The 72,089-nt window shown below is 43.3% G+C and overlaps 1 protein-coding gene and 1 long non-coding RNA gene across 2 annotated transcripts; one reads left to right on the forward strand and one right to left on the reverse strand.

Moving 5' to 3' along the window:
- Positions 1 to 22,137: 22,137 nt before the first annotated feature.
- Positions 22,138 to 47,808, reverse strand: LOC130378490 (choline/ethanolaminephosphotransferase 1-like). Its single transcript, XM_056585233.1, has 10 exons — positions 47,519 to 47,808; positions 36,335 to 36,610; positions 33,030 to 33,204; positions 31,482 to 31,629; positions 31,245 to 31,386; positions 31,014 to 31,098; positions 30,261 to 30,392; positions 29,747 to 29,905; positions 29,546 to 29,671; positions 22,138 to 23,009 (listed from the first exon to the last, which is right to left on the reverse strand). The coding sequence occupies exons 2-10, from the start codon at positions 36,523 to 36,525 to the stop codon at positions 22,893 to 22,895; spliced, it is 1,275 nt and encodes a 424-aa protein (XP_056441208.1). The 5' UTR covers positions 36,526 to 36,610; positions 47,519 to 47,808; the 3' UTR covers positions 22,138 to 22,892.
- Positions 47,809 to 66,050: 18,242 nt separating this feature from the next.
- LOC130378491 (uncharacterized) lies at positions 66,051 to 67,981 on the forward strand. The gene is made up of 3 exons (XR_008894717.1): positions 66,051 to 66,314; positions 67,036 to 67,409; positions 67,556 to 67,981. It is a non-coding gene; the product is annotated as an uncharacterized LOC130378491 (long non-coding RNA).
- Positions 67,982 to 72,089: the final 4,108 nt, after the last annotated feature.

Below are 72,089 nucleotides of genomic sequence, written 5' to 3' on the forward strand. Positions count from 1 at the left end.
TGGTATGTGCTCGGCTGGACTTCCCTGTCCTTCATATTCAATCTCTCGTCAGCGGCAGTACTCCAATACACAGCCGCTGAGTTCCTGCAGCTACGTTTCCACCTGCCAGATCCACCACCGGCTTTCCACCGCCATGAATTCCCTCGGCCCTACTGTCGGAAATATGTTCACCGCGGATCCCGACGGAGCTTCCACATCGACGACAGCATTCCTTCTGGTCCTCTTCTCGCCATCCCCCAGGAATCACCGGACGTAAAGCTGACCGCAGTGTGTTAGCCAGCCTAGCCAGGTCGGCTAACAACAACAACACCAAACACCAACACAACAACGTCAACTTCGGCCTATTTAACGTCCGCTCTCTTACGAGCAAGGGTCCTCTCGTCCAGGAGCTCCTTACTGACCGTAAGCTTGATTTCCTCTGTTTGACTGAAACTTGGCAACAACCTAGCGACTTCTCACACCTGAACGAAACCACACCTCCCGGGTTTGTTTACTCCTGTCAACCCCGCGCCTCTGGCCGAGGAGGTGGTCTCGCGATAATATATCGCGAGAATTGTAAAGTCTCCCCGTTTCTGTACCTGCTCATCCCTCATTTGAATCCATCACCATTCAACTGAATGGCCCTACACCTACTATAGTCGCCACTGTCTATCGCCCACCAAAGCATAATAGTGATTTCATAAATTAATTTGCTGCTTTTACTACCCATCTTTCCTCACTCTCACGGTCACCCAACTTTATATTACTAGGGAACTTCAACATACACATGGACAAAATCAGTAATCCCCTCATAAGTGAATTTACATCCTGCCTGGATAGTTTTGGACTGCAGCAACATATTCATTTCCCCACTCATTCCAAAGGACATGTTCTGGACTTGGTCTGTTGTTCTGGTGTCACTCCTCTTGCCTGTACTGCTGCTGAACTCCCCATTTCCGACCACATGTTTATATCTTTTACTGTCAACCTTACACTTTCCATTACAAACCTGCCTCGTGTTATATCATTCCGCAACATTAAGAATAGAGATGCACCGATTGCAAAATTCTTGGCCGATACCGATTTCCGGTTTTTAAGGAGGTCTGACCTGCCAAAACCGGTTTTTCCGATACCGATTTTCTAAGAAATAATTATAATCATATAATAGCAGTGATGTTGATAGGTTTTCAATGTAGTGAGTCCCCAGTTTAAAAAATGTGTTTCTTTTTTATTATTATTCTATTTCTTAAATGAAATTAATAGTGTTAAACTCAATACATGAAATTGTCATCTGAAAAGCGCAGCCATTTGTATGTGGTGAGCCACTGCTTCAGAAAAGTTCGCTTTTTTTGGGAGGAACATGTAGAAGGTTGAGGCACTTCTTCTGCAGTGGGCTCATCAGGCTCAGTAGAGGGGGAGGCAGAAGTAGGTACAGGCAATGTTGAGGTACTCTCGCTAGGCTGATCAGAGTCAGGGAGGAGTGCAGAGGTAGTGGGGACAGAAAATGCAGCTGCAATAGTTTGCTGACCTGCAATAGGTTTAATCTTTTTCTTTGGTGGTATTTTTGCGTTCTCTCTTCTCTGCCTGTTTCTCGAGAAAAACGGGATCTCGTTTGAAGCGCGATGTATGCGCAGGCGCCGTTTGGGCATAACAATATGGCGGCTGCCGTTCAATGTAGTTTTCATCACCACCACCGGATTAGGTTTCATTTATTTCATTACAGCACGTCCCCTAAACGTTACAACATAATCGACACGAATGAGCACAGCATCGAGCAGTGGAAACGTGGGTTTATTTACTATGAAGTTCGTATTTTTAATTGTTGAAATGAAATCAGCGGTGACGAGCTAGTTGTTTTGGTAGCGGCTAAATTAGCATGTTGCGATACTTTGTAAAGGGGATCACGTCTGCGCCGAGTAGATGCGCAGAGGGTTGAAACAGCGCTTGTCCGGTCTGCTCACAAGAAGGTTTCTTTGGCCAGTAACTGTGATTAAACACGAGTTGTTTAATGTTCACAATGTATCGTTTTTCATGGGGAAAATGAGATGCGTCCCCGGGACGCATGGATAGTGAGTTTAGTGCGTCCTTTCAGATTTTAATGCGTCAGGGACGCAGGATGCGTACCTAGCAACATCACTGAAATGTCTTAGGCGTTGATCCCCCACGGCTTATTTTTGGACTTTCAAGCATTACAAACAGCGTGTTTTGGGTCGTCCTGGCACACAGTGAAATAAGTCCAAATCAGCAACATGTTTTCTTCCCGCGCTCTGGGCGCCTTGAGCTGCTACGCACCGCGCATGCGGGTGAGTTTGATCGGCCGAAAACCGGAAATTACGACAGTGACCGGCAGGTCACCGATTGTGGCCGATTGGATACAACACCGGCTTTTTTAATCGGCGGCCGATTGATCGGTGCATCTCTAATTAAGAACATTAATTTAAATACACTCTCTACTGGTATCAACTCCCTCCCCAGCACTGACAGTCTGTCCTCCACCGACGATCTGGTTTCACATTACAACAACAGTCTTCATGATCTTCTTAACACCCTTGCTCCCCTTAAATCCTGTTTCCTTCACTCACTCTGCCCCATGGTATACCACTGAACTACGCAAACTCAAGGCGAAAGGCCGTCAACTGGAACGCCTCTGCAAGAAAACTGGACTTGTTATACATAAAGAAATATATCACAACCACATTCTTCACTACAAGGACACTCTTTCTACAGCCAAATCTACCCACTACACCAATTTGATCAGTTCAGGTGACGGAAATACACGGGCCCTGTTCTCCACTGTCAACAAACTTTTACGACCACCGGACTCCATTGCTCCCCATCTATACTCAACAAATGATTGCAACTCCTTAATGTCATTCTTCACCACCAAAATAGAAAAGATTCACCAGCAACTGACCCCTAACATCACCCACATTCCGTCTTTTTCCGCTTTCTCAGCCCCTGTCTCCCGTCTACTCTCAAGCTTCACACTTCCCTCCACTGAGGAAATCTCTGACCTCATCCGGAAATCCAAACCATCCACCTGCCAGCTGGACCCTATCCCTACTGTTTTAGTTAAAGGCTGCCTACCATCTCTTTCCCCCCTAATAACGTCCATCATACACTCCTCCCTCAGCTCCGGCCTTGTCCCCTCATCCTTCAAAACAGCTGCAATAACCCCCATACTCAAGACACCTGGTGCTGACCCCAATAACCTCAACAACTTCTGTCCTATCTCAAATCTCCCTTTCATATCAAAAATTCTGGAAAAAACAATAGCATCTCAGGTTCATGCTCACTTATCCTTCAATAATCTTTACGAACAATTTCAATCTGGTTTCCGCCCCCTCCATAGCACAGAGACAGCCCTGGTTAAAATCACCAATGACCTTCTCATGGCAGCAGACTCCGGACACCTCACTATTCTCATCCTCCTTGATCTGAGTGCGACCTTCAACACCATTTCACAACAACATCCTCCATGACAGACTGGCCTCCATTGGTATCACTGACACACCCCTGCACTGGTTTAAATCATATCTCTCTGGCCGTACTCAGTTCATCCAACTCAAAACTTTCTAATCCCGGTCACTTCCAGTCACTACCGGTGTTCCCCAGGGTTCTGTTCTAGGCCCCCTCCTGTTCATCATTTATCTACTTCCACTTGGCCATATTTTCCGTAAATTTAACATTCATTTTCACTGCTATGCGGATGACCCCCAGCTCTACATATCCGCCAAGCCCACTTCTACCCTTCCTCCCACCTCCCTCTCCGATTGCCTACAAGAAATAAAATCCTGGTTCACCTGCAACTTTCTCAAACTCAACAGCAATAAAACAGAAGTCCTCCTCATCGGCACCAAATCCATCCTCACAAAACCTGACAGCTTTTCCATCACTATCGACAACACCTCAGTCTCCCCCTCCCCTCAGGTTAAGAGTCTGGGTGTCATCCTCGACAGCACACTATCATTTCAAGCACACATCAATAACATCACCAGGTCTGCCTACTACCATCTACGCAATATCAACCGCCTCCGCCCATCCCTCACACCCCATAGCACAGCCATCCTTGTTCACACCCTGGTCACTTCCCGCATCGATTATTGTAACTCCCTCCTCTTCGGTCTCTCCCTCAAGTCTATCCGCAAACTCCAACTGGTCCAGAACTCTGCCGCCCGCATCATCACCAGAACCCCCTCCATTAATCACATCACCCCTGTCCTTCAGCAGCTTCACTGGATCCCGGTCAAAACCCGCATCCACTTCAAGATTCTGCTCCTCACCTTCAAGGCCCTCCACAACCTCGCCCCTCCATACATCTGTAACACACCCACCCGCTTTCCGGTCCTCCTCTTCCATTCAATTCACTGTGCCTCCCGCACGCCTGGTTACCATGGGGTCCAGAGCCTTCAGCAGATCTGCCCCCCACCTCTGGAACACCCTCCCACCTGACATCCGTAATTCCGACACTCTTTCCACTTTTAAATCACGTCTCGACACCTTTTTAAACTGACATATTCCATCTAACCCATCTCACCCCACTTATGTAAATTGTTCAATGTATCTTGTTCTTGTGTTTTTTATGATTGTTGATTATGTTTTCTGTTTTTAAACTGCCCTGTAAGGTGACCTTGGGTGCTTTGAAAGGCGCCCTCAAATAAAATGAATTATTATTATTATTAGAAGTTGCACATCTGTGAAAAATTTCCTCACAAATAAAATGATATAGAACGCTATGTTGATTCAGCATTTTAATGAGCGAGCACAAGTCCATCGTTACAACTGCTCCAATATGCTCCTGCAAGTCTCAGCTGTGGGTTTTTTTTGCAGGTAGTTTTGTAGGGGTTGTTTATAACTCGTGAATAATATTGTTTAGACCACGGTCTGGGGGAATACTCTGATTCTGATTGGCTGCAGTGCGTGCATTAACTCCTGATATAGCCCTACAGACACCTGCTAAGTAGTTCCAGTCAGTGTTTAGATTCTCTGCCCGAGCCCGAGCCTGAGCCCGACGCGGGCCCGGTCGGGCCGATATTTCCCACCACTATACTCGGGCCGGGCCTTTGATCGAGCGTTTTTATTTTTATTTTACCATTGGTTTATTGGCCTAATCTGAGGAGAAATCAATGCCATAAACAGAAATATTATAGGCCTTTATTACACGGGTCTTCTCAATGCCGTGGAACGCTCCGTTCATGGGTAGTAGTCCGGTGACTTGTCTATCCCAGCGTCTTCCGTTGCTAAGCGACGTCACCGTCTTTGCTGACAAATTATTTCTCTGCTGATCAACACTACGAATGCCCAAAAGACTTGTATCCCCCCCCCCCTTAAATAAATACTATGGCAGAATTATTATTATTATTATTATTCTCATTCAATTTGAACATGTGTTTTTACTAGAGCTGTCAAGCGATTAAAATATTTAATCGTGATTAATCGCATTAATGTCATCGTTAACTCACGATTAATCGCGTTTAATCGCAAATTCTTTTTCTATGCTAAATATCCCTTGATTTTTTTGTCCCAGAATTCTTCTCATTTTAATTATCTTATCAGCATGGTGAAGTGCATCGGCTTGCCTTGTGCAAATGATTTTTTATTGATAACAACATTGGCATATACTGATCAAAACAGGACGATACAAAAGAGCCTATAGTGCAATTAAACGACTGCTTTGAACAAATGTCATTTGAACATAGCAGTCAGGCTACTGCTTCTATGTTTTGAGCCAAAAAAAATAAAATTCATTTTTTTTTTTAAATAAAACAATTGCGTTAATCGCGCGATAATTTTTTTAACACCGTTAAAATTGGTTTGCGTTAACGCCGTTAATAACGCGTTTAACTGACAGCTCTAGTTTTTAAGGTAGAGTGGTGGAGAGATGACGTATGTTGGCCAACCCGGAAGTGAGCGTCGCCCTGGATTCCCTCGTCAAAAAGCCAACGGGTTTTGCCATTGGATTTTGGATTATTGCTGAAACATTTGCATCTTTGAAGCACCTCCTCAAAAACTGAAAATAAATAAATATATAAAAATAACCGTGCTCCAAAGAACGAAATGTAAACCAATGCATTCTGAATGGGAGTGTTTCTCTGATTTTTCCATGCTACACAGAACGAAATGTAAACCCATGCAAATAAAGACTTCATGGTCATAATAATTTAAATATCATTAATATCCTGAGTGTGTAGGGTGGTATTCAATTTCTTTCAACGGGGCTGCATCCAGTCACTTGACCATTATGGTTGCTATGGTGGTTGCTATTAGGGCTGTCACTTTTTATTCGAAGTTCGAATATTCGTTCGAAGGTGGGGTGAAAAGTTCGAATTCGAAGTGTAATTCTCCATTCGAACTGTAAAAATGCGCTATAAAGAAGAGAGCGGCGAGTGGCTTTTCCTCAATAAAGCGGCCCTCCTGGATCCCCGCTTCTCCCGGTTAGTCCACCTTTCCCCTGCACAGAAACATCTCGTGACTGAAAGCCTCTCACACAAGCTAATTGAAACGGAGACCGACACTGATCGCACACGACAGGGAGAAAAGTCCGCTGCTGCGCTGGGCGCGATGGGCAGCCTGTTTGGGGACTAATACAGCACGGCTGACAGAAGCAGCTGCAGCGGTAACGGAGAGCTGCGAGACTACTTGTAATTTTCTTTCCGTAAGGAATAAAAAGAGCAGCATGCCGTGTTGGAGGTCGGCCTCACAGATTGTTCATTTATATAGGCTGTGTGTGCCATGGACGACATGCGCTCCGCATATCGCGCTCCGAGCAGTTATTGTTAATGCGTAAAAGACAGCTGCACTTGTGTGTCGGAGCTTCCTCTTGTTGTGTTTACAAATGTGTTATCAAAGATGTGTTTTTATCCTGTGCTGTTATGAATTCAGTAGCTATACTTTTTTTTTTTTTTTTATAACATTCGAAATTCGTTCGAATTTCATTTTTGGAAAAAGTGACAGCCCTAGTTGCTATCGACCGCCCCCTCTAATCCTTACATGGCTCTAAAAACCACGCGGCAAAGAAGCTGCCGTCCATTGTGTTGTTTTTGTCGTAAACTAGGGTCCGATGGTTAGAGAAAAGGCAGATATTCCAAGGTATCCTTAAAAGGCAGCTTGGATGTTTTTATTTTCTGCAGTTTAGACTTCTACTATAACCTATTTTGGAAAGCAAAACACCAAGCTCATTGATTTAACGAGGCAGGGTTATTTGAAACAATTGATTAAATAAATATTTGTGAGATGTCATTACTTCTCCTGAGTTTGCTTCCTATTTATGTCGAGTATACACCCCTACTGTCCACAAGCATCCCCCCCCCCCCCTCCCCATATGGATTTGGAGAATTGTTGCCACGTCCCAGTGGTGGAGGTATCATATTATATGATACCTCCACCACTGGGACGTGGTGACTTGCGACTGATTACGACCAGAGACCCCTCTTGACGGCATCTGAAGAGTGTCGAGACTCAAGCACTTAACTTACCTTAACCGATTGTTCCATACAAATTGTTTGTTAACGATTTAGCAACTTCAACATCTGCTATTACTGCTATTACTCTTTTTTTGTAGGACTTACTTAGGCTTGCACAGAGCGAAAACCATCTACACCACTGGTCATTGATTGCTATGCATTCACTGATCTTTACAGATGGGTTTGTTTTAAGCCATTGAATATAATTGCTCTGCCCGGCAACACATTATATGCTACGCATGTTTGTTAAATGAGAAATATGGTCTGGGTCACATTGAAACAGTAACAGTTGTATAACAGTAATTATACAAACATTATACCAACATTGCAACAGGCAAGTTTATTCAAACATCACAATAACAAGAACACAATAAGAACAGTAACTAATAGTAAATAATAAAAAAAAGATAAATGATTCAACAACACTGAACATACAGAACAGAGGCAGGGAAAAAGGACAGAGGAAGAAGACTTGTCCGTTGTCACAGCATCAATGTCCAACTGTAGAGATCAAGAAAGGAAGAGGCATAAGGAGGTGTACAACAGAACACTGCTCTCTAGGAAATTGTTTACTGATGTAAACTTAGTTGATGCAGTCTTAAAATTATGATTCTAATCCAGGTTTCTATTTCAGGAGAAAGAAATGGCTCATAATCGTTACTAAAACAAAAGCTTTATCATCGGCACTAGTGAGGATTAAAAGACAACACTCTGTAAGTTACATACATATGTAAAACATTCGCGCATTTTTACATTAGCTCACTAAAACTCTGTATACTCTCATATTAGACATTCTCTGGAACAACTAACCCAGGCTTTGAGCTCAACATACCTCGCTAACCCTCTAAGCGAGCTTCGTGGTACAGGCCCCGGGTAAGTTAACCCAGGGTTTGCGGTAACCCTAGGTTTTCCGTTCCAAAAGGATCACGGTATGTTAGTTGCTATAGAAACATATGCTCTGAATCTAACCTGGTCGGAGCAGGTTTTGCGCAGGTTAACATAACCCGGTTTTGGGTATTTAAACCGGCGTTCACCGCAGATTTCATGTGTTCACAATGGTATGCCCTTTTGATGAGAGAACTGCTGATATCGGAGCGCAAATTATAGTGCAATCCACCGGGAGCGATTGATAAGACCACGGCTCGACATCTTGGCATATCGGATGACTTTTTGCTGGAGTGGAGAGACATAGATTCTCGCGCAAATCTTTAATATATTTAAATAGCCTTACATAGCCAACACTACCAATCGAGGACCTGGCCTCAGTTCACTCCAGACTATTTGCGTAGCCCTCCGTTTTTTGCAAATGGTAGTTTTATCTAGGCTATAATGTTGGAGATGCTGAGCACATCTCAGTCGTTTCAGATGACCCATCCAAGATTTGTATCAGCCTCCTATCATACAAAGAGCAATATTGTTGGAGTACTATGCCGAGAAGCATTTAGGCCTACAACATAAAGTATAAAATAGTCCTAACGGACTTGCATCCACTGGAGAATGTTCGATCGTAGCCGGCGGCTTCATTACAAGCACTAATCCATCTTGATCTGTGAAGTTGATGAATTGTCACTTTTAGGTTTTCTACCCAGTTACCAAAAAAATTAACATTTGGAATAGCATGCGCTGTGGCAAGCACACGGTTTGCATGTGTTACTTCGAAGGCAAAAAAGATCTGAAATACAAGAAAACACAAAAACCTACATTCAACCAGTGGGGTATGACCCCTGACTCTCTGAGGAGGTCCAGGTACTCCCTCCATGCCAGGGCGCCCTGAATTTATGTTTATTAACAGCTCCTCCACCGGGGTCAAGACAATTTGAGGGCCAGATCCAGTCTGCCGCCTGTCGGCCTTTTCACGATTGGCTTTAAAAAATGGCTTATTTAAATTTATACCAATACGATGGTGGGAAAAGCTTACTCGTTTGTATGTTTTTTATACTTCGTTTTTATACTTGATCCGCTGACCGCTTGGAAGCAATCGGAGTACATATTTTTTTAGAAGAAAGGGGTTATGTGGTAGGATCTTTAAGAATGCTTAACTGGGATATTTATATATTCATGGTTCAAATATTAAGGATCATGCTTTTGACGTGTAACTAACGCATTTACGTTGTCAGCGATCTGCTGCCAGGTTTTGGTTCTCCGGGTTGCAGAGGCTTTAGCGTTCCCTTTTCTTGTGATAATGTCCTTCTCCTCGTCATAGCTCTCCAGGAGAACCTGGAGTTCCATTTCATTGAAATAAGCGGCCCGTTTCGCCATATCGATCAGGGTTTCCATGATCGGCCATACATCACGTCTTTTTAGGTTTGGCGTGGACGCGCACAACCCTGTGTTAACCAACCCCGAGTTGATTGAACTAATGCATAACCGCTGCTGTGGAACCGAAAACTCTGGGTTGGTCGGCACAGGGTCAATCAACCTAGAGTTCAGCGTTAACTCAGTGTTTGTTAAACCTCCGTTCGTGGAACACCCCAGACCTCTCGCTTATGATGCTACAATGCTAACAATGCTAAAAAACAAGAACATTTCTGCATCCGATACGTCATGAACTAGGGCGTGGCTAGGCTCCCATGATGCAGAAGCATATCTATCCTTGATGTTGCCCTGAGCCATTGAGCAGTTTACATAGGAATGAATGGGCGCCATTTTGTAATCCGGTGTCCATTCTATAATATGTCCATGTAGCGAACCCCAGCCGGACAATGGTGAAGCTTACAGATGTTTCAGAAGTCTTTATTTACGTTCAGCCGTCAGCCTTGTTTTGAGCATAAATATTCCTTTCTTCACATCTTTCTTCATAAACACCGTAAGAGCTACAGGACAGATAAATAACATTAATTAGCTCTTACACATAGACCTTATATCGCCATGAAGATAACATTTGCACGGCTGTACAGCAACAACACATTTAAACAAATTAAACACACAATACCTTGTTCCCATTCCAGCTAGGCACTTATTAATTACTACAAATTGTTATGCGTGTGTAGCCTGAATTCCTTCCGTAATTACACGTAATAACCTTTCCGTGCGATCTCCTTCAAGTCAAGTTACCTACGGTAGATTCAAACTTCCTGCGTCCAAATAAAAGACCCATGACGGCAAAATACACTATCAAAATAAAAGCATGGAGAAAGTGGTTATTTTAACAGACCTTCATAAGAATTATTTACACTCCCACCAATCATGAGTCTATAATGGAACAGTATACAGTTAACAGTAAACACGAATGATTTCTAACAAAAAAATGACCTTCCTCATGAAAGTGCAAAAAAAACAAATTATGTAAAGAGAGAACAAGTTTAATTAGTCTCCAATAGCAGGACTAGCCTTGGACTATGGACTATGGACAGGGCGCTCGACTTCAGACATCTTATGGAGACGCTCTCCTTTCTTGCCAAGATTCCTGTCACCGAGGCAGATCTTAACTCTCCTTACTAGTCCGTCTTTGTCAATAGTAGTTTCTAAAACTCTACCTCATCTCCACTCGTTCCTGTGTGCATCCTCTCCTTTCATCATTACGATATCTCCAACTTGAAGATTTCTCTTCGGTGCATGCCAACGTTGTCTGAGAGAGATGTTGGCCAGGTATTCCTTTCGCCATCGACTCCAAAACTGTTCTGCCAGGTATTGAACATGTCACCACCTTTTCTTGCCATACATGTCCTCTCTGACGAACTCGCCTGGAGGTGGTAAGGCCCTGACAGTTTTCATAGTCAGAAGATGATTAGGTGTGAGTGGCTCAAGACTATGAGGATCACTGAGGTTGTCAACAGTCAGTGGTCGACTGTTGACGATTGCCATAGCTTCATAGAGAAAAGCCCGCAGTGAAGCATCATTTAGCCTTCCAGAGGAAAGAGCAAGCGTGGACCTTAGAACGCTTCTCACCGTCCTAATCTGTCTCTCCCAAACACCTCCGACATGGCTTGAATAAGGTGCATTCATGCAAAAGTCACATTGTTTTTCAGCAAGGAATACAGCCAGCCGGTCTGCATCAACTTCCTTTAGAGCTTCCTTAAGTTCGTTTTTGGCTCCAACGAAGTTGCTTCCTTGATCAGACTTGATCTGACGAACAGCACCACGCATAGCAATGAAGCATCGGAGGCCATTGATGAGGGCGTCTGTGGACATGCCATCAAGCATCTCAATATGAATGGCACGGGAGCTAAAGCAAGTGAAGAGTAGACCATACCTCTTGTTCTCCTTTCTTCCTTTCTTCCTTGCTTCCTTGAGGAATGGACCAAAGCAGTCCATTTCACAGAAGGTGAAGGGGGGTGATGGTTCCACGCGTTCGGGGGGTAGATCAGCCATCCTTTGCTCTTCTGTTGGTTTCCGGTGCCGTCTACAGGTGACGCATTGACGAATGTGGGATGCTACTGCCCTGTTGATTCCTGGAATCCAGTAGCCGTGGGACCTGATCTCATTGAGGGTGAGGCCTTTACCTTGATGTTCGATTCTTTCATGGTGATGAGCAATGATCATTTTTGTAATGTGATGATCTTTGGGAATGATTGCAGGGTGCTTGATGGAGTTGGGAAGAGAGGAGTTGCACAGCCTTCCTCCCACCCTGAAGACACCATCTTTATCAAGGAAGGCATCAAGAGAGTGTAGTGAATTGTGAGAGGGTAGGGGGACCCCTTTGCTCAGCAGTTTCAACTCTTCTTGGTACACGTTATTCTGCAGGTCTTTGATTATGCAATCTTCTGCATCTTCTCGTTCTGTTACAGTGGTGAGGTTGTTTGATCTGTTCTTTCTGATGCGCCTTAAAAGGCGTGCAACAGCTCGAATAGCCAGTGACCAAGATGAGAACTTAGATAAACGAACAACAAGGCTTGCTTGCTCTGTAGTTCTTGTGTTAAGTACCAAAGCACTTCTGACCTCTGGGTCTCCAATTATTAACTCTGGAATTTCATCTGCTGGCGGCTTCATTTCCTTGTGCCACAAGAACTTGGGTCCAGTGAACCAGGTGGATGACAAAAGCTTGCTGGGAGTCAAGCTCCTGGAAGCATGGTCAGCAGGATTCTCATTGGTTGGAACATATCTCCATTGTTGAGGGGCTGAGCTGAGGTGAATCTTCTGAACACGGTTAGCCACAAAGGTGTGGAATCGTCGTGCTTCGTTTGTTATGTATCCCAAGACCACCTTAGAGTCGGTCCAGAAGACCTCCTCAGTGTCAGCTGATCCAAATTCCTCCTTGAGCATGTTGCTCATCTTCACAGAGACAACTGCAGCCGTCAGTTCCAATCTTGGAACAGTTGTAACTTTTGATGGCGAGACGCGTGATTTTCCTACAACTAAGGCACAGTGAACGTCTCCCTCCTCATTTTGTAGTCTCAAGTATGAACACTGACCATAACCCTTCAAACTAGCATCTGAAAATAATGATGCAGCTTTGTCTTCAAAACCTTCCCAAATCCAGCTGGTGAGTAAGTGCGGGGTATAGTGACATTATCCAACTGAGCTAGATCATCTCTCCATTTTTCCCATTTTGGACGGAGCTCGTCAGGGAGAGGATCGTCCCAGCCTGTGCCTCGCCTACACATCTCCTGAAGAATGATCTTCGCTTTGAGCAGAACTGGCGCCACGAACCCGAGAGGATCATACAAGGAGGCAACTGTAGAAAGAATGCCGCGACGTGTTGCCGGCTGATCCTTGAGGCTGACACTGAGACGAAAATGGTCGGACTCCACATCCCATTGAATCCCCAGGGCTCTCTCAAGCGGCAGTTCATCAAATGTGAGGTCCATATTCGTCACATTGATTGCTCTTTCAGAGGGCGGTATACTTTCTAGGACTTTTCTCTCATTTGACACAAATTTGTGTAGTCGGAGTCCACCCATGGCACAGAGTTCACAAGCTTCTCTGGCAAGCTGAACAGCTTCTTCGGTGCTGCCAGCACTGGTGAGGCCATCATCAACATAGAAATCCCTCATGATAAACTGTGAGCCTTTAGGGTAGAGGTCGCCATTCTCCTTAGCTAGATGCTTCATCCCGAAGTTTGCACATCCAGGGGAGGAGGCTGCACCGAACAGATGCACCTTCATACGGAACTCACTGGGCGGTGAGTTCAAGTCTCCTTGCTTCCACCAAAGAAAGCGCAGGTAGTTGCGATCAGCCTCATCCACATGGAATTGATGGAACATTTTTTCAATGTCACACATCAAAGCAACAGGGTAACGTCGGAAGCGGATGAGAACACCGCTCAAGTTGTTCAGCAAGTCAGGCCCTGAGAGGAGATGGTCGTTCAAGCTGGTTCCTTTGTGTCTGGCAGAGCAATCGAACACTACACGAAGCTTATCGGGCTTCTTTGCATGCCGAACACCATGATGGGGAATGTACCATCTCTCACCTTCACTCCCACCGTCTTCGATCTGCTCTGCATCTCCCCTTTCGATGATCTCCTCCATGAACTTGACATACTGCTCCTTATACCTTTCATCCCGCTGCAGTTTTCTTTTGAGGTGGTTGAGGCGTATCATGACTGAGTTTTTGTTGTCAGGCATACTGGGTCTGTTTTTGAAGGGTAGAGGCATTTGGTAATGGCCATGTTTGTTTTTCTGTATTCCCTCATTTAGCTTGTTGTGGAAGGTGATGTCATCTTGTGACACTGTTTTGCTGTCTTCACTATCATCCTTGAAGTCAGATTCCAGAATGCGAATAGCGTCGGCCGGAGTTACCGGAGGCAGTACTTTAATGGAGATTTTGTGGCACAGGCGACTTGAGCTTGGCGAATCATAGCTTTGCGATGAGCGCCCCACAATACTCCATCCTAAGTCTGTCCGTACAGCATAAGGTTCCTCATCTCCTCCTAGAATAACCTGCCTTGGTGCCATGGCTCTAGAGCAGTTATAGCCTATCAGGAGCCCTATTTCCCAGTCCTTCAGAGGTTGGATTTCTTCTGCTATTTCTCTGAGGTGACTCCATTGCTTAGCCGTCTCAAGTGGGAATATGAGCACGGTTTACAGGTATGCAGTCCTTTGAGTAGGCAACTGGGAGATCAAACTGAATTGCAGAACTGTATCCCCTTACACAGAGGCCGAAAACACTCTCACTTGAGAGAACCGTGTTCATTCCACTCATGGTCGTCAGCTTCAACTTCACTGGATACTTGTCAGCATTTAGACTGTCACTCACTTCTTTGTCGATGAATGTTGTGTCGCTTTGAGTGTCAAGTAGAGCATAGACAAGTCTCTCAGCAGTTGGGTTGTTTTTGGATGACACCCACACTGGCATCACCATCGATGTGTAGGATGAGCCTTCGCCTGCAACACTGAGCGACGTTGCAGCAGCTCTTTGATTTGTCGCTGCTTCTGATGAAGACTTCTCCTTCCCATAGTTGTAATCGTGGAGGACCGTCGGATGTTTTCCTTTACAGTTGTCGCAGAAGTGGCGATGACGACAGCTTTTTGCGCTGTGGCCGAATTTTAGGCATCCGTAGCAGAGTTTCTTCTCTATTACATAGTTCCGTCGCTCTACCAACAACATCTCTGTAAACTTGGGACACGCATGCAGCTGGTGTCTATTATCTTGACAGAGAATACATGGAGTTTTTCTCTGGTCTGACACTTGGTTGATGATGTCCGTAGCTGCTTCAGTGGTGTAAACACTGGCCTTGTTTGTCTTTGTGTCTCTGAGATTTCTCTTTTCAGCGTTAGAGTCTGATGAGCGAAGGGCATAAAGCGACGTAATTGGATTGCAGGCAATCTCAGCTTCAGTTGACACAAATATTGCAAAGTCCTTGAAACTTGGGAATTCTTGCCTATCGTTCAGGCTTCGTGTGGCTTGTCGGTTCCAGCGTGAAGCTGCCCAGTCTGGTAGTTTATAGACAAGCTTCTGGTTTTCCTCGCAGTCGTTTAATATGTCGAGACCCTTGACATGAGGCATGGCATCTTGACAGGCATTTAGAAAATCTGAGAAGTTTCTGAGTCCCTCGGCATCTTTAGGTTGTATCCTAGGCCAATTGGTAAGCTTCTCTCTGAATGCTCTCTGAATGGCAAAGGGCTGGCCGAAGCGACGAGTGAGCTTGTTCCAGGCATCCTGGTAGGCTTCATCATCGTTTCTGAAAAAGGTGCCATCTAGCACCTGGCGTGCTGGGCCGGCAACATACTTCTTCAGATAATAGAGTTTTTCAGCTGGAGTGATAGCTCTTTGGTCAATGAGCGAGGAAAACGATGCTTTCCATTCAGTGAATCGTATTGGATCACCATTGAAGACGAATGGCTCTGGAACAGGGAGCCTATTCAAGGCTATGCTGTCTTGAAAGACCTGAGCCAGTGAGGAAATGTCTTTATGAGAGGGTGTTGCAACATGGGATGGCGAGACGGCAGTTACAGGCACGTTCGTTGCGTCCTTATCCTTTTCAATGTTGATGCAGTCAGCAGCTTTATGTTCTGTCTCCTTATTATACACATTCAGCTTGGCCTTAGCTGCTCGCACTTCCTTCTCTGCCTGCAATCGCTCCAACTCATACCTTTGTGCCTCTAGAGCTATCCTCTGTTGTTCCTCTAACTCTCGAATCACTTCCCTTTGTCTCTCTTCGGCTATCATCATCTCATAATTGGTTTCCTTCACTGCTAGTTCTGCTGCTGCATCCGCACGCTTGGTCGCCATAGACGAAGTCATGGAGTGATGGTCAGACTTGCTGTGACTTGTCAAGGACGCGGCGGATCCATAGACAGACTTTGCATAGTCACGGTGGAGGAGTTCATGAAGGCGATGTCTTTCTTGCTTCTCGTTGAACTCAACTTAATCATCTATTGCTCTGTTGTGGGCAATGATAATGATTTCTGTGGTGACTGATTCACAAGTATCGTCTCGTCGTCTGACATCAGTGGAAGGTGTGGCAAGATCTCGCATTTCAGAATATATGTTCATTATGTCTTCCTTACTTTTCCTAAGTTCTTCCACGAGAGGCCAGAGGTCATCATCTGGCATGTAGGACTTCAATCTCTTGCTTTGCGTATTTGAGTTTCCATTGCTCGTACATGGAGAGCAGCCCTTTCTCCATTTTCTTGGCCTCCTCCGCTTGTAGTGCACGCATCTTCTCTGTAGGGTTCCGTTCACGTTCGGAGCGTCTTGGACCTTCAGGTGGGTCATCCAGTTTACCTTGGAGATGACTCTGACCTTCTTGCACCACTTCAGTCGTTTCCTTCAGGCATGATGAGTCTGCCACTGAGTGGAGCTCCCTCTGCAAATCTTGAACTTCATGCTGAGAACCAGCCATTTGCTCCTCTGTGTCACTAACATAACCTGACTTTGACATTATCAACTCCAAACTCAGAATTATTAAGCCAGATGAAAACCCCTAAGCAGATACGATCGAACTCTCAAGCAGTATAAACATAGAATATCAGAACCCCAGTACAAAAATAACTAGCAGTTACATTAATGTGCAGACACTCAAATAACTGTAAATGTTCAGGTAAATAACATGATAAGCACAATTTTCAGATAGCATGAAATGCAGTTAAATTTCCCTTTTTTTTTTTTTTTTTAAATGTCCTTAATTATAAAGAGTCCACGGGAATGTGTCCGTCTGTATAAACGTATCAACAGTTCCTTCGTTGCAGATGAGCAGGTGAGCATTAAATGTTCTCTGGTTCAGTCCAAGAAGCTGTTAATGTGTTGCTCACCTCATTGGAAGTACCGTAGACCATATGACATTGGGTAATGCTCAGTTCTGCGTCAATGAATGCGACTCTACTTGACCAATGCACCGAATCCACGAGACCGCTGCCCGGATTGCCTTAGTGGATCATGCGTTGACATGCAGGAACATGTGCTGCTCGATGACTCCATGTGAACAGCATGGGGCGATGTAGCAGCAACAGCAGCAGGCATGCAGTGAAGACCCTCCGTCGTGACCCGTCATGGCGGCAAAAAATCGTCGAATCGATGTGGGTCAAGCTCTTACTGTAGCGAACCCCAGCCGGACAATGGCGAAGCTTACAGATGTTTCAGAAGTCTTTATTTACGTTCAGCCGTCAGCATGGTTTTGAGCATAAATATTCCTTTCTTCATAAACACCGTAAGAGCTACAGGACAGATAAATAACATTAATTAGCTCTTACACATATAACTATCGCCATGAAGATAACATTTGCACGGCTGTACAGCAACAACACATTTAAACATATTTTAAGTGATATAAAGTCTTAAACAAATTAAACACACAATACCTTGTTCCCATTCTAGCTAGGCACTTATTAATTACTACAAATTGTTATGCGTGTGTAGCCTGAATTCCTTCCGTAATTACACGTAATAACCTTTCCGTGCGATCTCCTTCAAGTCAAGTTACCTACGGTAGATTCAAACTTCCTGCGTCCAAATAAAAGACCCATGACGGCAAAATACACTATCAAAATAAAAGCATGGAGAAAGTGGTTATTTTAACAGACCTTCATAAGAATTATTTACAGTCCATGCCGTGTTCCAATACCCGTACTGTCCGTACTTACTAGCCAAAATTTGAGTACGGAGTACGTTCCAATTCAGATCCGGCGAAAAGAAGTATACTTCAAGGACCCGGATGCCGTACTCAAAATGGGCTAATCGTGAAGTGTGGATCGAACATGGACATAATAAAGGATGGACCACGGACTGGAAAATGGCCGCCGATTCATTCCTATACAAACAGGAGCGATTTGCTTCCACGTTATGGGGCCAAGACACGTGGCCTAGTCCGTGACGTACCGGATGCAGAAATATAGAACTGATACCGTAATGCACCGCTTCTTTGTCTTTGGATCTTTTGAATAAATGGATCAATACATGATGAATCACAATGATCGCAAGCAGAGGACCGTGAGAGTTATTGAGCAGCAGATGAACCAGTCCAAAAATCTGACACGTTAGCGGAGCACTGAACTAGGCCCTCTCGAATGCCATTTGTTTCACTACGACTCCTTTCAGCTGCACACCCCTCTTCCCCAGCGAGATAACGGCTAATAAAACGCTTGAGGTGGCGTTTTGAAAAGAAAAAACTTATATTTTTTTAGGACATGGCATGAAGGTAATTATGAGCCTTTGATTGATATCCAGACATTTTTTGCGGAGACACAATCCTGTTCCCCACTTGTATTGGAGTGGAAATGACGGACCGCCGTCCACAGCCAGCTTAAACAGCTGCAATACCAGGCTTGGCCTCTGAACACTGGTGGATTGCGGAAGTATGCGCCTAACCTGGGGGCCTGGGATCGAAGGACCCTCCCCGTACTCAACGGCAGCCATCTTAGCTACGTAGCGGAAGAGGCGGGGCCAGGCTGAGCCAAAGTCGGCGCATTTTCCACATAGCCTGCATTAATAGAGTCATTTTGTATTTTTTATAGCTTTTTATAGCTGCTAGGCGTAAAGAGTTCACCGTTCAAAGCGGGATGTTTATTGCGGGTGAGGAGCCACGGCGGCAGTCTTGATCGTCATTTCCGGTAAGTGCACCACAGAGTACTCGATTTGGAACAGCACTCACATCTGAAAAATTAGCGTACTCAAGTGAGTACGGATAGTGCAGATAGTGTACTTCCTTTAAGTATACTCATGGAAGTACGGGTATTGGAACACGGCACATGGTAGTCTTAAGAGAATCCTCCCCTCTTACACTTCCTGTTTTAAATGACTTGCAAATAATCATTGCGTCATTTAAAACTGGAAGTGTACGAGAGAGGTCGATACGGATCTCTCCGGTCTTAGGGGAAAATAAGGGAATGATGAACGACCATTCAAAAACATGAGTGGGTTTAAAGTTTAAATAAAGTGACAGCTGAATGAAAAGCGCAAAGCATTGCTTAAAATGAATTGAACTGAAGAATCTGAAAGGTCAAATGTATTGCCCTGCACTGCTGGTGCGTGCGTGCGTGCGACGTATCGACACTTGACGGATCGACCCAAGCCAACGGACCCGGAAGGGTTGTTTATAAACGGGGCTCAATCATGGACATAAAAGGAAGGCTCAATCCGTTTAGGTTTTGATTTCATTGAACGCAGCCCGTTCTTTCGCACAAACAAAGCCATTGGAAACACTTCTAAAAGCACTGATGAATGCATGTAACCCAGTTCCAGTTAGGGACTCTTATTCTGAAGGAGGAGAACGGAAGTGTCTGCGTGTGGGTCGCTGTTTTGACTCTGTGTTGGGAGCGCTGGAAATAAAGTGGATTGCCCCGTTCAGTGAATGGAGTTAACCGATTCTTCTTTTATATATAACCAACAATATATAGGCAACAATAATTTGTACATTAGATTATTATTCATAGATTAGAAAACAAAAGGAGATCGTTAATACTTGGGAATAACATGTGCCGTGTTCCAATATCCATACTATCCGTACTTACTAGCCTAAGTTTGGTGTTGTGATTCAGATCGGGCGAAAATAAGTGTACTGAAAGGACCCGGATGGTGTACTCAAAACGGTCAAATCGTGTGTGGCGATGTACACTTTTCGTACTCAACGGCAGCCATCTTAGCTACGTAGCAGAAGAGGCTGAGCCATAGTCGTCGAGTCATTTTGTAGTTTTTATAGCTTTTTATAGCTGCTAGACGTAAAGAGCTCACCGTTCAAAGCGGGATGTTTATTGCGGAGGAGGAGCCACGGCGGCAGTCGTGATCGTAATTTCCGGTTAGTGCACCACGGAGTATTCGATTTGGAACAACCCTGCCATCTGAAAATTAGCGCACTTAGTGAGTGCGGATAGTGTTACTTTGTTTAAGTGTACTCATGGAAGTAGGGATATCGGAACACGCATAGGCGTAGATTACGGGGGGACGGGGGGGACATGTACCCCCCACTATTTAAAATACAAATATTGTCCCCACCACTTTTAAAAATGTGCAAACCAATTGCGACTGAAAAAATCCCCATACTCAACCGAAATCATAGAGTCTAAAATCAAGTGATAGGCGCGCACGAAGACATCATTTATGGCCTACCTTATAAACCGTTGGAACACACAAGACCGGAACCCATAGCAACGCCGGTAAACAAACCCCGAGAAGCCCAATCCCTATGAGAACTACAGCCATCCGGAGGCGCACAGAGCTTTTGGCCGTGATATTATGTATACAATTATATTATATTATATACTATTATATATAGAGCTCGGAGAGTCGCAAACGGCAACAATCAATTTCTCCTTCATGCTGCAGTTCACCCCGGACTGCACTGCACTGAGTTTGACGGTTGAACGCTGATTGGCTGTTACGTTACACATGTCACTCAGCGGCCACGCTGTTGAACGCTGATTGGCTGTCATCACGCAAAATTCGTGTCAAAGTTGAAATATTTCAACTCGAGCGAATTTGTCGCGCCACAAATCCTCGTGAACTGCTCGCCTGTGCACGGCGAAAGTGTGGCGCGACAAATCAAAACAAATCAAAAGAAATCGCCCGATACGCGTCTCTACGTTCACTTTGTATGGGATCTTGTCACCCCGTCGCGTTTGGTGTGAACACACTGGAGAGGTTTCAAGACAGACAGACAAAATTGAGATTTTTATTCAGAAAATAGCCGGTCCTTTTACTTCCTTTTAAAATGCATGTTTGTGACACTGGATAACAATATGGATACATCATCTAGCCTGCATGCAGCGTTGAACGGATGAATAGCTTACATAAGGGTAACCAGCACTTTTCAAACCACAGTCAAGGTTATGGTTATTGTCCCCACCACATCTAAAAACAAACTGACGCCCTTGGGAACACGGCAATGGGAATGAATGAAACGTGCATGCGCATTTAAAAGACAGCGTTTACAGGAAGTGCGTCATTATTGCGCATCTAGGACCCCGAGTCGATCTGGCAGCCGAGTCAATCCGACACCCACACCGTTATGAAACTAAAACTCGGATTCTGAATAAGGTTTAAATTATATCGAAATTCCGTTTGGATATTATTGAAGATACTAGTGTGAAGATTTGTTAAATGTTTTGAACAAAGGTAAACGGTTGAAAAATGATTGAGTTACGTCTTAAACATTTCAAGTACCAGAGACCATTGACGCCAATGTTAAAAAAATATAGTATTTTGAAAGTAGAATATCTTAAGTACAAAATATTTTAAAAATCTGAAAAGCGCGCGATTCCAAGCTATTCTAAACATTTAAAAATTTGAATGGAGTCTATGTGAAAATTTGAGGAAGGAGATAGGTCTCAAAGTTTGTAGAGAATAATAAAGAAAGAATAAAACTTATGAAGAACAATAGTTGAGCGCTGCATGCAGCACTCACCTAATGAGCAACACCTTCATATATCTAAATGCCACATTGCTTGATGAAGATCTGTGCTATCTGGGAGCATGTCTCTTATATGAAGGAAATACATTTTAAATCACATCGATCATGTCCTTAATCTGTTGTGGAGTAAGCCTCGTGATGAGGGTTTACGTGAGGAAGACTACTTTAGCCAAAGAAAACCTAATAAAGTAGCTAATATTCATTTTCAAAACGCAGCGATTTTATAATGAAAAGTAAATCAAAGATGTTGATACAACACTTGGTGAAGTCCCCTATGGGTTTGGAGGTGATACCCAAGAACTCTGAGCTGAAACAGATAAGCCAAGGGGCATGTTATTGTTAGTAGGTAGAACTTTGATATCATTAGCATTAGCTCTGATAGATTCTGACTGACTTTGTTTCGTGAGTCACTTGTTTTGTGTGACCAGTCAGGACCCTTTGTGGCCTCATATGCACCTCTCAGTTGGGAACCACAGAGACACATGTATGTATTGGCATTAAATACTCAAAGGTACATTTTATTAGCAAGTACAGATAAATTAAAAAAATCAAGTCAGCACAGTTTTTGAGGGAATGAACATTTACACACACATACAGCGAGTCAGCTCAACTGATCTGGTTACTATTTATTACAACATTTTAGAAATGTTATCAATACCTGCTATAAGACATCATATCTTATGAGCAAATGAAAGCATGACAGTCAATAAATTGTTTTAGTTGGGGTGCAAGAATATAAAACAAGAGGTATAAAAGCAAACATTTCCACAATGTTGTAAAACAAGTTCAAACTTCGAAACTGGGTGCAAGGCATTTCTGACTGCAAAAAACAAAAATATTTTACCCCTAACAATTTGACTTGCAGTGTATTCAAGAGAATATACAAAAATGTCCCAAAGCAGTATGTTTAAACCTAAAGGTAGAACATCTATTAAGTGACAGTATTCATATAAAGGATAACTAAACAATTTGTGAACTTCACAATCAAACACATTTAATAGTTTGCGTTTATTTGTCTTTCAATACTGTGTAGTTATCCAACTTTTAAGTATATCCATCATTGGAGAAATGGACATTTTTACTTACAGACCATATGAACGAAAAGGATCTCAATTCTAAATTAACAGTATTTGCAAGATCATAGTCACTTGTAAAATGCCTATAATTGTTATATAAATCTTGTATCTATATAATGTTTAATATCTTGTTTGCAGCAGGGAGCACTGTCCTTAATGAAGCCCAGATGGAGGAGAAGGCTTGATTTTGAAGACAAAGATGCGCAGATGGGATGCAATCTGGTTGCAAACGCTGACACAGTAACGCAGCAAGTCAAAGAATGAAATGATCTGTTTAGAGAAAGGGGTGGGGTAGTTAAAAATCATACATTTCCAATAGCACAGCAGAACTAAGGAAACATTAACAAAATCAGAGATCAACATGGATCACTGGTCAGAACGCCCAGAACCAACACCCTGAACCTCGTGACCTACCCAGAGCCTCAGCCAATGGCCTGAACCGCAGTGACCTCCCCAAGGCCAACTCCCTGAACCTCATGACCTACCAAGAGCCTCAGCCAATGGCCTGAACCTCATGACCTACCCAGAGCTAACGGCTGGAACCTCATGACCTACCCAGAGCCAACGCCCTGAACCTCATGACCTACCCAGAGCTGACGGCTGGAACCTTATGACCTACCCAGAGAAGGGCTGAAACCCTCAACACCTACCGAGGGCCCCCCTCTCTGCCTAATGCAAGCAATGATCTTTTGCTTGTTTAGTGTATCATACAATACAACTAACAAAAGCCTGAGAAGATCTCTGAGCTTATGTTTCAGAATAGCGAAACATGTGCTATATATGGTGAAGCCTGACGTATCAACAAGGAACTCTGTAGCCAATCAGATGCCTCCCTCAATTTCAGCCAATCACATGACTGCAGTCCCGACCTCCGAAGAATAAGTCCAGCCTCCGAGCCTCCCGGTTCCCTCGGTCAAATGTCTATGGGAAATAACATGGGTTTTTTGTATGATCGAACATAACAATTTCTAGGTGGCGAAGAAGTAAAAGCTGCGTCACGTTTCGAACTACACACTTTTTCCATCTAGTTTCGACTGGGTTTTCGGATTGTCTGTGCCGTTAAAGTAGTAAACGGCACCGACAATCTAAAAACCCAGTCACTGCAGTCATGTGATTGGCTGACAAATACGGAGGCATCTGATTGGCTACAGAGAGTTCCTTGTTGAAAAAAAATGCATTTGTGAATCCAGCCACGTCAGGAGAGTCTCAAAAGTCCACAAATAAATACAGACCAGTTCACACACAGATGCAAACAAGTTCACGAATGAAAAGCGTCTTGTTAATTGAAATTTAACAGTTTGTATATAAATACAACAACATCCAATTAATTTTTTAATGAAAATTGCAAATATTTTATTAATTGATATATTTATGGATTTATATTACTTTTATTTAAAACAAGACACATTCGTGTGTGGATCAGAAATGTGTTTGTGAAACTTATTTTTGTTTATGGATTTATTTTACACTTATACATACCGATATCCATTTGTGTGTGCATTGAAATGTATTTGTGAGAAGAGAGTAATTCATATATAAATCACAAAATACATTTGTGAATCCTTCTCTGTGCATTCATTATTAATGAGACTGTTCTGACCCCATACTAACCAATATCATCCCACTAAAGACACAAATGGGCGTTCTCGTGAGGTGGGGGTTCCCGTTTACGCAGACTGGAACACCCCCTTCTTATTCTTTGTTGCCTTTCTCGCTGAACTGTATTAAAATGTCCAAGTGTACTGCTCCGAAACCACGTAAATAGTGTTGTAAATAAACTTCCAAAGCTTTTCAAATCCTATTTTGGAAAAAAAATTCAGTTCAATTCTTTTTACAATTTATTCGTTACCAGCATTCAGCAGTGAAATAGCCTGCAAAAGACGTTGACGTCGCTTAGCAACCGAAGACGCTGGGGTTGACAAGTTACCGGACTACTACCCATGCAAGTGAACGGAGCGTTCCACGGCATTGAGAAGACCCGTGTAATAAAGGCCTATAATATTTCTGTTTATGGCATAGCTTTCTCCTCAGATCAGGCCAATAAAGCAATGAGAAAAACACAAAACGCTCGATCAAAGGCCCGGCCGACCCGGCTCAAGGGTAGTGGTGGGAAATATCGGCGGGCCGGGTCGGGTCAATCAAAACCCTCATTGTTTAACATGAATTGGCTAAATAAAATGACCACTGTAGCATATTTAAACACAATTCAAATTGTGCAGAGAATTATTTCCATTGGTCATTCTGACCAGGGACATTTAGGATTTTCGGTCCTCCTCATTTTTTTCCGGTCAATGGAAACTCTGCTATAAACCGGCCTAACTTTCACCTCAAATTCTAAATGTCACGTTGTGACATTTAGAATTTTCGGTCCTCCTCATTTTTTTCCGGACAATGGAAACTCTGATATAAACCGGCCTAACTTTCACCTTTAACACCGAACCCCTTCTTCTTCGCACGGCTGTTAACATCCGGAACATTCGCTAGTTAGATTTTCTCAAACAGAAGTTTCAAAATAAGATCTAGTAGTAAGTACGGGTAGCATAGAACCAACGCTAGCAAAGTCGGGGCTCCATGATTGCTAAATCTAATGAAAGAGGTAAAATTGCCATTAAGGAAGGAAAGCATAGTATGCCTTGCGACTGTGCTTCGCAGTATGCCTAGCGAAACCCAGTATGCCTTTCGAAACACCTCGTGATTGGTTGATGAAATGCTACCAGGAACGCCTAAAGGGCGTTCTTGTGTCATGACGGAAACGCCCAAGCCTGCAGCTGGACCCTTCTCATACTAACGGGCCCGCCCCACAGGAAATGCAGCCCGCATAGAGCTCGTAATGCCGCGTTTCCACTGCAGGGTGCGGAACGGATCGGATCGCAAAGGTGCGGTGGGGAGGGGGCGGTATAGCCCAGCTCAGTTCCGAGGTCGCGTTTCCACTGCCGACAGTACCCTTTGTGGTAGGCCGGATGTCGATCGCCGCGGCAGCTACGTAAACATCGTAAACGTCTTCCTCCCCAAGAATGCAGACGAACGTCTCCACCTCCTTGTTTGCCCAAGCAAGCGTTTTACGCGACATGTTAATTGTAAAGAATAATACCTCGAGGGTACTGTTTGTTTGTTTTTATCCCCGCGTCACCCGGAAGTGAGGATTCTGTCGACCAATCAACGGAGGGGGTGTGTAGCTAGAATTTCCCGGGACCCTTTCAGGCGTCTCGTCTCGTTTTCAGTACCCCAACGGAGGAGTCCTGAAAACGAGGCCAAAACGGGTACGGCTAAATCCGGGTCACGCCCACTTTTGGCGGTGGAAACGCGACCCGATCCGCACCTTTGCGATCCGATCCGTTCCGCACCCTGCAGTGGAAACGCGCCATAAGTCGCCATTGCTCATGGGACCTATGAGACCGAAAAAAATGAATGGGAGTCAATGGAGAGAAAGTAATTATTTTCTGATCCCAGTCTTTATACGCCCCGGATTATACATATGTTGTTTGTGGATTTAAATAATAATTTTTCATGCAAAGAAACCTATAATTTAGCGGGTAGGAGTTTGATACGGTTAGTTTTTGTGTGGGGCGCTTTGTGGACTACAAATCCCGCTGCTCTCGACGCGTATGATATACGTCACCACCACTCGCAAACAGATCCCTCAGTCGGAACATGGCTGTGTCTTTGGTGCACTTTACCACCTTCTTTCAAGGAGAGCACCTTCCATGACTCCCATTCATTTTTTTCGGTCACATAGGTCCCATGAGCAATGGCGACTTACGAGCTCTATTAGGAAATACTCGTATCGGGTGAGGCAAGGGCTTGTGGGAAGACTTGCATACGGGCGGGGGATAGCATCGCGTTGAAGGGGCGGGGCAAAAGTTTAACTTCAGTTAACTTTATGCAAATAAGCGCATTCAGACATTCTGTGTTCGAAATCGTTCCCTATACACTCACTCACTATTCCCTATACAGTGTTCATGATATAGTGTCCAATATAGGGAACGAACAAACGAGAATTCGGACACTACGCTGAACATTTCTAAACGTCATTTGCGTCAGTAAATGCTCCGGGTATTTGTGTGACAGATGCGCCCACATTATGTAAACAAACCGGGCACTCACGAGGAAAGCTGATGTTGAATATTAGTTTTTTTAATTAATTGTGGATGTTACATTTTCTATGTTAAATCCCAAATAAATTGTTGACATTTCTGAACGAAAGCCGTTCAAAAAACTAATAAATGTATTAGTTTTCGTCTTCTCCTCCGGAAAAACACAACCGCATTGCATTGTGGTATACGGGAGAAACATGTAGGGTACATCGTATGTACACTCTAATTTTGGGTATTTTAAGTGCACTATATAGTTCATGCAATTAACCACTGAGAATTCGAACACCACTACAAAATGGCGAGCACCCTATATAGTGCACTAAATCCGTGATAGGGAATGATTTCGAACACAGCTAGTGAGTACTAGCGGATCATACGGACAGGTTTTATTTCCTGGTTTTAAGCACTTCCATAGCAACGTGGTGAACTCCCACAAGCAGCCACTAGAGGGGGCTACATGCTGTAAAATCATCTTTATTTGTAACTAACGCCTCGTTTCCTCATACGTAGGCCTACATTCTCGTATGCGATCCAACCGTCTCCGACCGAAAGTCCATTAATTCCTATGTGATTCTCCGTAATGTCAGTTTTTCCTCCGAGACTCCTCCCCTCCGTAAAATTTCTGTCCGGTATGTCCGTAATATACGTTCAAAGAATTTAACTTTCGCCGTCGTTTTACGGAGATACCGTATGAAAGTTTTTATCTTTTTCACAAAACACGTAAGTACCTGGCAGGCCAAACTACTCACCGCTGTATATGTCGATCCTCATGTTCCAAAGTACCGGTCTCCTAAAAATGGCCATTATCATACGCTCCCCCATCTTTTGTCCATAAATACATTCATGTCCGTACGTAAAACACTAGCGACTCCTTCCGTAAATTTACGGAAGCACGGATACGAAAAACATACGTATGGGGAAATGAGGCATTAGAGATGATTCTATCAATAGGTTAAGACAAATATAATCTCATCTCATCTCATCTAATTTTCGTCCGCTTATCCGGGGTCGGGTCGCGGGGGAGCAGCTCAAGCAGGGGGCCCCAGACTTCCCTTTCCCGGGCCACATTGACCAGCTCTGACGGGGGGATCCCGAGGCGTTCCCAGGCCAGTGTTGAGATATAATCTCTCCACCTAGTACTGGGTCTTCCCCGAGGTCTCCTCCCCACTGGACGTGCCTGAAACACCTCCCAAGGAAGGTGTTCATTTGAATTCTAACACGGTTTAACAGTGTTTAGGGAACGTTGTTTTGAGGGAATTGTTAACTTGCTCAATGTTTTTAATTACTGTGAATCTTATGTACATTATGCCTTACGCGGGGATTCCACCGGACGCGTAAAGGCCGATCCATACCTCCGGATCTGGACGAAATTCGTCCGTCGCCCCAAACGCTGCCCCCGGAACTACCCTTAATACCTCCGTAAAAAGACGTGCCGGCCAAGACGTGCCGCAGCCGTAACGCTGCCGTAAAGGCCTGATTCCACCGGACGCGTTACGGCAGCGGCACGTCTTGGCCGCGGTCACCGCAACAGATAGGTTCCACTCTAATCAATGAGACCATTTCCACCGGGCGCGGCTGCGGAACGTCTCAGCAGCGTCTCAGGAGCGGCTTGCCGTGCCGCAGCACTATCATTCCGTCGCATTTCTATTTTTGCCGCAAGCCGTTGCGGAACCGCGTCAATTTCAACAGAGCAGATCGAGCAGGGCAGGAAGTGAAAAAGTAAAAGCCATAGAGCATCCGGTCAATTTTCAAAATAAAAAACAATACTCAGCTCATGTAGCCTATCACAACGTCATTTATGTACCAAATCATCCTTTTTATAAGGGCAATGGCTGGAAGGACAAAGCGTGGCATTTAATTGCAGTCATTTTGGGAGTGGAAGTTGAGTACATTAGGTTTAGGATTATCGCGTGATCTCGTGATCTCGCGTGAATACGGCTGGCACGCAACGCACGTTGCGCTGCCGTAACGCGCCCGGTGGAAATGCAAGCAGGGCAGAGTCGCAGCCGTTCCGTGCCGCAGCCGTAACGTTGCCGTAACGCATCCGGTGGAATCCCCGGGTAACTCGTCCGGTTGAATCAGGCCTTTAGACCAGCTTTGATATAAGAATTATAGGTTTTATATTGCTACAGTTTCATCCCATTAGCAGGGATGAAAGTTTTATCGTTCGCTGTATGGATCATCATACCCCAGAATTATCATTTTGCTCCATCAAAACATTTGGGGTTTAAAGTCAACAAGTGAGGGTTTGTAAAAATTGTTTACGAATCCCTCATTGAATACGGTCTAAAATAATATCACTTACTGGTTCAATTTATGACAAGCCCACAGGAAAACCTGTGGGGTTGGTCCTCAGGAAAACCACAAGGGTTCCACTAACCATTCCAGCTGATCCTGACAGGTCGCTGCTACAGAATGAACAGAAAATAACCCCATTCCCAATAATCGATATAGCAACAAGAGAGGACTCATCCTATACACCTCATCTCCAACATAGCAAATAATTTCCTTCAGGGTTATGGGGTTAGGTGGTTGCTTTCTCAATCGCTCTAAACACGTCAATTATGATTAACAATAGAGACCTAAATCTGAACCAACATAATGAAACCATTATCTTTTAAATGTATGTTACAGTGGCCATTCAGAGGGATCATTCATGTATGTTCTACTAAGAATATGCGTTTTGAATGGCTGGGTAGTTAGTCTACTTACCAATGCAATCCACAGCACCAGGTACTCGTCGATGAAACTGTTGAAATACTGATCTAGGAACAGCAGCCCTGGTCCGAGGAATGCTAAATCATGGAGGTGCATCTCACTTTTTGTCATATGGGCGACCTAGGAACAGAATGACCCATAAATACAATGAAGAGTCACATAGAACCTTGGCATGGCAGGAAGAGGTCAACTTACAACTAATTTATTGGTGATTTTGGCTGCTACAAAGCCAAAGGCCAAAATATAAAGGCATGGGTGTCTCTCGAAGAGCTGGACAGCTGATTTCTTGTATATCATCATAGCCAGCATTATAACGGAGCCGATATGCAACACAGGAGACAGAACACTGGTTCCCTGGGAAAATAGAAACATGTTAGTTTAAGCTCACAATTAACCAGGGTACAGCCATAATACCAGCATATTTCAATATAAAAGCAGGCGTATGCATTTATCATATGTGAATGCTTTATCTCCATATTCAATGCCTTGACTATGCCTTATACAAGTGTGCTAAACATATGCAGAAACACGGTAATAAAAATGTGCAAGGTGCTTTTAAGGTACTGATGGCCATTAAAAACATTGTATTCTGTCACAATACAGAGATGTGAGGTAAAGAGGGAATACAATAACGTGTGATATTTCTTCCAATTTTTCAACAAGCCATTAGGTACAATTAGCACACACACAAATACACAGACAGACGTACAGCTATTGTGGATCCATTTTTGCCCACACCTCCAGTAAAGATTACTCTGAAGTAATTGGTACAGGAGAAAATAGCCCCTATAAAAGTGCAGATTGCAGGAACCATTTTCACTTGGACATTTACAACTGGAATCTGTGGGGTAGAGAAAGGCACAAATGGATGTATTTTAGTGTCATCATGAAAGGGTTGTATGTGCAGCGTGGCAGGGACAACATTATCCTCATCTCGTTTAATAAGCATCTCCTCAGACCTCTTTCCTCGAGTCACGGCTGAGAGAAACCCCTCCATTTGGCTTGTCCACAGCAACCACACAAATCACTTGGCAAAGTAACAAACAAAGGACATAGCCTAAATAATGTTTTCTACACAAAATGTAACCAGACAATTCCCCTCTCCTGTGTGACCTGCAATTAAGATTTTCTCATCAGTGAGAAAACAATTAAGTTTATTAATTTGTTATCCTAAATAACCGATCTCAACGTCGCAAACTATGTTATGACAAGATAACGTATTCATTTATTATCATGGCAGAATCAAGCTGGTTATTTCTTCATTCTTGAGTCATTATCACCTAAATAAAAATATTCATTATTTATATTCTACCACAAAGGGCTGCTCGTCTCCTGTAAATCCCTCATCCTTTATGACGCATAGCAATATATGTAATACATAGTAATATTCAAAGCTGATCATTTATGACCCACAGCAACCTATGTTCTTAAAGTGAAAGTATGGGAAACTGAGATCAATTACCAGTGATTGCCATAAAGAAGATCCTCCGATGGCCGCCAGCAAATACATGATTATAATAAAGATTTGTACTTCAGTCACATCGATGCTAAGTGGGAGGAGAAAAAAATGAAGATTATTACAAATGTTTTTCAAGTAAACACACACACACACACCCACACCCACACACACACACACATCCCATTAAATGTCCTCTTCCGAAACCAGATCCCCGTAAGAGGTCACAGAACGTACATGCCGAAGCGCAGGGTGCCGGACACGTAGGTCTGCCAGTGGGCGCAGTAGAACATGAACATGCCGGCGAAGCAGCAGAAGAACATCCAGTCTGGGTTGGTGCCCAGTTGGACTGCTATACTGGTACCCAGCACTACAAAGACTGGACAGAGGGGAGAGAAAAATGGTGACATGGTCTGGTGCCTAGAGAGGCCAACCAATAAGAGTCTTCAACTGAAGCATTTCTCTGTTACATACCTGTGGAGAGAGAGTCACACCCATGGTCAAACAGCTCCCCTAGAGGTGAGCTGCTGTTGGTACGTCTTGCCTGCTTCCCATCAATAGCATCCAGTGATTGGTAGACAAAGAGGCCCACAGCACACAAGAGATACGCCCACAAAGGAGCCTTGAATAGAAGGAGGGAGAAAGTGGAGAATTCTACAAACTTAAATATTGCATATAGTCTAAAGTAGGGGTGTGACGATACACTCAGCTCACGAGACGAGACGAGACGAGACACGATATTCGGTTCACGAGAACGAGACGAGACGAGATTTTAAGAAAACTACAATGACAAAATATATGACTGGACCAACAGACTTTCATTTAACCGAGTTGCACAAGCATTTTGAAATGTTTTATTATAACTCTTTACATGCATGAAATTTAAATTAAAACTACAATTTATAAAAGTTGGAGTAAAATAAATTTAATGAAATAATTCTATTTTTTTCAAGTGCAATATTATCTGCGAAACCAAATCAAAGTTCTACTCCATCAATACAGAGTGCAAATAGTGCAAACAGAATCTGACCAAGTATGTCACTGACAACTTGGTATTGTCCGTGTCTTATCAGTCACTCTATTGCCATTCATCATTTCCGCCGGGTACCCAAAATGTTGCCAAACAAATGATTTAAAAGTGGCGGGGCCCGGGGGCATCTTCGACGGTAATACGGGTATTTTCCGACGTCATTCTGGCTGCCTATGGCTGCTTCCCCTGCTTCCCCTCCTTCTCCTCCTCTTCTTCTTTTCCTTCTCCTTCGTTAGGTTCTGGCAGGCTAGACGTAGCAAAGGCGCATTACTGCCCCTACAGGCCACAAATAGAAGTTTGGATAGCTCACAAATCTCGCGAGACAGATCTTTAACGCAACGGGTAATATCGTCGAGTTTAATCTCGCGAGATCTCGTGGCACGAGATCTCGTCACACCCCTAGTCTAAAGACATTCAAGTCCTGTATAATGTCTGCTGTGCTTGCAACAGTATTTCCGCATAGATTTTACAAGAATTTAAACAATTAGCAATGTTTTTGTGTGAATTACAAGAATGAAAGTAAAAGAAAGCGGGAATGCAATGTGCTCCAAAGATCGACAACAGTAGAATAATGGCTAATTTGCAGAACCACGGCAAAACTACTCTGCAGATAATAAAGTCAGTAGTCTCAATCACAAACTACAGGTTCACAAATAAGAATCCCTTTTAATTGAAAGACAAATTAGACCAAATAGTAGCCCAAACACAGGGGACGATTAAACACATGTTTTATTGGTCCAAAAATATATTGACTTATTGTTGACATTTGTCAAAATTTGAGAAATATTTATGTGCCGTTTGTGAATAGTTATGTACCGATGTGGTTGCTAATGGAATACATTTTAATATGCTTTCCTACACAAGGACCACAGTTTCAAATGAGCCATCGGTCTTACTCTGGCCAGACTACCGTGCTGTTGTCTGTTGATGTTATTTAGTTCTTAAACGTCTTTATTTATAATAACAAATCATGCTAGAGTCTGATGACCTACCTGTTCTGTAGCAGTGGGACAGTAATACACCAGTACCAAGGTGGTGAAGACATTGGTAGCCAACCCCACCACCGTGATGAGGTTAGGAGCGATCCAGGCCGGGACTCGTCCCACCAGCCACTCCCAGTAGTGCTGCATCATGGGCTCCAGAAGGGAGCGGCCAGCACTGCTGTATCTGCAGGGACAAACAGCCGGGCCACTGGTTCATTACACAATCACATGAACCAGTCAGCTGTACATTCATTCATGGGCCAACATTCAGAGTAAAAAATAAACAATATATACTTGAGTAAATAAAAATGAATTATTTGACTGAAATGGTGGTGTGGCAGTACTTCTATCCAAACCAGGGAGAAGAGGACAATGATGACAACCCCATTTGTACATTTTACCTCAAGCATATTTGTCTTCTTGTGCTCTGAATGTTGAAGAAGGGCCAGATACATGTAGACTGAACCAATTTTTGATGGATTGAGCATCGTTTCTACGCTGTAAGTCATGCGTGCGTCAAGATGATTTTCGGTCAAAGATTCTGATAGACCAGAAATCTGAAATACGTAGCTTGCTTCAAAATGCCAGAGAACAGTGCAATGGTGAGCATCATTACAAGCAGATGACTCTGAATAAGTGTTCACCCCTGAATTTAAATACAGCTGTCACAAACTAACTGGTGAGTGGGGCTAATGGTCAGGAAGGTTTATCTACATCCAACATATGTGTTGACCATATCCTAACCCTAAATCTGGATACAATAAACAAGGAACAGAAATTGTACAAAACAATGAAGCTGCAGGTTAAGCTGCTACACCTGTTGCCTCCAAGGCAAGCTAACATTCCTAATGTTTAAATTGGCTCACTAATCCCAGAGCTCGACTGAAACCGCTGATGCAAAACTCTTACATTTACATGAAAACAATCACTGTCCAAGTATATATTAAGTTAAGTTAAGCTAGTTAAGCTATCCTAAATTATCATTTATTTATCCCTTTTTAGGGGGAAATTCTTCTCTGCTTTTGACCCATCCGGGTAGCCGGTGAATACATACACATACAGAGGTCCATACACATGGGGCACACACATAGGGGCACATCGGCACTCCCGGAGCAGTGGGCTGCCGCGGTGCAGCAACCGGGGAGCAGGTGGGGGTTTCAGGTGCCTTGCTCAAGGGCACCTCATCCGTGGAGGCTTGGGATTCAAACTGGCCACCCTCCGGATACCAGTCCAACTCCTTAACCAGTCCTTAACCATATTATGAATAATAGTGGTTAGTTTACACTAGCGTTTTCCATCAAGAACTGGAGCTCTTTTGTTTTTTCTAATTTGGAGCCATCGGACACATTGATCTGTTATGGCAGCGTTTCCCAGCTGAATTTAAAGGTTGATGCAACAATCATTAGACGTGAAGCTTCAGGTTCTTCTGGAGCTGAGGGGTTACTCTAGTGTTAAGGTCAATGTACGTGGTGACCCTAGATGGTGCCTGGTAGCTCTCTAAAGCTTACTGGGAAACCATCTGGTGGGAGTCCACCAGGATGCCAGTCCTGCAGACCCCCTTTGCCAGCTCAAGTAGCCAGACTGTGAAGAGCCCTCCCATCTGAGCTTCCTTTTCCCAGCCTGGTATGTTTAAAGTCAAGCAACGCATCTAGCCACCGCACAGTGCTTATTTATCTAGTTTGCTTAGGTGAATGTACCCATCAGCTAGTCACCTCAAGAAATCCTACTTTTTTTGACAGTTCCAGCGGATCCACCTCTGGTTTACACTAATCTGATATCACCATGAAAACATTCTGGGGGGAGGATGAAAGAAGTACTTGGAAAATTGTTCATAGACATAACCAATATTATATGATAAGGGTATTCTAATCTGTACCAGACCTTTATCTTTGTTATGTTCGGATTTTACAGCTCTTTAAAAGGGACACTTCACCCATTTCCATTAAGCTTTGTATCGTTAGAAACCAACTCATATTTTTGAATGGTCGTGCATCATTCCCTTATTTTCTGGGGAGACTATCAATCTCCAACACTTCCTGTTTAAGATGACGCAAAATGACGATTTTTGCGTAGAAGTAAATAGGAAGTGTAAGAGGGGAGGATTTTCGTAAGAATACAAGCACTAGTCCCACCCCTCTATAGGGGGTGGGACCCACTGACGCTACAGACCTATTAGAGCAGTGCCAGTGGGTGGGACTTCACCAGCAGAAACTAACATCCACAGCGTCTGAAGCCAAGCTTACAGAGGCTGTTGATAAAACTGAAGTACAATGGCGGAAGGTACTGGATCTGACATAGAAGATGGCACCATGCAAAAGTTCACCATTTCGAAAGAAATAGAAAAGAGGACTAATTCACTGAGTTCTGTCGTGGAAATATCAATCATAACTATAAATATACAATCACATACAAATTATATTAACCTTGTTTATATAATTATTACATTAGAAGGAACTGCATATATTCTCCCTGTAACTTAAAACAAATCCCTCCTCTCTTTCGACTGAGAGAGGTTAAGTTAATTCGTATTTGAGTGTCCACTGGAGCCAGTCAGTCTGGTATCGAGACCAGGCCAATCGACTCACTTCTTTGTTGTGTAAACTGTTTACAGCCATGTCTTACAAACCTGCAGACATGTCCAATATCCACCCATTGTATTACAAATTTACTTGGCCTTAGGTCACTCCCACTCCCTACCCACAATGAAAACATTTGCCTATAAGAATCTTGTTCACCTATTATCTCGCTGAATGTATCCTTGGTAACTTTATATAATCAAATATTTCGCTGTCCGACGTGTCCGTGAGAGAACTTTCTCTTTATCAGTTCACCAACTAATACTCTTCACTAGAAATGTTGTGTGAAATGATTTTCAAGCAGTCTTGCGGTATCAGCTTGGTAGATGGAAAAGCGAGGTGTCCGATATCAGCGGAGATCTAGATCAGCGTGAGTGGCCAGCGAAGCTGTGCATGGTGGTGCATGGTGGGAGTTGTTGTCTTCAATCCACAAGCGCCAAAAAGTCACTTTCTGCCTTTTCTCGGTCAAGACGGCACCAAATTAGAATTTTATTTTATTATTCGACCACATATCGGACCCAATTTCAATACATATTCATGCCTCCACCGGTGAAATGCTCCTTTAAATTATCTGTTGCCTACACGTTTAAAAAATGTTAAACCTTGAGACAAGCCTTGTGTGATATTCTTCCAGCCTCGTTTCACGAGGCCCATAGTGGCGACTGGACACGTGTATCCACACTCAAAAGTAGCAACACTAGCATCAGGAAAAGTGGACCAACAAGCCTATGGGGTCACCTGTGTTCCTCCAGTCTTTTCAGCTGGTGTCGAGAGAGCGGAGGTGAGGGGAGCTCAATCAGCCTCCGCAGTGTGCCAGGGGTCAGCCAGCAGGTGGCCTCCATTCCCATGCCCTGCACAGGGTCTTTGTCCCTGGCCAGGCCTCGCCGCAACCGCAGGCTGCCCTGCTGCTGGTGCACCTTGGTCACCATGGAGCTGGGAAGCTCTCTGCCGCAGAAGACTTAAGTCACTCCAGCCACCGTCCACTGCTGCTGGGAAGCCCGGAACCCTAAGGGACTGAAAGAAGAACCAGGATTAACAAGCTACTTACAATATTTTATGGGCAGTTGTGGATTGGCTGTGTTAATAATTAAAGTACAAATGAAGTATTGACAATAAGAAGTTCAGGAGCTGATGTGAACACGACTACAGCTGCGGATAAGAAACTGCTAAAATATCATGCACTGTGGCTCAGAATAGCTAAACACAGAATCATACGATTGGGGAAACATTGATTATGCCTTGTGCAACTGATAGTGAGACTATTATTTGGTGAGGAGAAATCTGTGCAATTGGAAAAAATATAGTTTCAAATGACATTTCATTTCATGGATGTCTGAAGAAGTAAGAGTAGAATGCCCTGCCCTTAGTTACAATGACATCAAAATCAACAGGCGTGTCCAAAATGTCATGGCTACTGGCCAATGTCCGCTACGAATGGGGAAATTAGATACACAATGATTTTTTGTAATTTTCTGTGATTTTTTTAGCTAACCACAGTAAAATAGCTTTTGGAAGCACTGAATGGCGAGTTAAATGGAATAAACTGGACTATCTGCACTGAACATGAACAGACTCAGTCGTTCAACAAAAGAAAAGCTGTCTCTGCCATGTGATTTTGACCCTGTTATCTGCACAGAGACGAGCTTGCTGCAAAGGACATGGAAGCCGGTCTTCATGTAGTTTCTGATACTGTTAAAATGTTGAACTTAGTCAACAAACTGTATCATTCCCTGCGCTCTGCGAGGAGATGGTCGCCGACAACCACTTCTGCACAGAGGTAAGATGGTTATCCAGCGACGGACGCTGACGCGTCTGTTTGGCTTGAGGGAGGAGTTTCCCTTTGGACAGGAGGCCTGGGGTCTCATTTATAACCGTTGCGTAAGCACAAAACGGGGCTGAAAGTGGCGTACATGACTTTCCACGACAAGGTTGTGACCGATAAAAAACTAACTTAACGGGAGATTGTGCGCAGCCCAAAGCAAACTCTGACCCATGCGTAGTTTGCGTACGCATGGTTTGGAGGAAATGGAGAATTGTTGACACAGACGGTGTGGTGGTGAACTGAAGTCAGACTGAAGAAACGTAGCGTCAGAAGAACGATTATGTTTTATCATCGCCCTTCATAAGTTCAATTTCAACCTGTATCATGCATTAAATCTATGTAATCAGAATAATTTAAGTCAACTGCGTTATTTCTCAGTTATAACTCCAGAAACATCTCCTTAGAATCGAAATGAAAATTCAAAAACAAAATTCTCTATATTTAAGTCACAGTATGCATACCGTCCACTGACGACGCGACTGCATGGAATAAAGTATCTGTCCAACATGTGTCAATAACATAATATTTTTATGTGACACTGTAAACACATAATCATGTGTCAATTCAATCCCAAGTGTGGAAAACCAAGCCACATACTCCTCATCACAATCGTTATATTATTGTCCGTTCCTCTTGATGCTTTTCATGACAAATCAGGCATTAAAAAGGGGTTATGTTCAAGAACATTTTACGTGGGTGATTACAAACTGATTACCCAAGGTGTTCTCGGTCAGTCTTATTACCGTAACCCTATAAATACAGCGGTGACCGTGAGCCCCTTGCGTAATGCTGCACCATGGCACTGCTGGAGGACCATGCAAATGGCAGAATTCTGAGGGAGAGGGTCTTCAGGGACCATAACTATTTATTGGTACATAAAATTATGTACCTTTGTCAGATCACTTCTTTTTTAATTCTGGGACTGTGCGCTCCGTGCCACTGACAGGGTTCACTCACTGCTGCAGCAACATGTTGCCACTCACTCTGCTTTTCGTTGTTAGTGATCCCAATCCCGTGACCACCGAATAAAACTACTTTTCGGGCCTCCACCTCACCCAAAAGTGTCTTCAGTGTGCACTTCAACCTCCGTGAAATTTCACTTTTTTGCTTTCCTCAGTCCTTCTGCCATGGTTTCCGAATTCCGACAAGACATAACACTTGCATCTGAGTCGGTTTTATATGCAGATCGCATTCATGAGGTCATTTGCATTGACCATTTATGGTTAAAAAGGGGCGTATACAGGGCGGAATGTGAAGCTGATTCAGCTGCGCACACTTGTAGGCACTCTGTGATTTATAAAGCAAAGATTGCTTGGAGGTGTGCGTACTGAATATTTTTTGGCGCACGCAAAAAAACTTGGCTTTTGGGCGTACGTACACTTTTAGTAACGATCCCACACACACAGTTTTATAAATGAGACCCCTGATCTGGCAAAGTCATTGGTGGATCAGAAATGGCTTGCTCAACTCCGCTACTGCCAGGTATGTTGAGTTAAACCAATAAGAACAAAGCAATGAAGGTTGTAAAATGTAAATACAACATTATCCAGCCGCAGCATGAATAAGGCGAGGCTTTAAAAAAAAAAACACAAACTATGGAAAACTCGCCTTCTCAGGGATCACTGACATGCTTGGACAGATAGCAAGAGAGCCCTGAAGACTAAACACAGCACTAGATGAACCTTGAGGACAACATGCGGGTAGCCTGGTAAAAAGCATTAGTCCTCAATCTGAAAGAAGAGCTTTGGAAACTGAGCTAATTAACTGTTCAATGTAAACTCTGGATAGTAGAAATGTATTGAAAATGCCCATTCATCGTGTCATATTTTGTTAAAAAATCTATAATTTAGCAATGGAATTGTACTACAAATAAGAACTTTTATTAGGGGTCCAAGCCAACAGGTTGGAACCCTATTGTTTTTGTAAGGATTTTTTTTACCACAGCCCAAACCGTAAATGGTGCCGACACGCCAATTGCATGACTAGATCCAGGTCCGGCACCGCTACTCAGATAACCAAATCCAGACACGCCGGTCACTAGGTGGCGCTATACCAAGGACAGACACGTTTGGGGCTATAACTCCCACACCGAATCTCCCACATTCAAAACCTTATACCACAGATTCACTGGAGTCTGCTGCATCTTTTGGCATAGGCCACGCCCATTTGCGTCTATAATTTTTTTCCGCAAAATCGAGAAAACCGCTAAACTGTTTTTTCCCTACTCCTCCCACATTTCTTGACCAATCCACACCAAACCTTGCACACGACATCTTCAGACACACACAAAAAGAAAGCATGGAACACTTTTTTGATCCGACCTTCGACGACGAAGCGGTAGCGTTTTGAATATTGGTTTATTAGCTAAATTAGACGTGGAAAATGGGTTTAATGTAAACCTTAATGTCGTTCGATAAAAATGTCGGAAAATTTCGCCATTAGGGGAAATTGAACGAGGAAATTGTATATCTTCTACAAAATTTCGCCGCGAAAACGCTACACTGACTTCTCGCTACTCCTACCACAGTCAAATCCTTTGTATCCACAGGTTCAGGGTAGCGTTTTGAACACATGCTTCGGGTTGTGCCGGCGAAACGCACATTTCTTGTCCCGTTGTGCTGGCAAAATGCACACTTCTTGGACCCCTGCATAACTGCTTGCAGTTCTAGTCAGATTTTTTTTAACTAGCACTTTGTTGTAATGAAAACACTTTAGTTATGACAGATGCCTTGAGTCATTGTACAGGGGGACGCCGGAATATCATAATATTTACTCCCTTCTTAGTAAAAAGGTTGAGAACCACTAGAGCATTGGTCGTCAACCCGTCGATCGCGATCGACTGGTCGATCTTTGAGGCTTTCCATGTAGATCCCGAAAATAATTATAAAAAAATAAAATAAAAAAATACACAATATCCTATATTATGCATGATACATTTTCATAATAAGTTTTGCAAGCACATCTCTCTCACTCTCTGGAGGCCATTTACCAGGAGTTCAAAAAGTATATTGACGAAAACGGCAACCCCATTTATAAACTAGTTGCCATTACTACTGATGGGGCCCCCGGGAATGCGAGGTGTGCGGGCAGGTTTCATGGCGCTGTGCCGTAATGACCCCAAATTTCCTGCATTCATGGATTATCACTGTTATCCATCAACAGGCTTTGGTTGGGAAAGTCTTTGACTTTTCCCATGGCATGACACTGGTGGTCAAACTGATAAACTCGATTAGAGCAAAAGCGCTTCAGCACCGCTTATTCAAGGCGTTATTGGATGAGCTCGATGCCGCATACGGAGACCTGCTTCTCCACGCTGAAGTCCGGTGGTTGAGTCGTGGCAAAGTGTTGCAGCGATTTGTTGACTTGCTGCCTGAGATAAAGACTTTTTTGTCAACAAAAAACGAGGAGCACGAGGAACTGTCCGATGATGCGTGGCTACTGGAACTGGGTTTTTTGACAGACCTAACGGCAAAACTTAACACTCAACAACGAGCTGCAGGGAAAAGACAGACACCTGCCCCACATGAGTAGCGCAGTGAATGAGTTCAAGGCCAAGCTGGGTGTTTGGACCACACATCTAAAGAACAAGAAGCTGACCCACTTCCCCAACTTGGAGAAAATGTCACACGCAATTAAAAAAAAATATTTTTTTAACACTGAGCAAGCAGTACTGTGCCCAGCTGGACAAAGTGACAACTGAGTTAAATCGGCTATTTGTTGAGTTAGACGTCATGGAAGATATTGTTGCATTCCTCTCAAACCCATTTCTGCCCGTTGATATAGAACAGGTAGCAGACAGATTCCAGCAGGCATTTGCTTTGCCAAGTGGAGTTGACATGGAGATGGTTGATTTCCAAAATGACATAGTGCTGAAAAACAGATCAAGGGACAGTGACTTTTGGGGACTGGTCAGCAAAGAGAAGTATCCTCTCCTCACTGCATGTGCACTAATAGTGAGTGCCTACTAGGGCTTTGACTTTTGCCCAAAAATTATATTCAAAGTTTGTTTGTTTATTAATATTAATATTCGAATATATTCGAATATTTATTAATATTATTTTGACCATTATGCCTTCAGTAATACCTGGGCTAAATCCGAATACTTAGTACATACTATTTATGTTCAGTGTCTAATACTTGACGGTCTACAGCTATGTGTAGAACGCCTAGAACGGTCTACAGCTATGCGTAGAACTCCTCTGAACGCTTGTTTGGAGATGACGTGTCTCCCCTCAGATGCCGGCAAAATTACCTTGATAAGTTACCTGTTTTCCGTCTTGTCATCGTTGCTATTAAATTAAAAATGTCTCTTTTTACTTAATTACTTACTTACTTTACTTTTTTACTCTCGTTTTTCGCCGCTTTAAATGACGTCTTTCTAAGCCGCTGTTGGTAGTGTCGGGTCAGCCATCTCTTCTTCGTTCGTTACCAGACTCGTAGTCTGGTAACGTAGCGACCTACCGTTGTATACTGTGGCGGTAGTACGTATTCGGAATTTTTTTCCGTACTACACAATGCACACTGAGCATTCGGACGCGCTATATTTGTGGCGTAGGCCTACTACAAAATGCATACTACAGGGCTCCAGAGTGCGCCTAATTTGGGCGCACATGCGCCTAGAATTCGGGGTAGTGCGACCAAATATTTTATTTGGGCGCACCGGTGCGACTGAACATTTATCTAGTATAATTATTATTATAAATTTTTTTACAGAGCAGTCTATTCATAATATTGTAATAAACACGGAAGAGGCAGTGAATGAAGCATTGATTAGACAGCGATTTATTAGACGCCTAATAAACTGTTGGAACACACAAGCCCGGTAACAATAGCAACGCCGGTAAACAAACCCGCGTAGCCCAATCCAGGGGCCTGTACTACGAAGCTCGATTAGAGGGTTAGCGAGGTATGTTGAGCTGAAAGCCTGGGTTAGCTGTACCATGAAAGTCAATCTCTTTAAGCGTCGCTGTATCACCATGGTGACTTACGCTTGCAACCAAACCTGGTCGGGAGCAGCTTTTCAGCGAGTCTACCCGGAGATCGGCTACTTATATCGGCATGCGCAGCTTCCTAGCCCCTCCTCCGATAATGGCGTCACCATTTGTGGGTGTTCCCATGGACCTCGGCGCACTTCTCGTACAGGCGTCTCTCCGGAGACAGAGGGTTTTTCGGGACAGAACCGATCCCTTGGCATTGTCTGACGATATTCTTTATGAGAGATACAGATTCGGCATTTATTTAAGGCATTTATTTAATGGTCAAGATATTATTAGTCAATGGCGTAAATATCGACGGTGCAACCGGTGCAGCTGCCCGGGTTGCCCCCCCCCGTCAACAACTTAGCGCAAGGCAGGCACGGTCCACCCCCCCGCCCCCCCCCCCGCAACAACTCAAAACTTGGGTGCACCATAAATACGTGCTGGTGCACCCAAATTAAACATTTAGGCGCACCAGTGCACCCAAGGAAAAAGTTAGTCTGGAGCCCTGTACTATAAGTATGAGTATTCGGATTCAGCCCTGGATTGGGCTTTGCGAGATTTGTTTACCGGCGTTGCTATGGTTACCGGTCTTGCGTGTTCCAACGGTTTATTATGTTTCTGATAAATCGCTGTCTAATCAATACTTCATTCACTGCCTCTTCCGTGGTCATTACAATATTATGAATAGACTGCGTGGGGTTCTCCGACGTCTCTCCCTCTTGGCCTGCCCATAACAGGTTAGAATATTGGGCTGCCTAATATTCATTCGAATTTTGATTTATTTATTGATATTCGAATTATATTCGAATCACGAAGTTCGAAGTCAAAGCCCTAGTGCCTACTTTGGATCTACTTATCTTTGTGAAATGGCGTTTTCACAAATGAAAATAATCAAATCAAAGTACAGGAAACGCCTTACCGACCGACACCTCACTGACTGTCTCAGGCTGGCTGTCTGTAGCTATGAGCCAGACTTCAAGGCACTCACTGACAGTATTCAGTCACAGCCATCACACTAATTTGAGCAACATGACTGCAAGTGAGATGATGCTGCTTTAGATGGGACATGGCGCTTACTTAATTGCACTGAGAATTTTATTAATACACATTACAGTTCCACTTTCTAAAATGTGAATCATACATTTGTTAACTTCCATGTGGTTATTGGGTAAGCAAAACAGCTAATTACACTTCAATATCTGTCCACTGCAAGTTTGTAGATTTTTTCCTCTTTGTTGTGTTGTGTTTGCTGTGTTGTGTGTGTGTTGTTGTACAGTTGTACAATATTATAAATGGGAAATAGGGCACATGGCCTTATTTTTTGTTTTCAGTTAGTTTTGAATGCATTAAAAAAAAAGCTGAGCAAAGAATTACATGTAATTCATACAATTAGACTCAATAAAAGGCCTTTAATTGGAAATACATTCTGCGCTGTCTGTTTTTTCTAAAGTCTTCAATAGATCTTGCCTTTCACACAGGTCGAGGTCAGAGATCTTGGGCTTAAAAAGGTTGATGACCACTGCACTAGAGGATCAATGGGATATGAATTGTAAGCTATTTCAAACCCAGAGTACTCATTAATGTGATCATATGAAACCTTTGACAAGTTGCTGTTTTGCACCATATCAACACCAACTTTAAAATCCCCAAAATACCTTCTGGGAAACGTTGCCACCTCAGATCCCTGCAGAGGGCAGTCATGATCCGAGTGCTGTGCACAACCATGAACGTCAACAATCATGGACGTCAACAACCATGGACGTCAACCATGGACGTCAACATTCATGGACGTCAACAAACATGGACGTCAACAACCAGGGTTAAACCGTAAAGAAAACCATGGACGTCAACAACCATGGACGTATCAACAGAGTAATTCCTGTGCTGTTATTCCTGTGCTGTGAAATGTCAAATTGTCCATTCGACATTTGGAGGTATGAATAATGTAGATTAATCCCAGTGATCGGCTATGACATCAAAATGTGACCCTGTCGCATAATATTAGGGTGTATAAATTAGGGGTGTGCCAAATAATCGTCATGACGATGAATCGCGATTCTAATTTTCACGATCTACTGCATCGATTGTTGACGCCAAGAATCGATTATTAATTAAAAAAAAAAAAAAAAAAAAATCTTTTTTTTTTTTTATATAGTTTTATAAAGCCTATTCACTTTTTGTGGCATCAGTTTGTCCTCTTATGTTTATGAAATGATATTGCTGTTATAATGGCAGCTACTTCCAAAAGGGGAAATGTTTGAATGTTTTCATTTCATTGGTTTAAAGGACCACTGAGGCCATGTAAACGGCACTGATTATCCTTATTTTGTTATTTTAAGTTTTATAGATCCTTAGCACTTCTTGTCAGTGTATCCAGTAATAGTCGTTTCAATAAATACAGCTATGTATGAATTGAGTTGCTTTGAGTTATCAATTGAACACACTATCCAGATCATACACAGCCAGTCAGCCACTGGTAATGGCTTAATTTTTTTTTAAGTGTTCAGTGAAAATTCGCAATGCATCGCAATGCATCGCAATAATTCAAGTATCGCGATGCATCGTGATAGAATCGCATCGTGGCATGTGAATCGTGATACGAATCGAATCGTGACTTCTTTGGCAATACCCACCCCTAGTATAAATATACATATATCTATATATGTGGTTATAAGTGAGACAGTATCAAAGTACTCGATGCTAGGCCACATCAGGGCCCTGTACCACGAAGCTCGCTTAGAGGGTTAGCGAGGTATGTTGAGCTCCAAGCCTGGGTTAGTTGTACCACGAAAGTCGATCTCTTTTAGCGTCGCTGTATCACCATGGTGACTTATGCTCGCAACCAAACCTGGTCGGGAGCAGTTTTTCGGCTTAGTCTAGCCGGAGATCGGCTACTTAAATCGGCGTGCGCAGCTTCCTAGCCCCTCCTCTGACAATGGCGTCACCATTTGTGGGTGTTCCCGTGGACCCCGGCGCACTTCTCGTACAGGCGTCTCTCCGGAGACAGAGGGTTTTACGGGACAGAACCGATCCCTTGGCATTGTCTGACGATATTCAGATTTCAGACTTTATTGTCATTGTGCAAACAACGAAATTGGGGTTCTTCATGAGACATACAGATTCTCATCAGAGGGTGTTCGTTATTTGATCGTCCTTTTGGACCTTATGTAGACAATACTGTTGCGCATTGTGTCTCAGTGACAGAGTGCTAGAGTGGAGGTAGCGCGTCAGTCTTCAATTTCTGCGAGGGGGGTTAAAAAGCTTAAAAAGTCCTAATTCTCATGCATATGGAATACTTATTCACTAAAGCTTATGGAATTATATTTTTGTGCTTATTTCGAACTTGAACCCATATTTTCAAGGCCGTGCTGGCACCACATCTATGGGGGTAAAATGCTGCAATGCATGATGATAGACCGGCGAATTTGAACCCCAGTCGCTGGCGTTCGGGTCTTATACTAATCCACTACGCTACAGCCGCTACCTCTCAGCGGTCAAAAACATGCAATACATTTCTTAAATAGGGTGTATTTAAAGTGAATTCCCTAAATGATAGAATAAGGCAGGATGGACATTGCTTATGCATTTTTAAATCATCATCATTCTATTTGGATTAATGGCGAACAATTCTGCATTTGGCATAGTTATTTTACAGACAATATGCAGAATCTTTTCACTTATACGCATAGACTGCTTGATCTATCGTAAAGGTGAGAAAAATGACGCAAAAAACGCCCCTTTCACGTGAACGCGCACTGAACCTAAAGCGGAAAACATGGTTCAACTAATTGAATCTAAAGTGAGCTTCGTGGTACCATTTAACTCTGATTGCGAGTTGCGGCTCTTTCGAGCCAGGTTTTCCCAAGAAAGCCTGGGTATGTTCAGCGAGCTTCGTGGTATACCCCACAGGGGCATGTAATACAGCTAGATGAAACACCGTCATGGTGCTGAGGACAACCGTCTGATGGACCTACCTAGTGGAGGATGGGACCACCAGCTACACCACTAACAGTAGAGGCTAGCACCAGAAGCTACACCACTAACAGTAGAGGCTAGCACCAGAAGCTACACCACTAACATCAGAGGCAAGCAGCACCAGCTACACCTTTAACAGTAGAGGATAGCACCACCAGCTACACCACTAACAGCAGAGGCCAGCACCACCAGCTACACCACTAAGAGCAGAGGCTGCCACCTGCTTTTAACAGTCACAATAACCCAGTGGGTCATAGATAATGGAGGGTCACGGCGACCTCTTACTCCAGTACTCGTATTTTACTTGATGTCGCCAAGCAGGCAAACGTAAACGTCCTCAGTGCCTCCCTAGCTGTCATACCATATACCAGCTCACACGGTATGACCATATGACCGTACAGCTTGTTTAAACGTTTTGTAGAGACACTCCAGCTCTGAATGAGTGGTGCATGTCTGACACTTCTGCTTGTGAACCAGTACTGAGCCCTTACTGAGGGTTAGTGTGTGCATAGTGTTTGTGTCTGTATGCTCGTATAGTGCATGTGTATAGGTGTGTATAGTGTGTGCATACTGTGTGTGTGTATAGTGCATGTGTGTATTATTGAGTGTGTGTGTGTGTATATAGTCTGCGTGTATAGTCTCTGTGTGTGTGTGTGTGTATAGTCTGTGTGTGTGTGTGTGTGTGTGTGTGTGTGTGTGTGTGTGTGTGTGTATATAGTCTGCGTGTATAGTCTCTGTGTGTGTGTGTGTATAGTCTGTGTGTGTGTGTGTGTGTGTGTGTGTGTGTGTGTGTGTGTGTGTGTGTGTGTGTGTGTGTGTGTGTGTGTGTGTGTGTGTGTGTGTGCGCGCGCGCGCGCGCGTAATGTATTTGTATATACATATGTATGTATAATGTGTATGTATGTGTGTATAACGACTGAATCCGCGCTTACACCATTGGTCTAGTGGTGACATGTCTAGCCCCACTGGTGTCTCACAGCTCCCAGGGAGAGGACCTGTCCTGCTCCGTGACAGCTTTAGCTAATCAGCTAAAGTAGCATGCTATAGCTAGCTAGCTGGAGCTATGTACATCACACAGACCCAGAGGATAAAAACACAGAGGACACACCCGCCCACAGTACCATGACACAGACGAACTGACTTTACCTGAGTAGAGCCTCTGTTACCCTCGGCGATACGTCTGACCAGTGCCTTTACCCAGTCTAACCAGTACCTTCCTTCACCCAGGCAGCTAGTTGAGGAAACACTGTTTCCGGAGAGGCTCGCCTTCAAAGTAAAAGCATAAGAAGATCGCGGATCCCTCACTGTACGTTACGTTCACATCAAAATCAAGATGCAAAATTGCCGAATAGCTCAAAACGCAACGCTGTCAAAAATATTTACATCTCATATCGCTCCAGCATCTTTTCTTTCTGTAATGAGGCCTGGGGCCTCATTACAACTTCTAGTCCCAGTGGCGGTGGGTCAATTGAGGGCGCTAGGGCGCCGCCCCTCCGAGAAATATTCACTTGAATATATCTACCATTAATCAACTATTATCAATTCGTAATAAATCAACAAAAATACATAGCGTCTATCCTCGTTTAATTGTGTGATATAATCTTCACTGCCAGCAACCATTTAAATGCGTCTGAACGTCAATGATTTGGGCTAGGCTAGTTATTGTTCATTCGAAATAAAGCCCTCCTCCAAGTCAGGGGCGCCGGCCACGTTGAAGTCAATGTAAGCTCGCTAACTTTTTGCAGTCTATCAAGCAGAGACAGCTTTTCATTGGAGCAAGAAAATTCGCCCTCGGGTCGCACCAGTGTGCGCCCAAGGCCAATGGTGTCGTTTTTCTTTTTTGTTATCACCACATCATTGGACAATTCAGCGAATCAATCAAATAGGTTACCTCCCTCAGCAGCATTCGCGCAACGCAACTACATGTAGAGAAGAGATAGATCGCTAACTACCAGAGAGTTGTAAGCATTCCACCCATTTCAGTAGCGGAATTGGACTCCCCAAGCAATGTTATATTTAAAAGGAGCAAGTAAGTCACATATTAATTTTGTCTTTCGGCCTGTAGCATATAAACAAAATTAAGCTACTGTCCCTTATTTCTAACTGCATTTGAAGTAGACATTGAGACTCACAAAAAAAGGGCGCTATAGGACACTGATCATGATTTGTCTCATTATCAGAATAACAACAATGGGTAAAATAGCAATGGCTGGTGGAATGGCCATAAAGTAGGTCTGTATATGCAATGTAAGCTTGTCCAGGCCCTGCAAGTCAGGATGTAGGCTATGAATCTGAATGAATAGTAGGTAATAGGTAATAGGAAGTGGCCATCCCCAAAATGCACCAGAATACAGGAAATAAAATCTATTAAATTCAATATTTTTTATGGGGGGGGGTGGGGGAACCCTGTCTATTACTGTGCCCCACCAATATTTTTGATCACCAGCCGCCACTCCTAACTCATTACAACTTCTAATCCTAATTTAAATTAGGGACTCAAAGATAGGAAAAATCCTAACTACCCATTACAGAACTAGGGCCATATTACAGAAACATCCTAACTCAAAGATCCTATTTTATCTGTTTGGTAACTATGGTAACAAGGGATAGGATCGGATTTAGGAAAAAAGTCATTACAGAACGGCTAGTCTCGCAAAGCCAGACAAACTACAGCAAGTAGAATGGTCTGGAACCACGCTACCTCGAGCCGTCTATCCGTGGGGAAACTGGGCAGGCCTGTTTTTATTTCTTTAAACCAATCACAATCGTCTAGGGCGGGGCTAAGCCCGGGAAGCAGCAGCGGTGTCCATGCAAAATAGTGCCAGGGGGAAATTATTTTGATGGAACTTCTTGACGTTCAGAGGCTGTCAGAGAGATGGCTCAATCCCAACCGAGAGCCAAACATGCCAACTTTACAGCGCCGTCAAAGTCCTCTTCAAAACTCGCCATACTGCCTAGTTTCCGAGTTTGAGGGGGAGCACAATAGAGTGGCGAAGTCACGCCCCTTCCGGTAGAGCTAATGGGACCTATGAGATCGAAAAATATGAATGGGTGTCAATGGAGAGAAAATAATTATTTTCTGGTCCCAGTCTTTATATGCCCTGGATTACACATATGTTGTTTGTGGATTTAAATGATAATTTTTCATGCAAAGAAAACAAAAAAAATTCTTGAAGAAGTTTGATAATTTTAGGTTTTATGTGAGGCCGCTTTGTGAACTACAGCTCTTCGCTGCTCTCGACGCATATGATATATGTCAGCACACCCGCACTTGGAACTCGGCACAGAGATGGCGATCTCTCTGCCCCACTTCACCGCTTTTTCCCAGGGGAGGATAAAAGCATCGAAAGAGGTGAAAACCATTATAAGTCGGGGCACGTGCAGAGTTTCAGCTATGCAGATGGGAAGATTGTCGGTCTTCTCCACGCAAGTCGCAGGGAGCGTGACGTCACATACGAGCCATGTAGTCTTTCTCGTTGTGTTTTCTCTTCAGCCTTTACCTGAACAATTGTACAATAAACGGTCGAACTTTTTGCATGAAAAATTATAATTTAAATCCACAAACAACATATGTGTAATCCAGGGCATATAAAGACTGGGACCAGAAAATAATTATTTTCTCTCCATTGACACCCATTCATATTTTTCGATCTCATAGGTCCCATGAGCCCTACCGGAAGGGGCGTGACTTCGCCACTCCATACGGGAACGCCAGCAACCGGAAGGGGAGGAGTCGCGGCCAAATCCGACGCTAGGCAATAGATGCTGTCCACTTCCGTTCAGCCAGACTACAGAACGGCCGATCCTAAACTCAGGCTGTGTCCCAATTCCTAGGACGCATCCTTCGTAGACCGCGTCCTTCGAAGGATGCGGCCTTCGTAGACCGCGAAGGACACTCCGAAGGCCGAAGAAATGGGACTGGGCACTTCCTATACGCCCCATTGTACCGATCTTGGTTGTAGTTCCATTAGACATCCACTGGGTGTGATCGCGGGCGAGTCCAGAATGAATGGGAGTCTATGGGGCTAGACGGCTAAATATGTCTCTTTCACATGCTTGTCGTTGAAATATCGCAAATGTTATTGTAGATTCCGCAAGTTCAATATAGATTATAGTTCAAAAGTGGAATGAATGAGTACTTATGTCCTTTCGATTTCTTACAGTTTGGGCCGTTGTTGGCCGTACACGCTAGCATTCTGCTAATGAATGCTGATTGGTCAGGGACGGACTTGCGACTGATTACGACCAGAGACCCCTCTTGACGGCATCTGAAGCTGAAGCACGATCAGAAACATTCAGTCGAAGTACATTTTTTGCGTACTGTATTTATATTTTCCTGCAGGCCCTTTTATTTTTTATATAGTTATGTATGGTGAAAGTACATGGGCATAATGGAATTTCTTCCATTTCTTGTGTTCAATGTTCAATGTGTTATATACATGGTAGGTACAGTATGACCACCTTAAATAATACAGTCAATGTCCCGCTCAATATCATTTCATCTGTCATTGTCTATTTTTCGAAAATAAAGATTGTTTAAAAAAGAAATGCCTTGTAAATGTGCAATGATAAACTGCTCTAACAGTGGAAACGGATTGTCCGTCTTTTCGTTTCCCAAGGACAGAAAAGGGTAACATTCTTGTTTGCTCCTGTATGAATGGTCCTAGGCTACCTGAGGCTGCACCTGGTATGGAAAGTTGCGCTGGAGCCAGGGGTAAAATCTCAAGTGTCGAGACTCAAGCACTTAATTTACCTTAACCGATTGTTCCATACAAATTGTTTGTTAACGATTTAACAACTTCAACATCTGCTATTACTGTAGTTCTTTTTTTGTAGGACTTACTTGGGCTAATGACCTTGCACAGAGCGAAAACCATCTACACCACTGGTCATTGATTGCTATGCATTCACTGATCTTTAGATGGGTTTGTTTTAAGCCATTGAATATAATTGCTCTGCCCTGCAACACATTATAAGCTATGCATGTTTGTTAAATGAGAAATATAGTCTGGGTCACATTGAAACAGTAACAGTTGTATAATAGTAATTATACAAACATTATACCAACATTGCAACAGGCAAGTTTATTCAAACATCACAATAACAAGAACACAATAGTAAATAATAAAAAAAAAGATAAATGATTCAACAACACTGAACATACAGAACAGAGGCAGGGAAAAAGGACAGAGGAAGAAGACTTGTCCGTTGTCACAGCATCAATGTCCAACTGTAAAGATCAAGAAAGGAAGAGGCATGAGGAGGAGTACAACAGAACACTGCTCTCTAGGAAATTGTTTACTGATGTCAATTTAGTTGATGCAGTCTTAAAATTATGATTCTAATCCAGGTTTCTATTTCAGGAGAAAGAAATGGCTCATAATCGTTCAAAGCTCAAAAAAAGCTTTATCATCGGCACTAGTGAGGATTAAAAAACAACACTCTGTAAGTTACATACATATGTAAAACATTCGCGCATTTAATTTTACATTAGCTCACTAAAACTCTGTAACTAGAAAAAGCCTTACCTCCAACAGCTGGTATTATCGTTGCGGGAAGTGCTTCAGAAACTGCCGTAAAGCAGTACCTCTGACAGTATGACAATGTGTGACGTCATCGTATTTTTTGAACACCTTTTTAGAACAGATACGTGACCTTAAAAAATGCAATATTCAGCTGAGTTTATTATTTTAGCCCCACCTTTTGAACGCAACTTTAAAATGACTTCGCCTACGAGCGCCCCGCGTGGACAGAGATTATTACTGCAACCATTCCAGAAAACCGGAACCAACCAGCGAGTGCCCATTCTCCTCATATTAGACATTCTCTGACAAGGCCACGTGTCTTGGCCCCATAACGCGGAAGCAAATCGCTCCTGTATGTTACCCTGCGCCACTGAGCAGTTTGTATAGGAATGAATGGGCGGCCATTTTCCAGTCCGTGGTCCACCTTTATTATGGCCGTTTCTCAATTCGCGTACTTGTGCGTGCTTGTGTGCTCGTGGACTCGTGAAACGTCATCAGTCGTTGCCCGAGCACTGTTCCAATTCGAAGGCCGTGGCTGTTTCCCAATGTCAAGGAAGCATGCTCAACGGCCGCCCTTTTAAGGACGCTACGTCATAGAACGCCGACAAGCACTGTTCCAATGTTGAGGACACTCGAAAGCCGCGCCATTTTCGCGTCCTTTGTTTTTGAGAATTCCCAAGTAGGTCTATCTGCAGCCGGAGCCACTTGCCAAACACGCCCATTGCTCTGCCAGACACGCCCATTGCTCTGCCAAACACGCCCTTTGCTCTGCCAGACACACCCATTGCTTTGCCAAACACGCCCATTGCTCTGCCAGAAACGCCCGTTGCTCTGCCAAACAGGTCAAGTCTATTTTCGGAAATGTAGGGGGATATATGAGTGGCCCCACGTCGAATGGCATGACCCAAGATACGTCAGACAGAGAAAGCGCGCAAATTCGAGCAAAATATGTTTGACAGTGGAAGGATTTACATGGTTGCTTGGGTTATAGACTTCAAGACCCCCCCCCCCTCTTTCTCCTTTAAGTTTGGCGCCGAACAACTCGGCCCATACCAAGTGTGACGGGATATTGTTGGTCAATAAAATGATTGAATAAATGTTCAACATGCATGCATGACTTTCTAATCTTCCGGCGAAATTACCCAGGTTAAGTGTAAATATTAAGCATATATAATAAAGCACAGACGTGCCTTTTTTTTTATAAATATCCTTAATACATAAAGCGTTGCAGTAAGAATTAAATGACGTCTTCCAAGTAGCTCTAAGCACTGCTTATTAATATTAGACCAAACAAGACTCGTAATGGTAGGTGAAACAATACTTTATTAAAGCATGCAATTGTGTTGTAGAACAAAATGTATGTGTGTAATCAGTCTTGTGTGCGTGTGTGTGTGAGCTCAAGGACTCCATCTCCAATGGACCCAACAGTGTCTCTCCCGTCTGATGCTGGTGACGAGGACACGGCCGTCGTCGTGGAGACGACCTCGAAGAGTTCCGACCAGAGACAAAGTTCACAGGAGGTGGAGGGTGGGGGGAAGGGTGGCAGGGCATCCGTCTGCATAACCAGGGAGAGGAGAGATATCAGCCTTCCAAGGCCGAAGTGGGGGAGCCGAATGAAGATAACGATTGCTTTGGGTCAGGCCGACTCTGCAATTTTTGCCAACCTTAGAGTCTCTCTGATACTCTCTGTAGTCTTCCATTTCCAGAATCCAAAAACCAAAAAGCCAAATTAGCCGAAAATTCGTGGTCCGTTTAAGCCCGGTCCAACTTCACCAGAATGGTATCCAATTTGCGATTTTGTTCGCACAACGGTTGACTCTGTGTGTCCAATTTGCGATTTAGTTCGCCCAACGCATGAGTCTGTGTGTCGGCCATCCGGCACAATCCAGCAATGTTGGATTACAATCCAATAATGACGGGCAGCTTCTCAAAAGCCGAATATGCTGCCATCACCTTACTAACTTTGCGATAGAACAGGAACCCGCAACCTCCGAACAGCAGGAATCCTGTTATCATCATCCCAATTATGTAGACGTCTTCAACATCCTCGACGGAAAGTATGGCGGGACACAAGGGCCTCCACTCCTTCCAGGAGTCCATCATCTATCCCGCTACGAACGTTCCGTCAGGGCAGGCGGGCTCTCCTTGGCCCTGTTTTCTCGTCGAGAAAATTTGATCAATAGCGTTGAGAGACCAGCCGATCAGATCCATAATTTAGGTTTCGGGTAGAATGCAGAGAAGAGGCAGCACAGAACAGAGACAGAGACAGAGACAGAGACAAAGAGCAGGGGAGAGATAAGGGCCAGGAGCGAGCAGAGGGAGCAGAGAGAGATGCGACCGCCTTCGTTGGAGGCAGAGGAAAACGTGCATTTGTTTTCAAAGAAGCCGGCGAATGCGTGGAGCCATGTCCGAAGTAAATGTTCATAAAGTGTAGGCAAGGTTATACATTTTAAAAATGGTGTATTTGTATTGCAATAAACATAAAGCCATCCTTTTTATAGTTGACAGGGAGAATTGATATCCTAGATTATAATTGTTTTATCTTAGGTTGAACAGAACAATCAGTGTGAGAGTGTTGGCCAACATAATAAGCTAAATAAACAAGAACCTGGATTCGGGGATTCAGTCTGTATCTGGGGGACGAGACAGACGAACAGAAAAACACCAATGGAAACAAAGGTGTTTATATGGTTGCAACCAAGCAAGCTAGAAACATACAGGGCTCACAACAAAATGGTTGAGCAAACACATTTGTACAGAGACTATCAACATCAAGAATACCACGAGGACAAAGTTCACCCAAGGGTACTTTCAATTTCAAAAGCAACACGGCCATATCGGAGTCTGATTTGAAGTCTTCTTTTCTTTCAGTTCACGCTATTCCTGAAAAGCTTGCCCAACATTTACTCGTGTCTGGCCTCTCTGTCGGTCAGTCTCCCTTTTCTCTTTTTCTGTTCCTCCGACATTGGGTTTCTCCGTCTCTTTTTAGTCGGCTGATCTATGATGAATGTAACAATCCCTTAGTTACTTGTGTTTATATCGAGCCGGTCCGTGTTTGGGGGTCTGTGCCGCAAAGCAATTCGTTACTTCGCGAGACCCGAGACTCCCGCGAGAGTGGGCGGCGGGTCGCCGGCAGAAACATATTCATTTTCTCAGCCAAGATGCGCAAGGGGGAGTTGAAACAACGAACAATCGAACAAAAATGTATAATGGAACCATCGCAATGACTCCTAGCCTGTTATATTAAGGTAAATCAAGCCAAAAAAGTTGCATAGTTCCCCTTTCACTCGTGTCTGATCTCTTTTCTGGTCCATTCTTCTTTTGTTCCACCGACAGTCGCCTCTTGGGTCCCTTATCAGTCGATTGATCCATGATGAATGCAACAATTGCCTCGCAACTGGCTGTTTATATCTAGCCGGTGCCATGTCTGGGTGTGTGTCTGTGCCGTAAAGCATTTTCGAAACTACAATCTGACTACATTTTCGAGGATACTTCCGCTGCGTCACATCCGGATTGGCTCGGTCCGAACAGATCAAGTTGCATATGCGCTTTTTCACTGGAGAGGCGACATGGGTAAATGACACACCCACCAATCGACCCAGAAATGGATGGAGAACCATCAGCATAACTCTCAACCTGCATACTTAATGTAATTTTGGCTAAAAAAGTTGCATAGTGGGCCTTTAACATGTGTGGCGGACGGTACCACCTTGTCATTTGTTTACATTTGTTTGTCATTTTGTAGCAACACCATTGCTACCTCTCATTGGCTGAATCTTTGAGAACGTTGTAGACTCAATCAATATAAGGTTGCGGGGAGACGAAGCTCTGTTCGTTTGTATATTTTATTTACGTGACCATATTTTTGTTTTATGTTAAAAGAATCAAAGCACCAGTTCTCTTGTTTTGGAGAACCAGTTCTTGTCGTTCACCTTTGGGATTCGTTCGTTGTGAACGAATCGGTCGCGACGACTCATCCTTAATGGCCACCATTGAACGAGCAATGGGCGTGTTTGGCAATGGGCGTGTTTGGCAGAGCAATGGGCGTGTTTGGCAGAGCAATGGGCGTGTCTGGCAGAGCAATGGGCGTGTTTGGCAAGTGGCTCCGGCTGCAGATAGACCAGATCATGGACCAGATAGACCCTACTCAGAATTCCGAGATTTTTCAAGGATGCATCGCTGCATCCTAGGCGAGCCAAAACTACCCACAATCCACTGCGTTCACAAGCTGCACGGGATATAAAAAATGGCAGAGGGAAAGCAGTACACGTTCAAATGTAAGTGAAGTTATATTTCGGAAATATTTTGTGCCGTATTGGTTTTTATAGATTCATCATGTTAATGCAAATATTCAAGCTTAAAGACCTGTGCCACTTTTCAAACGTTTTTGCCACTTAATGATACATTGCTATATTTTGCATGGACGTAGCTGGTGTTAAACACCACTGTCAACAATGTAAATGTACTCGCTCACAAGATTACATTATTTATGTATACCTATTTATGTTTGTGTTTTATCTTTTTTTTTAGGGTCAGCCCAGCAAACTGAGGCTTTTGTGCACCTTAGGGTGGCGCACAAACATGTTGTCAAATAAATGCACCACCGATCATTTGCAGTGTTTGTAATTTGTAATGAACGTATATAATTGTATTTTATATAATATACTTATGTGTTCAAAGTACTGGTAGATTGTAGGTATATATGAATGAATCAGATCAGTTAAATAATATATCCAAATAAATACATGTTAATCATCACTTTCTTTGTCTTATTTCTCCTCAGCATAATAGTAATCAACCATACTGTAAATGTGATGCATGAATTAAGTTCTCAGACAATTTCACTTAGTTTTATAAAAATTGAATGGATTTTTTTTTTAATAAAGACGATTCGATCAACCGCAACAAAGCTTTTGTGACTTCCTCAAAGATGCTCCATGCGAAGGAGACATGACCGCATTTATAACAGACAAAAGTCAAATAAATATCGATCAAGTTGATTGCTGCCATGTTTTATTCATAAGCGCACTTGTGTTTACAAGCGTAAACGCAGTATTAAAAAGCTGCGTCACATCCGGATTGTGTCGGTCCGAACAGAGCAAGTTGCATATGCGCTTTTTCCTTGGAGAAGCGACATGGGGCAATGACACAGCCACCAAACGACCCAGAAATGGTTGCAGAACCATCAGAATAACTCTCAACCTGCATAATTAATGTAATTTTGGCTAAAAAAGTTGCATAGTGGGCCTTTAACTCCAGATAGGAAATGTGTATTACAGAAATATCCTAAATTACCCAAATCCCAAATAAACGGTCCTCATTTTAGGATGACCCATCAGCTCTCCTAACTGTCACAAATAAGTGAGATGGTAGCTCTTTGGTTACATGTAGCGCAGCAAAATCATAGACGTAGGCCTAATGGTGATAATCCGTAATCCGACTCCGTAACTACAAAAACCTCTCGAGCATTCGAAGTTCTCCGTCAGGATGTCGGATACGCAATGCAATTCGCCGCCTGATCGATCTTATATGTTGACTACAAACAATGTAAATAGTGTTGTAAATAAACTTCCAAAGCTTTTCAAAAATTATTTGATGTTTTATTGGTCCTTAATGTGCAAAGTAAACAATGTACAAAGTAAATAAGGCAGGGCTCTCAAGTTTTGAACTGAGTTCAGAGTGAGATTTTAGCGCGGGGGGGGGGGGGGGGGGGTAAATTTAAGCAGTAGATCACGACAGGCTGTGGTATGTGCTCATTATACCACTGTTAAGGGGCGTTGTTCGGCCCGACGCGCAGCGGAGGGCCGGCGACCCCTTTCACAGTGGTATAATGAGCACATACCACTGACTGAAGTGATCTATTGCTTTTATACAACGGTTACTATTATGGCAAAACGAAAGTCATAGACACACTACATTAAAAAAAAAAAAGAAAGTCAAAATAGCTGTTTTTTTTTAAGAATACAAAAAGGTTGTCCCTCCTGGCTGCCTTCAAAATGCATGACGGTCGCTATGCAACACACTTTAGCGTCCCTCCGAAAGAAGGCTCGGCTAGAGTGGTTCGCCGGCAATTTATCCTATGGAGCAGTTCACTCACCGTGTGCCTAAGCTTTCGTTAGTCTCTCCATCGCCTTGCTCACTCCCGGTCGTAACAACATTTACACCCTCTCCATCATTCAACATATTTTCAGGCTTCAGTGAACTGTGCTATTGCTTTTATACAACTACTTTTATACTTTGTAACCGTTTCTACTTCCAGGGGCGGAGTGATATGCAAACTTTCACAAAATGATTGGGCGTCATAGCAGTTATGTATACGCTCATTATACAACAGTTATGAACCAATCAGATCGCTGGATTTAAAACACCCGTTGTATAATAACATGTGACTGCTTACAAATGTGTCCACAGACACACAGTGACTAATGTATGATATTAAGCATTATTGGCCCTTAACACTATTATTCAGAAACAACACTCCCTCAAAAGGCTATTGTTTTAAGCAACACCAGAAGAGGCATATACTTTCCCCTGAACTTTTAAACGTTGCAAACCTGCAGAAACATAAGTATATATTAATGTGGCATTCATTCCAATGCTTAAAATATATCTGTTGCATTCAGTAGGCCAATGCTGTGGTAAAGTGTGCAAAGTATGACCAAGTGTTTCTTTCTTTTCAATAGATAGAATTTTATCAATCCCCTGTAGGAGAAATTTGTAAATGTTTGTCCCTATAAAACAACAATGGTAAAAAAAATAATTACAAAACATGACGGTAAGTCAAACCGTCCAATCTGAAGGCTGTTCTTAACCACTCCCCCTTTTTCACTTCCACCAATGCAAAGCGAACAGAACTGAGTAGGGGAGGGCGTAGCCTAACTAGTTTATGAACGACCCAGGGAAACGCAACGCAAATTCAATGTGAACATGTATGAGGCTTTAATAAAATCCCCTACGATTCTTTTTGAGTGTCTCCAAAATAGGGCATGTCCAGGCTAAAGAGGACGTCTGGTTACCCTACGTACGGGAAACCCATTTGATTCCTACCTGTTCCACTGTTAAATAGCGGCCCAAATTGGTGGGCGCTATCCTGGTAATTTCTCTGCGTGAGAAATACGAAGTGTGGCGTGAGAGCATGTGCATGGGTTGAATTGCGTGTGTCTCATGCCGAATGCGTGAGACTTGAGAGCCCTGATAAGGTGCAAAGTCAAACCGGAGAAGTTAGAGTGGCAAACTCACGCCCCTTCCGGTACAGCCCATGGGACCTATGAGATCGAAAAATATGAATGGGTTTCAAAGGAGAGAAAGTAATTATCTTCTGGTCCCAGTCTTTATCTGCCCGGGATTACACATATGTTGTTTGTGGATTTAAATGATAATCTTTCATAAAGAAAACAAAAATAATTCACGAATTTCTATTCTCCACTTCACAGCTTTTTTCTAAGGGGAGGATAAAAGCATGGAAAGAGGTGAAAAACATCATAAATTGGGGCATGTGGAGGGTTTCAGTTATGCCGATGGGGAGATTATCATGGACATATTATAAAATGGACAACGGATTCCAAAATGGCGCCCATTCATTCCTATGTAAACTGCTCAATGGCACAGGGCAACATGGGCAACATCAAGGAGAGAGCTAGAAGCAGATGAGGTTGGCGCAAGATGGCGACCAAGGCTGACGCTTGTCTACGAGGCTAAGCAAAATTACAAGCTCTGTCCCGTATCGACTTTTTGCTGAAAATAAACTACTACTGAAAGAAACTACTACTGAAAGAAATGAGCAGAAACTGTTAGAGTTAGAACTCAAACTCAATGACGCTGAAAGATACCAACGAAGATGGAACCTCAGGCTCCATGGCGTCCCGGAGGAGAAACAGGAGGACATCAAGGCCAAAGTCATCAACATGCTGCTCCATGGTGCCTGACGCCCATGCAAAGATCAGAGAGGACATCGACATCGTTCACCGGCTTGGCAGGTACCAGGAAAATATGAGGAGATCCAGGACGACCATCATCCGCTTGTGAGGGACCGGCGTGGTCGCCCCACGTATCTGGGATACGGCCAACCAGATTCTGAGAGTGTGGGCAAAAACGAGGGCAATTGTCTCAGGACAAGAAAAGTGAAGCTATATTTTCTCTCTAGTACTGGCCTCCCATCAAGCCAGCACCACCTTCAGCCCCCAAACACCAAATGAGGCAGCCCTTAAAGGTCCCATGATATGCTATTTTATGTATTCTTTAATATAGGTATTAGTGGGCAACTAACCCAGTATTCAAAGACGTTCCCGAAATTCAGCCGTGGTGCAGAGTTACAGCCACTCCGAGCCAGTCGCACATTGAGCTTCCCCCAAATGCGCTGTTTTGGTGTCTGTAGCTATAATGCAAATGAGGAGGAGCAAGGCGGGTCAAGGAGGAGGGTGGGGGTGTGGCCCTGAGCAGCTTGCAGCCACGGTACCATGCGCTCTGTTTAGAGTGGATGCATCGCAATGGCGAGGCGCACACAGCCATTAGCCGTGTTCTGTAAATATTCTAGAACACACGGGAGTCCTGGAGCTCTATATCTTAACATTATCATATAGCCTACATAGATATCATATCTATATTATATAATATATATTATCACAGCCAAAAGCTGTGTGAGCCGATATTATGAATCTCAAACGACCGCGTTGGGTTCTCCGACGTTCCTGGTTCTTCAACGTCCACATCAATGTGAAGTAGACTGAACCGCGACAAGGAGAAGAAAGGGATTGTTTCCGGGCAACGCTTAGGCACCTCCGCCTCCGGCGGTGGTCCCTCAGTGGGGCTCAAGCGGGAGACATTCGCCGCCAACAATCCCTTTCTCCTCCATGTCGTGGTTCATGTTCTTGAGGGACTCAAAGCCAAAGTTCCTTCCCCCCAATTCAATCTCAACCTTGGCTGAGATAACACCCACTACGAGTCTCGTTGTAGAAATACCAGAGACGAGAGTCCGAAGTGTTATGCGCCATAACACCAAAAGCAGAACGGTTATCCAAATAACAAGGAAGTGTACAACGCTTGCGTTACAGTCCTGGAGCTCTATATCTTAATGATATCATATAATACATAGATATCTATATCATATGATACATATTATCACGGCCAAAAGCTGTGTGCGCCTCCAGACGATATTATGAATCCCCAAACGACTTTGTCGGGTTCTGCGACGTCTCTGGTTCTTCCACTTTCACATCAACCTGTAGTAGACTGAACCACGCGCTGCCTGCTGCCCGCTGCAGGGCGATGGTGCCTCGCGGCAACTGGCGGCATGTCGCAGTTCATGTACTTCAGCGAGTCAAAGCCAAAGTTCCTTTCCCCCAATTCCTTCTCAACCATGGCTCAGATAACCCCCACGACAGTCTCGTTGTGGAAATACAAGAGACGTCAAAGAACCGCCAAGAAACACTTGCGTTACAGTGTGTGTATTCACACACACACATGTGGCGCTCGCACGGTCGTGTCTCATTGGCGGGCCAACGTCTCTGGGCGGGCCAGGCAGAGTAAGGGGAGGAGCTTAGATACTTTATGACGTCCTAAATAAAGACATTCCAAATCAGCGCGCTTGAGCCTCTGTTTTTTCAAAGGCGAGCAGAACAGCTAGTGCTTGTTTTACACCAAACGCAAGTTTTAGCCACTGGGGGACCATAGGCAGGCAAGGGGAACTCATATTTATGTTAGAAAACCTCATAAAGTGAGATTTTCATGTCATGGGACCAGTGTTAATTTCGTCAACGAAAAATATGACGAAAAATGTTTGTCAACAACCTTTTTTCCGTGACTAAGACGAGACGTTGACGAGCTAAAAATAGATCTGTGATAATAAAAACGATGGCGAAATGTAATTTTGTTTTTGTTGACGAGACGAGACAGGACGAAAATGCTATTGGTGTGCAATTTGGACATTCAAAATGCACAATATTTTCCAATCAGTACACTCCCGGTTCTTATGCAACTGTTCACTCCTCCAGTAAATAGGACGGACCTTAGCTACGACTTGGCAACGGGAGCAGGGCTGTAGTGGAGGGTAAACGCACGTAAACGCCGTTTACGCACCTCTGGAATTTAGGAAATAGCGTTTACGCACCTCTAAATAGCGTTTACGCACCTCAAAGTTCCCTGTGCCTTGTATTCTGCCGTTGGAATAATCGGAAATAAATTCAGCATAATTTTAAAACACCTAAGACAAGGTTTCATATTGTTGAACAAATAAACGCTGTAATCTGAATCATTTTCATCTGCGCTGTAGGCCTATGCTATTATGGTCTGTGACCCTCCAATCAGTGCCTTGCGGCTGCGGCAGCGACACCAATCAGGATCCAGGAAAATATGTAAACAGGAAGTATGTAAACACATGGCCCTGCGCGTTGTGGATTATCATGCCTGCCTACCTGTCATTAATTAGCCATGGATATCAGGCGATTTTTGAAGAGACCTTCGAGTGCTCCCACTCCAACAGATGCCCGAAAAAGGCCTCAAGTACAAAGTAAGACTGAAGATGATCAATTCACATGAGTTGTTTTTGTGATTTATAAATCAATTTTACTTGACGAACTATTAAGTGACTACGAGCATTCAGATTGGCCAATGCGTAGTCATGCTATCCGTGTACTGCCCACGTCAAAATGAGTGAAATTAAGTCAGAGTTTTACTATCCATATTAAACTCCGGTTTCGGCGTATCAACTTCGCTATAGCTTGGTCGCTATGTTAAAGCCTCAATTTGGAGATGCGAGGTTGGCGGTTGCAGCCGTGGACTCCGCGGCTGAACCGCGGATCGGGCGGATGACGCGACAAAAAAATATATTTTAATTAAATTCGGGCGGTTGGCGGTTAAACCAATAAAAATATAAATATTTATAAATATTTGTATTTTAATATATTATAAATATTTTTATTTTATTATTTATTTTCTTTAAAGTTATTTTCCCAGCAAACTGGCCTGTTCCCTAGAGGAGCAGTATGGGGAATCCAAGTAGAAACAACTTGCCCAAAGGTTCAGACTTGATGACAGAAAAATTCTTGAAGGCTATAGGGATTTTAAGGATAACTCAAGCATCATTCCAGAAAACCTTGCACCACTCCTGAATATCGACCATCTCATTCCAGTTAGCACTGCTGAGTGTGAGAGGGGGTTCAGCTTAATGAACATCATAGTGTGCCCCCTGAGATGCAGTCTGCACTTGGTCACAGTGTCGTCCTTGATGTTTATTCAACTGAATGGCCCACCACTAAGCCACCACAAAGTTCAATCCAACACGTATGTGAAGTCCTGGCTGGTGAAGCACAGGGGAGCCATGAACTCCAGAACACGCCCCTGCAAGGCAGGACCTGACGTGGAGGACAAGGAGGCCCTCTGGGTACTACTGTGAAAAGCATGCATACTAATACACACACATACACACATGCCATAGATAGATAGTTCTTAATCTACACATACTTTTCTTTACTGTTGAAATTTGAATAACTTGAATAAACTACAAACACATTCATTGACTCTCATTGATTGATTTAATATGACTTTAATTGATAACATAATGGAATATAGCCAGGCTAGCCTTACAGAGTCGCAACACTTTGCGTTGCGTTGCGTTGTGTCGAGGTCGGTCTGATCAAAAAATTCATAGTTTACCAACCTCTAATTTGACCACTACAGCCCTGAACGGGAGGTATGGTCCACTCAGCTATGAGCTAACGTTATGCATTGTACATTATTCGAAATCTTCCCAGCTTTTATTCCACAGATACTAGGGTCTATAGCATATAACCGCATTGTCTGATTACAGTTGAATTCATTTTTCACAATTTACCGGCTCTCGTTTTGAAGAAAATCACCGCGCCATTCGTTTCAATGGGAATCGCCACGGTCTATACTTCAACATAAGGTGGACTTTGAAATTCGTCCCAGCCTTTATACCCAAGATACTATAGGGTTTATAGCATATAACCGTGTTTTCTGATTACAGTTTAATGCATTTTTCACAATTTACCAGCTATCGTTTTGAAGGCTGAACAGAGTACTAAAGTGTGACGTCACGTTTCGAGAGCAACGGTTTTCGGTTCTACACAAACCAAATTAACAAGGGGAAATCCTATGCCACACAAACCTTTTATAGAAAAGGAACAATCTTTTTGCGAATTGATTTGCGAGTTTGCTTTACCAATGATGTAAGTAATATTGAGAATAGATTGTCTTCATATTAAAAAAAAAACTAAACTAAACTAACGTTTACAAACTTTTCCTTTTAATACCCCAGGGGAATACATAAACGCCTCGACATTTTTCGAATGGTAGTGATTTTCACCTCTTGAAATTGATTTATTTTAATTTTGAAAGAAACAACACATGGAAGCAATGGAGAACGCCATCTCTCGTTCGATTGTTTAGAACTGAAAATCCGGTTGCCAGGACAACGTAACGTTTTCACTTTAGTACTCTATTTGAGTGGAACAACTTAGCAGGTGTCCATATATATGAACTAGTTTAAAAAGAGAAAACATTTTGACTAAAAGTAATGACTAAAAGTTGACTAAAATGTAAGGACTTTTCGTCGACTAAAACTAGACTAAAACTACAAAGGAAAACAATGACTAAAATGTGACTAAATATACTAAGCATTTTCGACAAAAGACTAAGACTAAGACTAAATCTAAAATAGCTGACAAAATGAACACTGCATGGGACCTTTAAATAGGGAAATGAATTGGACCAATCAAGGCCGTATGGGCCAGACCACTAGTTGGGGGAACATTCTTTAGCTAAAGCTACCAATCCTACATAACTGAACAGAAAGTACATTGTGTGAATACAAAATAAACATGACACTTAATAAACAATCACCAAATACATATATATCCACACCTTTGCCCTATACCACGAAGCTCGCTGAACATACCCAGGCTTTCTTGCGAAAACCTGGCTCGACAGAGCCGCAACTCGCAATCAGAGTTAAATGGTACCACGAAGCTCACTTTAGATTCAATTAGTTGAACCAGGTTTTCCGCTTTAGGTTCAGTGCGCGTTCACGTGAAAGGGGCGTTTTTTGCGTAATTTTTCTCACCTTTACGATAGATCAAGCAGTCTATATGCGTATAAGTGAAAAGATTCTGCATATTGTCTATAAAATAACTATGCCAAATGCAGAATTGTTTGCCATTAATCCAAATAGAATGATGATGATTTAAAAATGCATAAGCAACGTCCATCCTGCCTTATTCTATCATTTAGGGAATTCACTTTAAAAACACCCTATGTAAGAAATGTAGGCCCTATGGCATGTTATCAACCGCTGACCGGTCTATCATCATGCATTTTACCCCCATAGATGTGGTGCCAGCACAGCCTTGAAAATATGGGTTCAAGTTCGAAATAAGCACAAAAATATAATTCCATAAGCTTTAGTGAATAAGTATTCCATACGCGAAGAATTGGGACTTTTTAAGCGTCACATAAATTCGTGTCACTTGGGAGTCGAACCCCCCGCGCAGAAATTCAAGACTGACGCGCTACCTCCACTCTAGCACTCTATCACGGAGACACAACGCGCAACAGTGAATTGTCTACATAACGTCCAAAAGGACGATCCAATAACGAACACCCTCTGATGAGAATCTGTATCTCTCATGAAGAACCCCAATTTCGATGTTTGCACAATGACAATAAAGTCTGAAATCTGAATATCGTCAGACAATGCCAAGGGATCGGTTCTGTCCCGTAAAACCCTCTGACTCCAGAGAGACGCCTGTACGAGAAGTGCGCCGAGGTCCACGGGAACACCCACAAATGGTGACGCCATTGTCAGAGGAGGGGCTAGGAAGCTGCGCACGCCGATTTAAGTAGCCGATCTCCGGCTAGACTAAGCCGAAAAACTGCTCCCGACCAGGTTTGGTTGCGAGCATAAGTCACCATGGTGATACAGCGACGCTAAAAGAGATCGACTTTCGTGGTACAACTAACCCAGGCTTGGAGCTCAACATACCTTGCTAACCCTCTAAGCGAGCTTCGTGGTACAGGGCCCTTGTGCACAACCTATAGACATTTACAAAACAGCTGTTTTTATCAACACCCCCTGGGCTATTCCCTGATGCCATGATCTTGAGCTTCCCTTACCACACTGCCCCCTACCGTGGCGGAAGTCCAATTTCACACCATCCCAATGGGCCTATCTCACAAAAATCGGAAATGACGTCACACCGGGTAAACATTCTTCCGGCGTAGTCATTTTTGTATTGCCGTCAATGCACAAATGGATCGTTTCTTCGCCACTTCCCTGGTGGGTTTTCCGAAATTGCGATTCGAAGATGTGCAGAAGATTGTGGAGACACACTCAGCAACACCACAGCCCAGGCTGTCAAAGGGGTACAAGTTTTTTGTGGAGGAGTTTGTACACAATTATCAAGGTAAGTTGTCTAAGGTGTTTTGTTGTTGTCAGTAGGCTACTCAATGGCCGCCTTGCTCATTCATGTTTTGTGATGACAAGCAAACCATATACGATCCATATAGATCGTCAGAAATATTGTCTGTGTGTGAAATGTGTGTAAAATGATCATATTTGTTACGTGTAGACTATAATATTATGAATATAATTAGCCATGGTGGCTATGAAGTCTCCGTGTGTAGCGTTAGCATACGTGTGTCAAATATAGTTGATGGAGGTAGATGCAACCGCTCGATGAGGAGGAATGAGGAGCCCCACATTCTACATGTTTCTGCTGAGTTAGTTTTGATAGTCTGTCTGTACTAACAACTGCAGTTGCAGTTTTCCTCTTCTTCTGAAGTTCAGATCATTTTCATTGTTCTTTCTTACAAACAGTAGCGTGCTTAAGACTTGGCCCACCTAGCTTGCTGCAATGTTGTGGCTGTACAGACCTATGTATTTTTCTTCCTCTTCATTAAGGCACAAGCCGTAAATAAAGGAAATTTGTTGTGTGCATTAAAAGGAAAAACATCTAGTTGATGTTATAACATTGCTAAAACAACAGATGTAATGGTGGCCCAAGAGTTTTGCACGGAACTGTACATGGCTTTTCTGCGGTTGCAGGCTCCTTGCCAGTTTCCAATGGCCTTATATCAAGGTCCTACCTACTAAGTTCAGTAACTCAATTCTTATGGTGTTCACAGATCACCCTGGAGGCTGTTGGACAACTGGGTCTCTCAGAGCTGTAGCTTTGCTGCGGGCAAAGGCTTCTGTAGCCATATAACCGCTCTGCTGTTCCAGACAGCGCATTATGTGCAGCTGGGCCTTGATGTGGTTCCACCTTCCCTGGCCTGTACCAGTCAACCACAGATGTGGCATCGACCTCGAACCCACGTGTGCTGTTGTGTCCTCTGTTCAAATCATACACTTCAGTATTTGTCTAGAGTATATGAGCATTTCCTGTATTGTTGTTCGCCTCAGGGAATCCATCCAGAGGCTGTGAGTGACCTGGTGGTGAAGAAACCCAAGTCGGTGGGGAAGACTGGAGTCAAGTCCACACTCTACAGAGCGTATGCTGGTAAGACATTTGTTTTGCAATTTGCACTCGGTTAAACTTGCTCATTATGAAAAGATGCATATTAGAATACATCTGTTATCACTACAATATAAAAAAAAAGTCACATTTTTATTTGACGTTTCGCCCTTTGATGTCCCACATCCTAGAGGGAATATCCAGCTTGGAGTTGGTACCATCTCAGCTGTGCTGACCTGGAAGATGTCAGCAATGACTTGTTCTTTAAGGCCAGTTGCTACTCTACAACAGTAGATGAAAAACTCATCAATGGCTGGAATCTTCCTTGAAGGGCTTGGTGTTGGAATCGCCTCTTGTCCAATCCTCTGTGCTTTGCTCCAATAAAGAATATATTGTGTTGAGGGGCAAAACAGACTCCCAAAACACTTGAAACACTTCTTGAGATGGAAACCGAGTATAATATGTCATGGTCTGATCAGACACACAAAATCTGTTGAGGACAGTTTGTGGCCCCATGGACATTTCTTGCAGCCTTGCCTCCAGCTCAGCAATATACTCCAGGGCATCATCCAGTGCACCTACAAAAAAAGAAGACAAATCAGTCTTCATTACCATTCATTCGTAATCACCCTTTCTTTTTATTGTATTGTTATTCTGTATACTTAAGTTTATTTTTATTTATTATTATTACATTTATTTGTACTGTTTTCTGTTTTTCTTTTTTATGTATTAACTATAGGTTGAGTGTTGTACACACCAAAGTCAAATTCCTCGTTTGTTCGCAAACCTGGCCAATAAAGCTGAATCTGAATTAATATGTAACCCCAGTTTAACAGTGCGTCTGATGTTGATTGAATGTTTTAACGTTAACCATGCCATGTTTGGCAAAATTATACAATAGCCCAACAAGTGTTGAACAGAAATAACAGACATAACAGCTAGTTAGCACACATCTACTTACCGGCAGGGGGGCGTGTCGCGTAGTCATGTTCCCCGGTACCTCTCCGGTCCGTTTGTTTTGTCCTCTCCTTCAGCTTTTCGAGCTGACACCCGTTTATACACGGGTGTTTTTTTCGGTGCTGTGGTGTAGCTGTTCCAGTCAAAACGACTAGGAACAGCTCCAGTATTCAGCGTAGCACTCCCGTCGTCATAATCAGCCGCTGAGAAATGCCGACTACAGACCAGTGTACTCCCCTTCTGAATTACGAAATTAACTCCTTCATTCCGTCTGATCGCCACTGCTGTATTGGGTATTATTTGGGAAGTCGTGGAAATGTAAATACGGTTGTTTTTGTTTTGAATTGGCGCATTGAGGTAGACAACAGAAGCTTTTGTTTTTTGACTGCGCCATTGTCAAATATCATGGACTACGCGACCGGAAGTCACTTTACCCGGTGAAGGCAAAATCGAACGCCGAACCAGGAAGTTGTGAGATAGGCCTATTATAATATATACACTCAATATAATTCTAATACTAATAATAACAATAATAATAATAATAACAATAACAATAATAGTTTCTCTTATGCGAGACTGTGAGAAGGGGGAGGGTTTCACCTTCTCACACGCGGGCAAAACTTTCCACACTGCAATCAAAAAATAGATTTGAGAGCAAAACTATCGACACTGCAATCAAAAAATGTTTTATTGCAAGTAAAATAAATGTGATAAAAAAAATATTAATGGGAATCCAAAAGTTTTGTTTGCAAATCCAAAAGTTTTCGTCTCTATTGGCCAGTCTCGATCGGAGTGACAGCTTGGCAACATCCACAGTTAGTAACGAGAGATCGTTGAACACAAATAGTCCTGTTAACTAGTAGCTACATGCACAATGTCATGCAGGCTAATAGGCAGCCTGGGAACGTAACGTACCTATGACTAGGTAATTGAGCAAAGCTAGCAGCTACAGGCTGACAAAATAATGTGTATTTTTTAACCCATTACAACATCCACAGATCGTTAAACAAAAGCAATCTACATGCACCAGTTCAAACGTAACATTCTTGCTATTACTATGACGGAAGACATACCTGCGCATTGATTTTCTGTCCTCTCAGCTCCCGAGTCCCGCTCTGTCTCAAAATTTGTGCCAAAAGTCACGTGACAAATAAATGTCCTGTGATTCACACTACACAACAGCAGGTGGCGCTGTTGAGTCAGTTTAAGGCCGCCAGGACGATCTTTTTTTCTCCCCATAATCTTTATTTGATGCCGACCAACCGTGTATGGATTCTATGGAAAGCCAAGAAGGCCACTAACTGGCCCTAGAATGGCACAGTGAAAGTGCTAAACCGCACGGAAACCGTACGGAATCCATGCGGTTTGGCAGGAACAACGCCACCTGTTGTTGTGTAGTGTGAATCACAGGACATTTGTTTGTCACGTGACTTTTGGCACTAATTTTCCGCCTTGCTGATCCGTGCGCAAATGCATTCCGATCCGTGCGCAAATGCATTCCGATCCACTCGCAGCTTCAGTGTTCCGTACTTGTAGAATTGTTTTGTTTACTTGAAGGTTTTTTTTTTGTACTTTGTGTAAAACATACTGTATTTGTTTCTGAAGCAAAATGCATTAGTTTGTGAATGATGTTTTGTATTTGCAAACCACACTGAGCGTGTGTGAATCATTGTGCGTGAGTAAAACACGTTTTGTGTGCGTGTGAATCGTTATGCGTGAGCAAAACACGTTTTGCGTGTGTGCGTGGTTTTGGCATGATTCTAACTCCATAAATTTGGGCCGCTATTTAACAGTGTTACAGGTAGGAATCAAATGGGTTTCCCGTACGTAGGGTAACCAGACGTCCTCTTTTGCCTGGACATGCCCTCTTTTTGACACACTTTTAAAAAATGTGTAGCGGAATTTCAAAATCGTCCGGGATTTTATTAAAGCCTCAAATATGTTCACATTGAATTTGCGTTGCGTTTCTCTTGGTCGTTCACAAACTAGTTAGGCTAGGCTCTCCCCTACTCAGTTCTATTCGCTTTGCATTGGTGGAAGTGAGTAGGGGGAGTGGTTAAGTAGAGCCTTCAGATTGGACGGTTTGACTTACTCAGTTACCGTCGTGTTTTGTATTTATTATTTTACCATTATTGTTTTATAGGGACAAAGATTAACAAATTTCTCCTACAGGGGATTGATAAAGTTCTATCTATTGAACAGAAAGAAACACTTAGTCATACTTTGCACACTTTACCACAGCTTTGGCCTACTGAATACCACAGATATATTTTCAGCATTGGACTGAATGCCACATAAATATATAATTGTTTTTGCACGTTTGCAACGTTTAAAAGTTCAGAGTATAAAGTTCAAGTATATGCCTACTTGTATTGCTTAAGCCAATAGCCTTTTGAGGCAGTGATTTTTTCTGAATATTAGTGTTAAGGGCATAATGCTTACTATCATACGTTAGTTACCATGTCTGTGTGGACATATTTGTATCCAGTCACATGTAAATATAAAAAAATAAATGTTCCGATTGACTTATGATGGTGTAGCCATGCATGTTGTTTTATTATGAACATGTCTTTTCGTTTTTTAATAAAAATACTTTGTATAGATTAATTATCCCCAAAATTGTCATCGTAACACCAACTGATGTGTATGAAAAACGCTTTTCTTATCTATTGTCACTATTATATTGTTTAAAATGTACGCATATATTAAAAAAGATATATAGCGTATAAAAAGTGGCTGGTAAAAAAGATGATGGCTGGTCGATTTTTAAATCTACCTGCCACAGTGGCTGGTGGGCAAAAAAGTTAATTTCCATCTCTGGTATGCACTATATGCGGCGCATAGGGGCGCTGCACCAGAGGGGGCGCCAAAGCGATGGAAGTAAAAAAAATTGAGTCGTCATTTTCTGTTTTAGGCAGCGTTTGCGTAACAGAGGGACGTCACTGATAAAGGCCGATTTAGGGTCGTTTTAGACGCAGAGACGTAAGCACGTAATTTACACAAGGGACTTGTTTTAGACAAGTTTTGATTTACGGTTCCTTTAAGGTTCCTTAAGGATTGCGCGTGTTGCAAGGGGATTCTCCGCCAGAACAGTAGGGGGAGCAACGAACGAATCTGTGGGCGTGGAAGTGGAAATCGCTGGCTTGTTTATATTTATAATTATCATAATTCGTTCTTGTGTTTTCTTCTTCTCCTTCTTCAAAATTCTTCATTCGCTTCTGTCACGGCCTTTTAAAAATGGAGCTATTATGCTGTAAAACCGGAAATGTGAGACTCCTGAAAGGATTTGGTTAGCTGGCCAATCACAGTCTTTGCGAGCTGCGTAGGGCCGTAGTGTTTTAAGGCTGATTTATGCTCAGTTACGTAAGCGTAAGCGCAAGCGCAAGAGGCCCTTGCGCGCCCTTGCGCACCCCTTGCGCGACTTCTCACGTCTTGCGTGCGTCGGGCGATTTTTCTAGACTTGCGTAATTTTTTACGTAAGCTTTTACGCGAGCCGCGCAGCCTGCAAGGCTGTGATTGGTCTGCTCGTCTGGTTACTACTTCCTGTCTGGAGTATCACATTTCCTGTTTTCATACCGCCACCTACCACACGATCTGGCACATAATTATGCGAACCCTTTATGCAAACCCTTCCACAGGGGCAAAGTGCTATTTTGATGCGCGACATCAAACAGCTGATGCGGGATTGTGAGCCATTTTAATGATCTTGTCACCCGATATTCGTTCTATTAGGCCTACTGGCCTTATTTGTTTTAGTGTTAGCCTATT

The sequence above is a fragment of the Gadus chalcogrammus genome, unplaced genomic scaffold (genome assembly GCF_026213295.1).
Source record: "Gadus chalcogrammus isolate NIFS_2021 unplaced genomic scaffold, NIFS_Gcha_1.0 GACHA081, whole genome shotgun sequence".
Lineage (NCBI taxonomy): Eukaryota > Metazoa > Chordata > Actinopteri > Gadiformes > Gadidae > Gadus > Gadus chalcogrammus.

Bases quoted from the DNA above. Each gene is read 5' to 3' on its own strand.
- LOC130378490 (XM_056585233.1), bottom strand. From the start codon at position 36,525: ATGGTGACCAAGGTGCACCAGCAGCAGGGCAGCCTGCGGTTGCGGCGA. The intron at 29,672-29,746 runs GTAAGTTGACCT...TTCTGTTCCTAG, and splicing joins AAATCACCAATAAATTAGTT to GTCGCCCATATGACAAAAAG. The intron at 23,010-29,545 runs GTAAGTAGACTA...TTCTCTAAACAG, and splicing joins TGGTGCTGTGGATTGCATTG to ATCATTTCATTCTTTGACTT.